The 71,711-nt window shown below is 43.9% G+C and overlaps 4 protein-coding genes across 5 annotated transcripts in view; all 4 read left to right on the top strand.

Annotated features, from left to right (window-relative positions):
• The window catches only part of hibadha (3-hydroxyisobutyrate dehydrogenase a), a 27,672-nt gene extending 27,429 nt beyond the window's left edge, over positions 1-243 (top strand). Inside the window, exon 7 of the mRNA XM_056297982.1 lies at positions 83-243. Coding sequence (XP_056153957.1) covers positions 83-243 — 161 coding nt within the window. The remainder of the gene's footprint in view (positions 1-82) is intronic.
• Positions 244-8,915: 8,672 nt separating this feature from the next.
• Positions 8,916-16,291, top strand: nfe2l3 (nfe2 like bZIP transcription factor 3). Its single transcript, XM_056298427.1, has 5 exons — positions 8,916-9,774; positions 11,717-11,794; positions 13,050-13,163; positions 14,410-14,887; positions 15,018-16,291. Exons 1-5 carry the CDS (start codon positions 9,262-9,264, stop codon positions 15,788-15,790), a joined length of 1,956 nt encoding a protein of 651 aa, XP_056154402.1. The 5' UTR covers positions 8,916-9,261; the 3' UTR covers positions 15,791-16,291.
• Positions 16,292-18,234: 1,943 nt separating this feature from the next.
• Positions 18,235-23,069, top strand: cbx3a (chromobox homolog 3a (HP1 gamma homolog, Drosophila)). 2 transcript variants are annotated; one of them, XM_056298460.1, is made up of 6 exons: positions 18,235-18,371; positions 19,105-19,167; positions 20,127-20,270; positions 20,486-20,642; positions 21,936-22,030; positions 22,413-23,069. In XM_056298460.1, the coding sequence occupies exons 3-6, from the start codon at positions 20,134-20,136 to the stop codon at positions 22,537-22,539; spliced, it is 516 nt and encodes a 171-aa protein (XP_056154435.1). In that variant the 5' UTR covers positions 18,235-18,371; positions 19,105-19,167; positions 20,127-20,133; the 3' UTR covers positions 22,540-23,069. The 2 variants fall into 2 exon arrangements, with proteins under 2 accessions (XP_056154435.1, XP_056154436.1); XM_056298461.1 differs by lacking the exon at positions 19,105-19,167 and having other exon boundaries at positions 18,258-18,371.
• A 9,856-nt stretch (positions 23,070-32,925) lies between these two features.
• On the top strand, positions 32,926-35,051 carry snx10a (sorting nexin 10a). Its single transcript, XM_056297983.1, has 6 exons — positions 32,926-32,958; positions 33,180-33,266; positions 33,470-33,570; positions 33,776-33,874; positions 34,087-34,293; positions 34,423-35,051. Exons 1-6 carry the CDS (start codon positions 32,926-32,928, stop codon positions 34,565-34,567), a joined length of 672 nt encoding a protein of 223 aa, XP_056153958.1. The 3' UTR covers positions 34,568-35,051.
• Positions 35,052-71,711: the final 36,660 nt, after the last annotated feature.

Below are 71,711 nucleotides of genomic sequence, written 5' to 3' on the forward strand. Positions count from 1 at the left end.
TCACATCATCCTGGGCTGTTATTCTGTTCGGACGGGACCATTTTCTTCTGTTTACATAAGGACTTTCTGTTTTCTTTTCCAGGGAGAAGGCTGCCAATCTCTGCGGGCCAGACCAACTTTATCAAGGCGGGCATCTCAGCCTCTGACATCAAGTACACAACTGCTGCTCGCACTGAGAAATGTCCTGTCAACACCTCGCCCCACTGCTGGCCCCCTCAGCCTCTGGACTCAGGAGCGGCATAAAAAAAAAAAACTTAAGACGGAGGGAGAAAAAGAAGGAGAGCAGTATTTTGGGAGGCTGAATAATTTATGATTCTTTTAATAAAAAAGGGAGGTATTGTAAGTAACGATAATTATTCTATTTGGTACAGAAGTGTTGGCCTATATGGGACAGTTATCGTTTCAAATGGACGAATCCCATGTAGGTCAGAACTGAACATGGTCCTTCTACTCGTATGTGCATGCGCGCGGTGAGTAGCGCCCCCGTGCGGTGAAAACTGCACTAACAATTATTGAGCAAAATAGTAGCGTCACAAATTATGCGAAGGATCATTAAATTGAGGCCATACAGTATGTTCGTTGCATAGCCATGTCCTGGCCTGGTGTGGTAATGAAAACAATAACTCTTGTGTTTGCGTGGATAACAGAATTGCTCTGGAACGGCGCCTTGCTGATAGCGGAGGCAGCACCGACTGAAACAAAAAATGGGTCAGAACCTGCCCAATAAATTTCAGACAGTCAAGCGGGACACATAATTTTTGAAATATGTTTAGTCCATCACCATAAAACAAAGACCTATATTGAAAAGGAAAGGAATAAAAAGGCACGAAGTGCAAGGCATTTTTCATCGTTACAGCTCAATTTGCAGGCCGGAGCTCAATGTGAAATTGGCAAGTCTCCACTGCGGGGCGCCACGGAGGCTGCCAGACACGTTGCCTCAAATTTATGGTAATAACCCCGCCCGTGATTGGCTCCGGCCGTGTCACATATACGTGCTGCCTGGACGAATAGAAGGGCGGTATTTTCTCCTGGTGATCTCATTGGTCAGACGCGACTGTCAATCAAAGCGCAAGCGGGGTTCTTGCCGAAGAAGGCGGTCAGTCGGTTGTTTTGCGCTCTGAACGGAGGACCTCCGCAGGGAGAGTCGGCTCATGGAATGGAGGTGGATGAATGATGAATTTCCAAAAGCCCGTCTCTTAAAATTCATTCTAGATCTAGGTTAAAGGGGCTGGAATGAAAAATAAAAATAATACAATATGGATTTTATCATTACAAATTTGTCTGTGTTCAAAACTGCATTTATGAATTAATTTACGTGGATAACAATTAATTAGGCAGTCTGAACATTTCGGCGTACCACCTCATTATAGTACGCCTGCTACTTGTAATATTGGCGGGAATATCGAGGTCTGATAAAATTATTCAAGATATTCTACATGGGATAGGAAACATGGATATATTTTTATTGATTCTTGTCAGCGTGAGCAGAATGTTATTTTTATTTAACACATCTTAAATTAAGGGGGAGATAAACTGGATCTAAGTTATGAAATATTGTCTGTTAAAACTATATTCAAATCAGTCCGCCGGAAAAAAAATCTTTCTCCATCGATACAAAACTGATTGGATGTATTTACATTTACCAAGCATGCCTATTGTGGTGCGAGCCTATTACATTGCAATGTGTGTGTGTGTGTGTGTGTGTGTGTGTGTGTGTGTGTGTGTGTGTGTGTGTGTGTGTGTGTGTGTGTGTGTGTGTGTGTTTATCAATCTGCTTATTAGCGGTTGTAAATGTTTAGTGCATTTAAATACACTAATTGATAAAAAATAGGCTAACTCTGTTGTTTATTGCCCAAACATGCCCGCTATATCTACTTAATGCGGTGCTTGCCAAAAAATTAAAAATTAAAATAAAAAAAATCCATGGTCAAATTCAGTGTTTTCTTATTTTTCTGTGAAATGTGATCCATAAATTCTCTCGAACTAAGCAAAGATTCATGACAAAAGAGGCTGTTTTGGTAGGCTTATTGAATGAGACAAAAGAAACGGAACGAGACAAAGGAAACGGACTCTGGATAGTCCCCTTCCACTCGAAATTTTAAATCGGTGTAAAATAACAACTGTAAATTGTAAGAATAACTTTCCAACTCGACAGTACAAGCAATTATAATATCAGGACATGTCCACAAACATCTGTACTTCACTTTCACCTTACGAGAACCTAATCCTTGGTTTGGCTTGCCCATGATTCCTTGCGTTTACCGAACCACCGCGCATGCGCTCCGGGCCCTCATACGTCACTAACTTCCCACCAATCCGCTCTACTCTGAGAGAAGCTGTGTATTGATTTAAGAGCCCTCCTCCAATAAATCTGTCAGAACTTCACAAAGTTGATTTAAATGTGTTTCACATCGTTATGAAAATACTGGTGGATTAATCAAGTGACTGTATGTTGGCATCCCATCAATCGGAGGAGATCAGTCTTCACAGAATTTCAAAGCGACACAGTTTGGAGCCTAACTTGTTGGTACCATTTTGCTCTTTGGACTTTTCGGGTCACCAAGTCGATTTGTATAGCTCGCGTAAGGGCAAAATGACAATGGATTTTTAATAACCTCCTTGCCTGCTTTGCTTTGACAATGGCACGAATTAGCAAAGGAAAACGTTATGACACCGTCATAGCTTATAGAACTACTTTTTTTTGTTGTTGCATAATTCCACTTACCCATCCCTGGAAAATGGGCTATCAATATGTGGATGTAATATTTCTTTTTTTTTTCCAGTTACTGTAACCATACGACTTGTATAACAGTAAAGTTTATTATAGGCAAGTGGCATTTTATTCAGCTAAGTCCGCCAAGCCAATATATAGCCACGTTATACTTTACCCTGCATAAATTAGAGTTAGACATTAGCGCCCATAATTAACAAAATATTTGGAACTTTTAACTAAATTGACATGATTTAGCTCTATCTCCTGGCTTTACGATTCAGCATGACTTTTTCTTGAAATGGCCCATAACGGGTCCTTTGTTCATCTAGCTGCCATAGTTGGCTATTGAATTTCAACAAGCTAGAAATTATACAGTAGGTACTGTGCGCTGCTGGTTGAATAGGTCATTGAAATTACGCTACAGTCTGTTTCATCAATGGGTGGCGTAGTGGGCGTGGTTTTCTGCTTTTGACTAACCAAGTTGTCAATAATGAGTCAGAGGGGAGTCATCACATATTTGGAGATAGATTTATCCGACTTACTTTGAGTTAGAAAACTACAGGAGTCAGCGTTTGTGTGATGGCTCGATGACGTCAGACAAGATACTCTATTCCTAACCGCTGCGAAACATACTAAACAAATACTAAGCGATATTTTGTTTCAAACGACAATTTTAAAAAAAGTGATAAATCAAAGTAAAATTAGCCAATCGCACGAGAAATAGATCTGTCTTGAAATTGGGCCTAAACGTTTGAGTCTGTTAAACAAGAACAGTCGTTAACGCCACGTTTAAATGCTTGTATTGGCCTATATATCACTGCTGGGCAGACAGTTGAGAGTCATGTGTTCAATTCCATGTTTGTCATGGCTATTAGACAAAATACGATTCATCGCTTCACCTTGTTTTATTTACAGTCAATATACTGTGCCATGAGGGAGAAGAAGACGCACAAGACGTATCTTCACAATAAGACATCTTTTGACAATAATAAACTGCATATGACATGAAGAGCCGTATCAGTTGTAGAGGTCAGTGACCATTGGACCATGTTACTACTACTGACCAGCAGGGGGCGCGTGTAAGGCGTTCAAGAAGGCTGGAAGTAGGTTTCCTGCAATGTCAGTTCAAATCAGGCTTTTTCTTAAATATCTACAGTCAAATTGTTTGTATACTTGTTAGTTTACTATGCACACATGCCTCTTTCTCTCACTGTCTGGAAGCAAGATGTTTTACTATTAAAACATTTATATTAAACTATGAAGGGTGTCCTTTTTGGCAAACAAAGATAAAATTAGTCCTGCATACATTTTACTTTTCTTATTTTACATAATTTACTGGGCTTTTATTGTTTCATGCTCCTCAAGTGCTGAGTAAACTTTAAAACACATAACGTATTGTGTGGTGACCATTATTTCCAATGGACGGTCAGAAATGTGAGTAAACTGTATTTTCCATTTGAAAGGCCATGTACATGTAACTTTACAGAAGAGGCTTTCAGGAGGTTTCTTCCCATGTGAGGCTTGACCCTTATGGCCTGGTGCGCCTAGAAAAGTGTCTGTTGCCACTACCCTTGTCTCAATCCATGCATGTTAATGTGAACATGGATTAAGGCCCTATCATTTTAAAATTACTAAATATAGGCAATCAAGGAACAAAGAAAGAAACATTAGCTCTCTCGCGCATGCTCTCTCTCTCTCTCTCTCTCTCTCTCTCTCTCTCTCTCTCTCTCTCTCTCTCTCTCTCTCTCTCTCTCTCTCTCTCCCTCTCTCATTCAAACACACAACAACAAGCCCAATAAGCGCTTTTGTGGGTCTTAGATCAAAACAACACCTGTCTTTTGGTCCTGAAACAGACCGGCTGTCCAGCTGCATAGCTTTTTTAAAATGTATTTATATTTTGATCTGGACTCAAACAATGGCTGTGTCATTAACCCGGTACCTACCCATTACCATTCTGAGATCCTACTCTGCTCAACTGGGGTCAACCAGAGAGAGAGAGAGAGGGCTGTCTCACTTCTTCTGAGACCCCCGTCCCCAAGGCACCTCAAAGCAGCTAATTGTAACACCAAGTCAAGTAAAACCAAAAAAAAGGAAAAGACAAGAAAAGGAAAGTAAGAGAAAATCACCTCGAAGCTGATGACAACGCTTATTATATGCTGAGCAAGCAAGGTGGAGGAAAATTATTGGTTCCAGCATTTCACTTAAAAGGCTTCCATAATATCAATGAAAAATCCTTTAAAATGCCTTTGTACTTTTACTTTACTTTTTTTGCTTTATTTTTTTATCTGTTTTGTGTGTGTGTGTGTGTATATATATATATATATATATAGATAGATAGATATAGATATATCACATACCTATTTTATTTAAGACAGTATTTTTCTCTTTGCACTGTTTTATCCTTATCCTCTTTTATATCCATCTCTCACTAAGATGTGTGACTAATTTTATTTTATTTTATTTTTAACATGGTGATGCTGGTCACGTGGCTCGGGTCCTGGCTGTTCCAGTAACGTTTGGACACTGCTTGGCATCCTCCTCATCATATTCTTCATATATTTTATAATTCCATTATAACTCTGTCATCCTCTTTCAATGTTGTGTTGTGTACATTGTGTAAACACAACATCCATTGCACGTTGTCCGTCTTGGGAGAGAGATCCCTCCTCTGTTGAAGAGTTTTCGATTTTTTTAGGGAGTTGTTCCTTATCCAGTGCGAGGGTCTAAGGACAGGATGTCGTGTCGCTGTAAAGCTCCTTGAGGCAAATTGTAATTTGTGATATTGGGCTATACGAATAAAATTGACTTGACTTAACTTGACTCTTGATTGTACCAACATTGCCAAGCTTAATTCCTACTGCATGCAATGCACATGGCAATAAAAAGAACGTCTGATTCTGATTATTTATCATCGCAATAAAACAATGTGAGGTCAGTATCCATCATAAATAACTTTCTATGTGCAGCCTACTTTTTAAGCACTAATATTTGTGCCAATGGCTTTCACATTTCTATGTTGTGGTGAAGTTGAACCATTATATATATTCCATGCCACCCCTTGGCACCGTGGCCTTCATTTGAGGTAGTGCAAGCACAATTTCATTTTCTGATATATTCACATTATTTTTACTTAATTGCCAGGTCATTATTATTTGAATAAATGTTACCAAAAGCTCATTTTATTTTATTAATTTATTTCTGATTTTTCCCTTTTTTCTCCCAATTTAGTGGCCAATTGATCCCTATTTTAATTCAAACACCCACCCTCGTATTGCATGCGTTCGCCAACTGCATCTCTCCGGCCGGCAGTCTCGAAGGAGACGCCTCCCCACTTTCGTGACAAGGCGACTCCAAGCCGAACCACTGTTTTTCCGACACACACAGAGACGCATTCACATGACGAACACAAGCCGACTCCGCCCCCCTCCCGAAGACAGCGTTGCCAATGATTGCTGCTTCCTCGAGTCCGGCCATAGTCGGATCTGACGAGACCGGGGCGCGAACCCCAGTCCCCAGTGGGCAACTGCATCGACACCAAGCCGATGCTTAGACCGCTACGCCACCGCGGACGACCCAAAAGCTCATTTCAAACATTTTTGTGATAATATAAATAATGTTAAGTAAGGAGTAATAATAATAATAATCATTATTGTTATTAATAATAATACTACCCCGGAGGAGACCCCAGGGTAGACCCAGAACTCGTTGGAGGGACTACATGTCTAATCTGGCCTGGGAACGCCTTGGGATCCCCCAGAAGGAGCTGGAGGGCGTTGCTGGGCAGAGGGACACCTGGAGTGCCCTACTTAGCATGCTGCCACTGCCACCCGACCCCGGAAAAGTGGCTGAAGATGAGATGAGATGAGATGAGATGAGATGAGATGAGATGAGATGAGATGAGATGATAATAATCCTTACATCTATACAGCACTTTTCTAGATACCCAAAGTGCTTCACATTGAAGGGGGTAACTCACCTCAGCCACCACCAATGTGTAACACCCACCTGGGGTGATGCCCGTTGGTCGATCTATTTCGTTTTTGGTCATTTTATATGTTGAATGTAACAGAATACAATCATCTTTATTGGGCCACGTATTTGGCTCTGGTTTAGTGGCTCTCAGTGTACTTACATAGATTAACAGCAAAACAACATGGGTGGGTTACCGAATGGGGCTATAGGGCCCAGGGGCTCAGGAGGCCCCTAAGCCAGAACCTCTGTGTGAAGTTAGTTATTAACTTTTGCATTTCTTGTCGCATAATCAAAGAACTTAGTCATTCGTGTCAGTAACAGAGCCCCAAAAGTCCTACTGAAAAACTGAAGGAAACTGCAGGGGAATGTATGTTTTAGTTCATATGACGTTGGCATTAATTGTGTGTATGTGTGCTGTAATTCCTGTTGAGGTACAGGGGAATTAAGTTATTGGGGTTGTTGGCTACAAGTTAGTGTACCTTCCCCGTCGGGGGGGGGGGGGGCGCTTATGCATTCGTGCCCAGGGGTACATTGTCTCATAATCCACCTATGCAAAACAATCTTCAGGAATATATACCAGGAATGACTTTATACTGGTGAAACAGGAAGGCAGCAGTGCAATGGTGCAGAGGGCAAAGGTGCTGGAATAAATATGCTAGCAGGTTACTTATATACGTACATGAGGTAGCTAGACATGGTTATAGATCACAATAGGACCAAAGCTGCTGTATACTAGCTACTTTGGAAAATTCTGATATTCCAGTTTTGTTGTTAATGGTTTGGAGTAATGCTAACCTGCAAACTCTTGCGCTTTTGTTTTGCTTTTTTTCAGATAAAGATTATGCACAGAATACAATACAAACACTAGGAACACATAAACTAAGTAATTCACCTAACACATTTTAACTAGAAGATGCTACAAAAAAATTTACGTTACAAAAATAAAAATTAAATACAAAGTTCTTTCATTACTGACTTGGTTTTGACACTTTTAAGATTCTTACTGTTTTTGACATTGTACATGTACGCTTCCAGGGAAGACGGTCTAAAGTCGGTGTCTTTGCGCATACTTAATAGAAGAGCAAAGAAAGTTGAACTATGCAACTGTATTGTTCATAAGGCTGGAGATACCTGGTCACTTAGATGAGTGATTAAACGTTTCTCTCAGATAAACGTTGTGTCGAGATGAACCGATTCAACGTTCTTTGGTCTAAAGTTGTGTTTTCGCTTCGCAAATTTCATGGCATAAATGTGGAATTCCATTAGAGTTACAATATGCAATGTTACGTGTATTTTCTCTGGGCCTAATTGGTTGTTTAGCACTACTGCTCACTCTCTCGATTCCGCCCCGCTGACCCTGACGTCACTTGCGGACTTTACAGGGGGTTCGCACCATTACTTCGCCGGCGTACGCCTGTGGTGCGCCGAGCAGGCGGAGTTTGCGCACCATTTAAAATGCTTCTCAGTCGACACATACGCCGGATATCCGCCAGTAAACCGAGTGAAGAACATACGCCGGATGCCCCGCTCAATTCAAGCAAGCGTCTACGGCTACGCTTACAGGAGTATAAAACTTCCAGACGTTTTCTCGTCACGATTTCGCGCCAGCTCAAGTCCATCCGGAGAGCATAAATGGGCTTTACCTCGACCACATGGCTGACACAACAACAGGTACAGTAAAGCTTTGATCGCTCTGACACATCCATGCTTTTGACACCTCCCGCTGGCAAATGTTTTCCCTTCCATGTGCTCCTCCCTCGCCGCTCGTCGTCACTTTTTGCCGGATTGTGCAATAGGAAAGGATTGCGCAATAGGCTCTAGGAAAATGAGCGCACCCACTAATTCAGTTAGCTGCAGTTCATTCCTCTACCAGTAGTCCAAGTGCTGGACAAATGCAGGTCAGTGGGACAAACGTTTGGGGTCCACTGTGGCAAACGTCTATGCAAAATCGGTGAAAACAGCCTTGAAAAGGCTCATTGTATTTGATATGAAATATGGTACGAGTTGAGTTTCGCACATCGTAATCCTCAATCATTTCTGACGTTTTGGTGAGGGCGGGGGAGCTGGCGTGTGTCAACTGTGGTATTCTGTCATTGGCCAAAATATTTACAGGCTGTGCTCTCGGCCAATCAAACTCTTGTGCGGCGGAAGCTTTTGCCGTCCGGCGTGTATGAAATATGCAAATTATGGAACACAAGTCCCCTCCTCAATCGCTGTACACCACGGTGAGAACATTTAGCTCGAATGACATTTCAGCTTTTGATACACGTCAAACTGGTCGCGTTTGGAGCGGTTTTCATTTCAAAAAAGTATGTCTGAAGTGATTAATCCGCTGTAAGCGATCGCAGAAGAACCGTTTACGCGATGTTTCTACCAGGAAGTTGACGTTAACTGCTCCCTCAAACTGATAGCTACCGGCTAGCTGCTAATTCGCCGGCACGGGCGGACCTCTTTGTCTGACAGGGGAGCGCGTGCTCTTTTGTAGGCTTCCGTCTTTGTTTTGTCTGCAGGGGAGCGGACGGGGGTCACGGCTTCACAATTCTCCACTGTTCGCAAAGAATTGGAAGGGGAAAAAAATGCAAATCGCGAAAAAGTATCTCACAGAAGGCCTGATCCAGTTTACCATCTTACTCAGTTTGATTGGAGTTCGCGTGGATGTCGACAGCTACTTGAACGGCTATTACACGCCTCTCTTTGAAATTAGTTTGGGACCCAGCTCAGCCTACACCCAGACACCCTTTCACAGTTTGAGGGACACCCTAGATGGGTACAGCGTGCACCCCAAATGTCCCGAGTTGGACTATTTTTTCGCCAGTCGCCGGCTGCTGGACGAAGTGAGGGCTCTGGGCTCCCCGCGGTTCCCCACGCAACTGAACGCATGGCTGTTGCACCAAGTTCCCGACAGTGACAAGCCCGACTCTATAGAGCCATCAGACGGCGACGACGCTGACACTAGCTTGGGGTCGGAGAGCACCGGGGGTGATGCCGGTGATGACTGTGAACATCCGCCCGACAATGGCCATCAAACAGCCCAGCATCTCTTCGGACAGGGGCCTTGTAGCTCCGGAACCGGCGAGGTTCTCGGAGAGGTGTGTGTGTGTGTGTGTGTATGTGTGTGTGTGTGTGTGTGTACTGCGTAATCTGAGTCAACGTGAAAGTTGGGCTGAGTTGACCCTAAGGTCTGTATTGGAGTGTAAGGCAGTGTGTTACTGTTACAGCAGCGAGTAACTGGGAATGTGGACGATAAAAGTTATTAAAGAAACCCTGACGCCTTAGCCTCTGTAGCTGTTAGCGAGCTGACGTCAATCGATATAGTTATGTAATGAAGGGTTCCACCGATCTATTACTGGACACACAGGGAAGCTGAACTACATGTAAAAGAAAAAGCTTATTGTTCAGTAATTTTCTCTTTGCAAGAACTCAGTGATCAATCAGTGGTGTCAGTCACAAAGTCACTCAGATTTGGGGGTTAAATTTTTGGACTAATATTGATTTGGGGTAATATGGCCTGTCATTGTTGGGTGTTGACACATTGTTATCTAAGAAACTAGCAGGGTGATGTTTACCAACTTGACTCCAAGACAAAGTGTGCTCACTGTTGAATGTGTCTGTCCCCGACTTTGCGAAACACGATATGGGAAACTCTTGTCAGAGAAAAACATCATTACACATGTTTTCTTGTGTTATGTGTAAATTCACATAGTGCTGAATCTGAGTTAGATGTATTGAAAGAACATTTGATAGCTGTTCGACCACCATCAGACAGGGATTTGGGGTTTAGTCCCTTAATAACTGTAAAGTACTAAAATGTATTGTAGGATATACAATAACTTGAAATGTATTGAGCATTTTTGCTAAATCTGTGGCGGTGAATGTCACATCATCTCTCCACAGACTGCAAGATGAGGCCTCCGTTTGATCCCTTTAGTCATCCAGCATTTTTTGTTTTTGTTTCAGGGGACAAACAGCTGCTAGGTGGCTGTAATCCCTTTAGGCCAGTTGATGTAGGTGAATCTGTAATCGTATCCCCTGTCTTCAGCCTCAGCCACCAGCTGTGGGGCTCAGACCAACACCATTTCCTTACTCAAAAATGGTCTGTACTGGGATATAAAAGCCTACCCTCCAGTCACAAGGACAATGTTGACACATCTTTGGTTCTTTACCTTATGTTCAAGTGAAACAATTAAAGTTTTGCCACTCATTGAACAATAATTTTAGGTTTATTTAATCAATTTTCACAGGAACTCAAATGTCTCATTATACATGAGTACTTGTGATGCTCCGAGTCATTTCAGCTTGAAAAGCCTCTTCAGCAACAGTCTACAAGCCCAAACAAAGCCTTCACAGAAGTTGATTAGGTCAGGGTGCAACGTTTTATTTTTGCCTCTAGCGTTCCTCTTTCTGGGTGTAAGGAATTGCCAAGTGAAACTCCTTTTCTGTGCCTTTGTTATTGTGCAATAGAGATTAAGTTTCTCACTCATTTGTTCTGTCTCCATGGCTGACAGTTGGTACCTTCTTGTGTTGCTGTATTCACTGTATCTGCCGGGTGTTACAGCAACTAGCAGGATTAGCTCATTACTTGTGATTAGCCCAACTTTTATGATATAAAGAAGCCTTGCACACCCACATCTGCTTACACTTTCCTAATACAAAGTTCTCTTGTTAGTTAACATACGCACACTTACAAACATTTACACACACAAAGTCATTGAATTTGTATATCAGTCATAAATGACCGTGGCCACAATTGACAGGAGAATTATAAAAGTTGTGGTCGACTGGGAGCAGTTTAACCTGGTTACAGTGCATCAGCAATAACAACCACTACTCTTTCCTCTACCAAAACAAAAGAAGAGTGATTATAAAAGATATCCAATTTAAAGTAATTAAAGGACTATGTCCAGTGTAACATTTTGCCTTGACATTTGAATGTCAGTTGTCAAACAGGCTTTGTTCTTTTCAGTCGTGTTTGTCTTTGCCATATTATTCACCAGTTCTTTTCTTCCTCATCTGTATCTTTTGCTCCTTTAGGAAGAAAATGGTCATGTGAAAGAGGAGGAACCTGGTTCACTGAGTCAGTTGGCTCACAGTATTGCACTGGAACAAGAGGTATACAATTCTTGATTGATTGTGGTTTCCTGTAGTATTGTTTTATTTGAGTATATGCTGGCCCACAAGCGGAAAAAGTATCCTTCTGGGGGTCATCAGCAGAAGAAACCCGTCTATTGGTGATATTGGGCAGTGCTTTACGGTATGAAAAATTAGATGTCTAGCCATATTTGATGTTGTTTGTCTCTAATTGCAGTAGTTTCTAGAGTCTAATCTTTCTGACTATTAACTGTAGGAGGGCTAGCCACAGCAGCTGTGCTGCACATTAGCATTGGTACAACTCGTCCTGATGCTAGTGTGCGGCAAAGTTGCTGTGGCTATACAAAGGCGTGCTTTCGTTCATAGAATTCAAAGTAACTACTGAAGTCGGAGAATAATTCAGAAATAGGCGGCAAGTGCTTGCAAAAATTCCACAAAATTTGTGCTTGCGTATCTCTCTCCGTCTGTTTTTTGCAAAACACACAATTGCGCTTTTTGCGGAGTGGCACTATGGCCCAGTGGTTAGCAGCCTCACTGCAAGAGGGTACTGATCGAACCCCAGACTGTCCCAGGTCCTTTCTGTGTGGAGTTAACTTGTTCTCCCCGTGTCTGCGTGGGTTTTCTCCAGCTGCTCCGGTTTCCTCCCACCATCAAAAAGACATGCATGTTAGGGTTAATACTCCTGCCTGTGCCCCTGACCAAGGCAATGGAAAGAAGAGCTGGTGTTGGTCCCAAGGTGCTGCACTGCAATTGCCCACTGCTCCTATACAATAGGATGGGTTGAATATAGACAACAAATTCGTTGTAATCTATAATGACAAAATAAAGTGGCTTTATTTCTAGTCTTAGTAGAACTTTAATTGTCCCCAGAGGAGCAATTGGTTGTGCAGCAGTATGAAGAGTTAATGTGTAAGACAAAAACAAAAAAGGCAATTAAATAGAACTTGTAAACACAGAGTATACAAAAAAGCAAAATATAGTGTAGGTAAGTTAAAATAAATCAAAATAATGTAAAAGAGATAGTGTATATCCCCTTCTCATATGCTCAGAGCATGTGAAAGCAGAGCAGACAGGAACAGGAAGGTAGAGCAAGGGGATATCATCATCTAGTTAATCCATTGCCAATGGTGTAATTTTCTAGGAAAGATACAATAAAGACATAAAATTGTTAAAATTAAACTCCAAATATACGTGAGCCCTGGTAAAGCTTATGTGTGTGTTCTGTCTCATTGCTGTCTTTTATTGAATCCTTTTTTTTCTTTCTTTTTTTTTTAAGAGTTTGCTTGATAGCAATGCTGCAGTGTTCGATCCAGCGCGCAGCCATCCCCCTGCCGTCGACATTGACCAGCAGTGGAGCCATTTCCTCTCTCTTCCTGTCAGTGACCTAGATGTGAGTTATCTCCGTAAGATAAAGTTTGGAGCAGGTGTCCGGGTAGTGTGGCAGTTTATTCTGTTGCCTATCAACACAGGAATCGCTGGTTCGAATCCCCATGTTACCTCCGGCTTGGTCGTGTCTGCGGGTGGGAAGCCGGATGTGGGTATATGTCCTGGTCGCTGCACTAGCGCCTCCTCTGGTCAGTCAGGGCACCTGTTCAGGGGGGAGGGGGAACTGGGGGAAATAGCGTGATCCTCCCACATGCTACATCCCCCTGGTGAATTTCCTACTGTCGGGTAAAAAGAAGCTGCTGGCAACTCCATGTATCGGAGGAGGCATGTGGCTGTGTGCAGCCCTCCCCGGCTCAGCAGAGGGGGTGGAGCAGTGACTGGGACGGCTCAGAAGAGTGGGGTAATTGACCTTTCACAAAGTACCGCCCCAGAACGGTGCTTGTCCAATCCTACCTTAGCAACGGTCCGTCAAGCTTTCAAACACACAACAAAATGCTGAAATGGTGTGCCTATGGGATCTGCAAATCGGATACAAGATATCTGAAAAGTTTGGAGGGGGTGTAATTTTCTTTCCCTTCCCAAAACCCAGAACGCAAGAAGCGCAATGTCGGCAATAGATTTCACAGTATAGCGGATCCCATGACCAGCTTAATCCATCCAAAATCAACAAAAATACCTGTCCAAGCTAAGCTTGCTACTAGCTATTATTGATAGCTAATACAGCTAACGTATTATTACTGTTACTTTTACCCACACAATGCGCTGATTTCTTCCTTCATGTTTTGGTGTTTTCCGGCTACTTCCTGGATAGTTCTGAAATGCTTGACGGGCATAGCAATAGTAACTAAGGGGGGCGGGACTTTGCGAAAGGTCAATTGGCTAAGTACAGTTGGGAGAAAAGGGGGGGAATCAACAAAAAAAAGAAGATAAAGTTTGGTGTCTGGAACTCCTCTTTACTCTGGGCTAGTTGCTTTTGGTTTAAGAATTCCGGTAAATCAGGGGCTGGATTCTCCTCCAGAAAGGACTAGTGTGGGTGGAAGGCTTCTGTTCAGTGCCAATCATGGTTCAGTGCCAATCAGCTAAATCCTGAGTCCACCAATCAAGCTCCTTACAAAGACCCCACTCATTGATTAGTAAAATCAGGTTTGTCACTGCTGGGTTGGCACAAAAGCCTATACCATTTCTGGATGAGATTGCTCACCCCAGCAGATATGCCTGAATGCAATTGTACAATTATATCTTCTGTGTAGGACTTGGACCCGTTGGATACTGAGTGTTTCACTGACCTTGATGCAGACATCACTAGCACCATCAGCCAGGATGTCAGTCTTCATGACGCCATGGTATCCAGGGCTGCAGCTTATGATATGGTGTCAGAGAGGACTGCGGCCATGCCAGTCGCCCAGCAACAAGCACCCTTCTTCTGCCTGGAGTCCACAAACTCCTCTCATTCAGACTCATCAATGGGGATGACAATGGATTTGGCTGCACTCCCATTTGTTTCAGTATGTAATGTTACAAGGAATTTGTCATCCCATGTACCACTGGATGGTTGTCTGGATGAAGCAGTGTTTGACCAGATTAACCTGCTGCATTTGGATGACCTGGGCACCATTGATTCCCAGATGTTGGATAATTTGGGGGCCATAGACCCACAATTGCTGGAAGATCTGGACTCAGACTCTGGCCTCTCCTTGGAGAACAGTTCTCGAGGTCCTGCCTCCCCAGGTTGGTTAAAATCTCTACAGTTACCCCTAGATGTAGAAATCTGTGCATCACAGTACTGTTTTGAGATATGAGATGGGAGGCATTTATATTTGTAATGAGATGTGTTCTTGTTATTCCCTCACTGGTTAAGGTACATCCGAGGTCTCATCGTCATCCAGTTCTTACTGTGAGGATGGGTGTGGAGCCACAGGCTATACCAGCGAGGTTGACTCCATCCCCTCCAAAGGTATCTTTGACCACACCACATCATGGTCCCCTGTGGATCTGAGTGAAAGTGTGTGGCATGACCACAGCTACTCCTCTCCTGCCTTCTTCCATCAGCCCTCAGTAGCTTCATTCCCCCACAAAGGCATCAAAGAAGAACCTCTCAGTGAGGAAGAGGACCAGAGGGTGGTAGAGAGGGAGCTGAGTCGAGATGAGATGCGCGCTCGTGCCATGTGCATCCCCTTCTCAGCTATGCAGATAGTCAATATGCCTGTGGAAGAGTTCCTGGATGTCCTTGAGGGCCATGGCTTTTCACCAGAACAGGTAACCCTCCTGAGAGACATTCGAAGGCGGGGAAAGAATAAGCTGGCAGCGCAAAACTGCCGCAAGCGCAAGCTGGATGCCATCACAGGGCTCCAGGGGGAGGTGGAGAAGCTGCAGGCTCAGAGAGACAGGCTTTTCAGGGAGAAACAGCTTACAGCTAAGACACTGGGCGCTGTAAGCCAACAAATAGATCAACTCACCAGGGACATCCTTTCTAGGATGAGGAATGATTTGGGGGAACCCCTTAGCCCCCAAAGATACACCCTGCAGTGTGGTGCCAACGGAAGGGTTGTGGTTCATCTTGTAAGGAAGCCAATTACCTCTACAACAACTGAAAATAAAAATGACAAGAGAAAGAAGGACAAAAAGCTGTGATGCAACATTGTCAGCTGGGATGTGCAGTTTTTAGGTCTTTCTATTTCTGAACTCACTTGCCTAACTTGGTTTTGGGAACTCCTTCTTCCTGAGTGTTTTGGTTGACCTTGGATGAAAGCCTAAAAAAGCAAAACCTGGAAGAGTGAAAAAGCATCTGTAAATAATAATGTCCTATTGGGGGAAATGTAGCTTACACACTGGACAAAAAGGTCTTATTATGCATTGAAACAGGTTCAGGTACTTGTGACATACAGATGATGCTAACAAATTCTAGTGATGCTAAGTGCTTCTGTCTATGCTTGTTATTACCATAAAGTTATCCATACTTACATTTTGTTGGCTCTGTAAATGCCCAGATGGTAGTATGTGAAAGTAAACATAGCTATTATTTGACAAGCAAACAGTAATGAGGATTGAATGGGACCATGTAAGGGGGGACACCATGGTGTATTTCTTGCTGAGCCCTGATTCTATGTGCAAGTAGACAATTTGAAGAAATCATCCTGAATTTTTAAACCTGTTCTTATTGATACTCACATTACTGTAGTGCATTCGTAGGTTTCATTTTCAGTCATTTGTCTGTTTATTCTTACTGGACATGCAGCTCCATCTTGTCATCTCGCGTTCAGTGCAATTTATCCATTTATTCATACTGGTCATGCAGCTCCATCTTGTCATCTCGTGTTCAATGCAGTTTAATAGAGGACAAATTCACAATCCTCATTCAGTGCATAAAAAAACATGACACAGTTCAGCCAAAGCTAACATGATGCCACAGCAGTCTATCATAGCCAATTCTGGTGGTCATTCAGAAAATTTACTGTCATTTTTATCACTAATTTTACTCAGCATGCTTTGCTGTGCCGCAACGGAGTGAATCCTACTGGTAATCATTTATAGGCTGTGTTGCAGGAAGGAACAGTAGGAAACAACCATGCCCGACTGTAAAATCAACACAATTTCTAAAATGACCTCTCGATTTCCCTGTGATGGACTGCTGTAGCATCATGTTAGCTTTGGCTTAAATGTGGTATGCTATTTTTTTGTCCCTCATTGATTGCATTGAACTCTATTCATCACAGGTCAGAGCTCTTTGTCCAATATGAAGAAATGGATGGATTACTGTTAAAATGAAACGTATGTACTACGTGAGCGATGAGTATGAAATCAACACAGACTTCCAAATGGTTCTTTTTAAGCAAGAGGAATCGTAACCATAAGTTTGGCTATACCTTTCTCTCATCATGAGACTCATGGGCAGTATCTTTTTTTTTGGGGGGTTCATAATGACAACATAAGGTGGTTAAAGATTCGAAACAGTATTCAACATTTATAAGCTCTAGATTTGAATTAGGTTATAAGCGCATGTACATTTATTTGATATTTAAACTTGAAGCTACAAATATAGAAAATGTTCATCCACCTTCTATGGTGACACTCCATTGAGTAAACAGAAAAGGCCTTAATTTAAATTTTGATTATTGTGTATCTGTAATGCACAGATGTAAAGTCATAAGTTTTTAAAGACTTGATTTAAAATCAGAAAATATTTAATTTCATGATCAATTTTTTTTAATTAACCACTTTAGTTACTCCATATTTTTGGATTAGATGATATTTTGCCACACTGGTGGTTTATTTGATGATATAATATTGGACAAATAGGAACACTTAAGTGACTTGACTAAAAAATGAAGTACTTAAGTGCATTAATCAACCTTTATTGTTGAAATGTCAATTTAGATGGACCTAAACCACAAAGAAAATACAATTGCCGACCATATTGCTAAAGGACAGAATGTTGGTTTTACATTTAATTATATTTCACATTATCTGCCAGCAACCCCGCGAGCCTGAGAGCAGGATAAGCGGTTAAGATAATGGATGGATGGATGACATGCTAATTAATCATAGGTACACCTATATGCAGTTAACACTGTGTGAATGTTTTTGTGTGTCTGTGTTTCAAAGATTTGAAGAAAGTGCACTATATCCTTAACAATTTTAGTGTGGCTTTTGAGGTAATGTCTTGTGTGTTCTTCACTAATTCTTTTTTATTTTTAGTTTGAGCCCCCCCCCCCCAAAAATAAAATGATTTTGTGTGTATTTTTTTTATTTTTGAGCGAAATGTTTTTGTTTTTTTATGATAGCATGCGTGGTGATTACTGAATGTAGCGATGAAGTCATTTAAGGAGCTGGAATGGAATACTGCGTTCATTATAAAAAAAATAAATAAACTGACTTCCGGTAGTATTTTTGAATAAAAAAATTTGAAAAAAACACCGTAACTATTTGAATATAAAACAGAGGACTGAAAATGTGTTTTTTTTTTTTGGTTTTTTTTTTTTTTACTATAACATTGTATTTATAAAAGAAAAGGTGCTATTGCCGAGCAGGAACCCTTGATTTGTTTTCGGACTGTAAACTGCAGGGCGCCTGTACGGGTGCTCTTCGCGGCACCCGTACCAAACACCGAACCCTTTTGGCGCGCCAGTGCTAGACGAGTGTTGCATAGAAGTGGCAGACCTCGTGTCCATAGAGCACTGTATCGGTTCAAGTGTTTTCTCAATAAATAGATACGGTAAGTTATTCATATTTTAATGGTAGATGTGTATCGCTGCGTCGACGGAACCAAATAACACGAAAGCCCGGGCACGGGAAAGCTGGTAGAAAAACAGTCGAATGATGAATTTTCTGTGCAGATGTCCGGGTGCCGTTCTAGTTTTATTTTTTAGATCTTTTCTGAATTCGAAGTGAATTACGATGCAAAAATATCCAGGATAATATATACTCTTGTCCCGTTTAAGTAGTTGCAGCTGGTAAAAGTTTTTAAACGAATAAGTAAGATTACTTACGTTGTAGCGTGACCTAGCTTTGTTTCGGGGAGCTGCCGCTATCTTTGCTAACGTAGCTAACGCTAACGTTTAGGGTGGATGTGTGTTGGTCACGTTTTACTTAAAACGATAATGCTAGTCGATTTATCGTTGGAATTCAAACAGCTCAAAAGGGCTATACCAGCTAAGCTAGTCAAATAAAGTACAAACTGCCCAAATGACGTTACACTCGGCTAGCCAAAGCAGTTACCGTCACTCTAGCTTCAGTTCATGTCAAGTTGGCTTTATTTTGTCGATGTTCCTCAAATTTTGCACATCATATAGGAGATTTGTCTTAACGTGTAGCTGTTGGCTACACGAGCAATTCACGTTGACCGACTAATGTCAGTTCATTGTTTGTCAACTCAAGCTAGCTTGTAGCCAGCATGAGTATTGTTCTTGCCACATCTCAAAACGGCCATAATATGCCTTTGCAACCAGGTCATCCCAAAGAGGCCGTAAACTTTTGAAAATTGGGAAGGTGGCACCCTCGGATTCAAAAAGGTAACACGCGTCCTGGCTAGCAATGTGTCGACAACGTACTTGATTTAACATTCATTCACTACTATGTTTTGTGCAGATTTCATATCCATCTGGACAACACCACTGGATTAGCTTTCCAGATGGTCTACCAGGGATGGGCAACATGATCCAGAAAGGACCGGTGTGGGTGCAGGTCATTGTTCCAACCAAGCAGTTACACACCTGATTCTACGAATTAGGAACTTTTTGTCATTTCAGTACATGAAATTAAACGAAATTTCCCACAGCAGTGTAACAGAAAGACAAAGACATATATACAAGAACATATATCTAAACTTAACACATATAGCTCCGGGCAAGGCCGTCATTCTTGGGCCCACCTTTGCAACAGACAAGGCACCCTCAGCCTATCCAATGCCACTAAAAACACAAGGTCCTTAGCAAAAACTATTGGTTGATTAATAGAATTAGGGTATGTAACTGCTTGTTGAAACAAAACTATTGATTGACTAATAGAATCAGGTGTGTTAACTGCTTGGTTGGAACAAAGACCTGCACCCACACCTGCCCTTTCTAGATCACATTGCCTGTCTCTGGACAATTGAATCCATTAACGCAGGGGTGGGCAATCTTATCCAGAAAAGGCTGGTGTGGGTGCAGGTCTTTGTTCCAACCAAGCAGTTACACGCGTGTCTCTTAATCAAGTTCCTCGGCAAAGACAACTGGTTGATTTGTGGAATCAGGTGTGTAACTGGAAGAACAACCTGCACCCACACCGGCTCTTTCTGGATAAGATTGCTCAGGCCTGCATTAAAAGGCCAAAATGTAAACTGATTTGTTAACTATTCTCCATTGTCAGTCAATTCAATTTTGTTTGTATAGCCCAATATCGCAAATTACAAATTTGCCTCAAGGGGCTTGAATTGTTAATGCATTCCTAAAGTGGAATTTATCAGACCCATTCATTTCTTGCTTTACAGGACAATAATGGGCAAGAAGCAGAATACCAAGGGAAAGAAGGAGGTACAAGATGAGCCTGAAGAATTTGTTGTGGAGAAGGTGCTTGACCAACGTATTGTCAATGGCAAAGTAGAGTTCTTTCTGAAGTGGAAAGGATTTACAGAGTGAGTTCACTGTGGATGGGATACCTGAGCCCCCTGGCTGAGTGGGAAGTGCCTCCCTGGTATGGGGGTAGTGCAATGCTTTTGTTCATTCATGCACACTATGATTGCATGAAAAACCTGCATTTCTGCAAAAAGCTGTTCTGTATGGTTTGCTATGTTGTTGACCATGGAGATCACTGCAAAGATGTAAATAATTGGTCTTTTTTTCCATTCAGAGCAGACAATACCTGGGAACCAGAGGAGAATCTAGATTGCCCAGAACTGATATCAGCTTTTTTAGAGTCTCAGAAAAATGTGACGGAGAAGCCTTCTCCTGTCAAACGGAAGGCCTCAACTGATGAGCCAGAAACGGATGCCAAAAAGAAGAATGTGGTGAGTTGACTCTTTCGGTAATTTTATCTTATCACTGTACAGGACTGTGATAAGTTTTCATGATGTATTTATGCATTCAAGAAAGTTGAATTGATTCATCTGGACACAAAGTTTTTGAGAGAAAAGTTTATCACTCATACCTTAACACTAGAACGACCAAGGCTGTCATTTTGAGGGTTTTGGATTTTCAAAGTTTAATAACTTTGTGGGGAAAAAAGATACAGACCTGTCGTTCCCTAGATGCTCCTAAAATTGCACATATTTGCATTAAAATGAGTTTTAGACCAATTGCACTAAAAAGTTGTAAGATCTACCTAAAATGACCATGAGCCGTCAAAAAGACGGCTTGTAATTTGCGCGTCATGTCACTATTTATGACGCGCATTTTCTTCGCAAAGTTCATTGCTCTGTGCAGGAAACACACTAGCATTCTCCAGTGCAGAGTAATAGTCTAAACTTGACTTTTGATTATTGCCAACATGTCTGGTTACAGACGCACCATGACTACCACCGAGGCGTTGCAGTATTTACAGGCATTGGACAGAGGCGTCTTTAAGTTGTTTGAAAAATAGAATTAAACTTGCTAAAATGTTAATTTTGGTGTCAGTGGTTTATTCACAGACATACTAACATATGAAATGCATTAATATCTCAATTGGGTATTTATCTTGACAGAATATAGAGTTTAAAAATGTGGGCGGTCATTTTGACGACCCATGGTCATTCTAGTAGTTTTTAAGTTCCGGTTGTTGTTTGGGGCTGTTTCAATGGTTATTTTCTGTTCTCTTTTTTTTCTTGCATTTCACGTTTTATAGACCTTGTTACGTTTGTTAGATTAGCAATCTGTGTTTTCCGTTTCGTTTTTGAGGTAGAATATATAGTTTAAAAACTGGCGGTCATTTTTGACCGCCCATGGTCGTTTTAGGTAGGAGTGAAATCCGGGTCGTTCTAGTGTTAAAGAGGGGATGACCATCCCTGAAGGGGGGAGGAGAGAACAGCAGTTGCCATTTTACAATGCTGTGATTGCAGCTATTCCCCAATCCTCTGCATAGTACACATGGCCATTGTAACTCTAGTTTATGGTCACGGTAATTTGCATATGAAACGGATCGTTTGTGGTCATTATGCAGCTGTATTGTTGATAAGGGTGGGGATACCTGCAGTCAGTTGAGACTGAAGAGGTCTCTTAGATGAGGGAAATGTTTCTCACGTGTTTTGTCCAGATGAACTGATTTGATTTTATGTAAATTCACGATGTATACATTTTATTGAATGTCTTTCATTTTCTTCAAGGCTGAGAAGCCCAGAGGTTTCGATAGGAATCTGGAACCAGAGAGGATCATCGGCGCAACAGACAGCAGTGGCGAGTTGATGTTTCTGATGAAGTGGTAAGTCGGATACTTGATGGTTTGGGGGGGGGGGGTACAACTTTTCTGCACCCAGCTCAAACATTTTCTTTTGGAATAATTTAGTCTGGTTTTGCCATTTGTTTTTATTTTTTACTTTTGTTAACACTTTGCTTGTATAGCACTTAAAAAAACAGTTTATCTGTGTCAGGAAACTATAGCTGTATTCCTCTGAGAACGTTCATATTCGCATCTCGAGTTTGTGTTTTTGCCATATGAACCGAGTTTGCATCTCTGGATGAACAAAAGTCTCCATCCACCTCACATGAAGCCAAACATAGACTGAGTTTTAATAGAAATGAGTCCTCAACAGATGGCTGCAAAACCATTTACTTTTCCCTTCCCTTCTTCCACTGTGCTACAGGAAAGATTCAGACGAAGCTGATTTAGTCCCAGCTCGTGAGGCCAACACTCGCTGCCCCCAGGTGGTTATTTCCTTCTATGAGGAGCGATTGACATGGCATTCTTGTCCAGAGGAGGAAGCTCAGTAGTGCTGCTTTCTGTCCTCGCTGTCCCTGCCAATATCCACTTACACCCTTGTTTTTACTTTTAGAACGGACGTATTAAAACTTCTGGCCCGCCTGTTTAGTTTATCTTAGTATTTTTGTCATTATTTGCGTATTTTTTTCAACTGCATTGTCAAGGGGGCACCTACGCTGATGTATATAATTTTGAAGGACAGTTGGTGTGTGTGCGCACGTGTTTTTGTGTTGGGCTGGGGAGGGGGTTTATGTCAGCATGGGGCTATATTTCTGTTCATATGGTGGTCAATTCTTTTGATGGCATTTTAACAGTTTGGAAAATATTCCATAGGTTGACATAAATTTCAGTTTTTTTTTTTTTGTTTTCACCCATTATGGTTTCTGTTAGTTATAAATTGCTGTGCTTGTTGACTGTTTTAACCCTGAAGCAACTGTTATTGGCCAGAAGTGTTTTTCATAAAAAATTTCTTATTCTGATTGTTGGATATTTCAGTTTTTCTATCCCTTTGCATATAGTTGTTCAATAAAGGATTTATGTTACCCAATTTCATTGCTTGGTGTTTGTTGCTGCAAAGAAATGACTTGTTGAATTGACAGAGTAAGATATGAATCATTTATTTGTAATTGGGGTTGTTGTCGCTTTGTCTTTATCTGACTTTAAATTGTCAGATATTGCAACTTTAGATAGTGCATAACATCCATTTCTATTCTAAAGATCTTTTTGCTTACTGAAAACACGCCAATCAGTCTTGTTCCTTTTGCACTATTGTATGTATATATATATATATATATATATATATATATATATACTAGACCCCATTTGACACTGCTCGCTTGCTTAGTCTCAGTGCACAGTAGAACTTCTGATGTTTACATAAGTGTATAGGCATTAAGAGGGATCCTTAAATGGTTTCCTTGTTAAAAAGTTACATGGAATTTTTTTTTACATTTTATCTCTGATTACATTTGGTCAATACTAAAGACAGCATGAAGGAAGCGATGGTATTTTTATTATTATTATTTCATCAGATAATCTAAGAAAGCAGACGGGATGATGGTAAAAATGTGTGGATACCCCGTCTCCCAAAATGTTCTCCATGTGAGAGAAACCTTGATCATAATTTAAAGTACACTTGAGTTGCGCTAATTTGAATACACCCTACATTCATATTAATCTAACCCATAAAATACATGCGCTAGAAACACCAGAACCCGGGGACTTATTTTTTGTACCAAAGATGTTGTCAGGCAAACAGGTTTTTAGACAGACATGAGCGAGACTTGATGTCACCGTGCAGATGAGATGAAAATATTTTAGTAACACTATGAGGCTACTGGAAGATGTACGAATATTACTGAGAACCCACGTTTTCAATTAGGGTTGATTTATTTTATTTTTTTATTTAAACAGGTGGTCTCGTTGAGATCGGGATCTCTTAAGAGAGATCTGTGCACACAAAAAAATAAGCTTAGACAGACGCACAGGTAATTCACAGACAGATTATACACTTACAAGCGTGATTGCAAATACATTACTACAACCTGGTGAAAATTTCAAATGAAACGAGAGAACGTAGCTTCATATTTTTTGGAGCTTCACTCTTGACTGTATTGTAGCGAATTCGGGAGACAGTCCGGGACGCCGCAGCCGGCACGCGAACCCGACTCTCCCACACCACGGGCGACAACGTTAACCAGTCGACCAAAGTGTCCGGCTCCGTTAGCCAAGGGCTAACGTGTCTACTTATTCGTGTACGCTACAGTATGCAGCAAAGTATTTGAACCCACTTTTTCCATGTTCAGTGTGAACAAGCGGTACAGGACATTATCTTTAATTCAAACAGGTAGTCTCGTTGAGATCGGGATCCCTTAAGAGAGAGACCTGTTCACAAAAAAATAGGCATAGACAGAGGCACAGGTAATTCACAGACATTTTAACATGTTAAAATGTCCCGTGACCTGACATTGTCAGTACTATCGAAGGAGGTTGAGCCAGTTCACCTGGATACAACGTTTATTGGCAGACACGTTTCATCACTCAGCTAAGTGATCTCTTCAGTCTGAACTGACTGCAGGTATCCCCACCCTTATTAACAATACAGCACATAACGACCGAAACCAACAGCCAGTTTCATATGCAAATACGGGTGTGACCTTTGACTAGAGTTTCAAAGGCCATGTGTGCTGTTCACAGAGGATCAGGCATTGTTGCAATCACGGCCTTGTAAAATGGCGACAGATGCATTAGACTGAAGATGTCAGTTGGATGAGTGATGAAACGTATCTTGTCAATAAACGTTATATCCTGATGAACCGATTCAACCTCCTTTGATTTGCTTAGCTGGATTACTGAGCATGCATCAAGACATTGTCAGTACTGTGTTTAAATGGGGCCAGACAGCAGAGGTAACTGGGCTGTTTTTTCAAGATTCCTTATTTGTTACGTCTCATTATAAAAGTATAAGAGAGTAAAATTCTTGAGTTTCGGTTCCTCAACACCGCAGCAACAATAGTAACTGAACAACCACAAAACAGAACAAAGAAAACAGCAACAATAATAGTGTGTGATGTATGTAAGGTGCGGTGTGTGTGTGTGTGTGTGTGTGTGTGTGTGTGTGTGTGTGTGTGTGTGCCATGTATGTAAGGTGCAGTGTGTGTGCGTGTGTGTGTGTGTGTGTGTGTGTGTGTTTGTGTAAACCAATGATCCGCTGAAGACCACAGGTCAGTACCATCAGTCCGACACCAGGCTTAGTGTCTTTTAATGTTCTTTGTTCAAAAGCCCGGTTGCTTGGTGGAAAAAGCTGTTTCGGAGCCTACTGATCCAGGCTTTGAGGCTGTGGTACCGCTTGCCTGACGGTAGCAACTGGAACAGTCTGTCGAGACTTATAAATAACAAAGAATGTTGCTCCCTTCTATTTGTTAAGGAGGACCAGCCCACCTTTCCATACACAATGTAAATGGTGATGCGGTGCAGCAAACTGTGGTACACGCAATCAAGAGGCTTTAAGGTAGAGGGAAAGCATGCTTTATGCTTTATACATATATATACACACACACACACATATATATATATATATATATATATATAATTTATTTATTTATCAATCCCCATGGGGAAATTCCTCTCTGCCTTTAACCCATCCTAGTTGTGTGGCTACGAGTAGTGGGCAGCCGCCGTGCAGCGCCTGGGGACCAACTCCACTTCGTCTTGCCACGCCTCGGTCAGGGGCACAGACAGGAGTATTAACCCTAACATGCATGTCTTTCTGATGGTGGGAGGAAACTGGAGCACCCGGAGAAAACCCACCGCAGACACGGAGAGAACATGCAAACTCAACACAGAGAGAATGACCTGGGATGACCCCCAATGTTGGACAACCCTGGGGTCGAACCCAGGACATTCCTGCTGTGAGGCAACAGCAGTAACCACGGCCACCGCGCCGCCCTATACACACATATATATTAAGATAGATGTAGGAAAAAACTTGAATACATAGCAGTACAAGCTTGTTTCATGCATCGCGTACTCATCAACTGCCGATGTGATTCAACCTAATCAAAGGTGTTTTTCCAACATCTATCTTAATATTCCGCTGCTCATTTGTTGAGCACTTTTATCAACACCATTGACCGTTTCCGGGGAAAAAAACGCCAAATATATATATATATATATATATATATATATATATATATATATATATATATATATATATATATATATATATATATATATATAAATATATACACACACACACACACACACACACACACACACACACCACCACCACCACCATAATCAAGCGCAGACTGGATTGTAGATTGTACAATGGTCTTTCACCTAGCAAAAGAAAAACATCATTTGTTTCTACACAAAAATCCAGTTTTGACCTTTAGTTTGCATGATAGGTGTTCCACACAGGCGAGTCGGACATGATTGGCACTGAACCAGAGCCTCATGTTTTCTTCCACTACCCATATGTGTGTTTTAGTGATATCTCTGATAAACCAAAGCTCACAAAAGGCGCATTATCCTGTTCAACCTCAGATTTCCAACAAACAAAAAAAAAGAAGGACTCAGTCCTCTGGGTCCATGTCCTTCTTACCCTCACATGCACAGAAAGGATGGCTGATGAAACAGCACGAGATCCCAGCAGAATCAGCTTTTGGTCTGTGGTGCTTAGTCGGGTTTTCTTCCTGATTCGACTGTGGAGGGGGAGGAAAACTCAGCTGATTAACTGCTTCTGGAGAGAAGTGACACATGGAAGGGAAAGGAGGCCAGACCTGATCTTGTTTACCAACACAGCCACTACTTAAAGGCAACACATGTCCTTCTGGTTCAGTGCCAATCATGATGTCAAGAGCATATTTAAGAGGAAAGAAACAGAACTGTCCAGTCTCACAAAGTTAGGATTTATCACCATTTTTGGGTGGCTCTCTGGTCCCACCCTGCGTATGTTTCGTCTACACACACAAGGTCACACTGGATGTTGCTTCAGTCTGTGGTCGTTCCAAAGAGTCAATGCAGGGCTGCGCCTTTGCCATCACAGCATGTTTGCCAGTTGGGCCATGAAGCGAGGTCACATCCATTATCAGTGCACAGGGAACGACTTTCTCTGTCGGTCAACTTATCAAGTCAAATCAGTGATGTTACTCATATCTTGAGAATGCTCAGAACTTGATAATCAAACAGAGATAAGCAGAAAAGTTGCTTCTGCAAGATCGATGGTTATGACTTGGTGAAAAGCATTCAAAGTCTCTCTAATGGGGAAAAACCTTTAAAAAAACAGATGTATCTGAACATCTTTTTTTTAAACTACTTTATTAATCCCCGTGGGGAAATTCTTTCTCTGCATTTAACCCATCCTAGCTGTGTAGCTAGGAGCAGTAGGCAGCCACCGTGCACCATCCAGGGACCAACTCCAGTTCATCTTGCCATTGCCTTGGTCAGGGGCACAGACAGGAGTATTAACCTTAACATCCATGTCTTTTTGGGAGTGGGAGGAAACCGAAGCACCCAGAGAAAACCCACTGCAGACATAGGGAGAACATGCAAACTCCACACAGATAATGACCTGGGATGGCCCCCAAGGTTGGACAACCCCGGGGTTCAAACCCAGGACCTTCTTGCTGTGAGGCGACAGTGCTAACCACTTGGCCACCATGCCGCCTTTATCTTGGTGGAACAATGAGTGCCACATTGCCAGCATTCATGCTAACCTCAGCAGCAATGAGGTGAATGGTCTTGTGACTGGCATTAGGGCATGAGAGATGGACTTTGCTCCTTTGCACACAATACTGTTGGGGACATTTCAATTGCAATGCCAGAGTTAGCTGGATCCATGGTTGAAAATCCCTTATGAAATGCCCCAGAGCTTAGGACTTCTTCCAAACTGACAGAATGCTATCAAAGTGTTCAGAAACAGTAAAAAGGGTGAATAAGGCCTGAACGGTCAGTCCTGTGAAGGGCTCTGTGTAAAAGTCAAGGACATCTAAATATAATCATTTGTCTTTATACTTTGCATAGCAAAACAGTTGAATGTGATGAGCCTTAGTTGGAATTTTAAATATGATATTTTGATATTTTTGTCCATGTAAATAGATGTCATGATGTTTATTGATCTTGTGTAAAATTCCCTGACTGTCCCAATAATGATTTGTACATCCTGAATATGGCCACTTCCCATTAGCATGTGGGCACATGACTTGAGCCAAGCACAGCGAGTTAGTGAGATCTGGCCCTCGGGTGTTTGGAGGTAATCTTGCCTTTTTGCTGGGCTAACACTGATATGGCAATGGGGAGTGATTTAAAGAACAGGAAGAACATGCCATTTCTTTTTTTTTTTTTTTACTGATGCAACAAAGGCAGCCACTCATCTCCAGTTTACCCAATGGCTAGCTAATTAGCTGAGACATTGTCAGTATGTTCTGGAAAACATCCAGACGCAATGAACAGATATGGAAATGCCGGGGGAGAAAGAGTAGCACATAGCTATCTTTTATAGTAGTTAAAACACATCATGAAGAAGAACATAGTTAAAAAGAGCAACGTTCCGTGGAGCCTATCACATCATGGTGGTTAGCACATTTCATAGAGGGATTCCTTGCAGACCCAGCATATCTTGATTGAATCAGGCATCACAACAATGCAGCACAGACATCAATTTTATGCTAATTTTGTGGCGACTGTAAGTCCATTACAGTTTAGGGTTCAGAAAGATATGATACCTTCACGTCAGAGAGAGGGCCAACAAAGTCAAACAAGCATCTGTCAAATGGTGCGAGACCTGCTGGTGGGGTTGAAGGGTGGCAACCTTGTGCACAACATTTTGAATAATCTGCTAACAGATGCTCAGTTTTGATTATATTCGAGATAATAGATGTGGAAAAAAACTGATCACGAGAACAAATGTTGTGTGCTAGTGTGTGTGTGTGCTGTGTGCCTTTGCTTGTGTGTTCCTGTCTGTGTATGCATCTCGTGGCATGAGTGGATGACACATGATGGCTGTCTATAATCTAGATCAGCGACCGCAGGTGACGAGAAAAACACAACAAAAACAAAAGTGAAAAAGAAAGAGCGAAAAAACAAGTGAAAGAGAGAAAGCCTATCAGGTTAAGATGAGATAAGATGATGTAAGCTAACGCTTTATCGTCCGTTCATGTGAAAGTTTATCTTGTATCAATGCTCCAACAATCATCAGAATAACTTAATACAACACAAAAGAACATCTACGACATGATGGAACATCTGCAAAAAGAGTGCAAGGACCATGTACATAGTAGTCACATGCACCATTCATGTGTATATGTGTGTGTGGGGGGGGGGGTATGATCACACAGTCCCTGTGTGGGTGGCTGCATTGTCCATGTGTGAGTGTATGAGTGTGTTTTGGGGATTGTATGGTCACAGTCCATGTGTTGGGGGGGGGCAGTCCAAATGTGGAGGTGTAGGTGCAGGTTGAACTGTATTAAAGTGAATATGAACTGTTGGGGAAACTTTCCCTGTCCTGATGTTACCTGTGACAAAAGTCCTTTGTATGCAAATAAGCAGACATTGTCCTTCTCCTTAGATTTGGACTGGAGGACAGCGCTTGGACTGCAGCAAGGTATTTAAGACAACCAACATGGTCAGACTTCACTCATTTCTAGGGACCGAACTCCTGGACCACCCAGGATTTTGGAATTCCTCTTTTAGGATCTCCAAGAAAATTGGTAAGACCCACTTAATTTGATTTGTAATCACTTTGACAAATCTAATCTTTTTGCACTCTAAATCGTTATCATAGAAATGAGTGGTACAGATAAAGTGTGCGTATATGCCCACATGTGTTTAGTCCACTATGGTGACTTCTCCGTATGGCCCATGTCTTTTCAGGGCTAACACTAAATCAAGATAGTGACATCCAAGGATGTTTGCTGGAAGATATAATAGGGAGCTATGCTGGCAGATCATAATCTGTTTTACACATTCACCCTGATATTTTGACAAAGTGAGAGAACACCAAAGTAAAACTGAAAAAAAGGAGGTCACAGGGCTAGTTTTCATGCACCATGAAGCAACCGAGGCTCCGCAATCAATGGATTTCTGTAGACAAGAGATGATCCTGTTTTCACTCGCGCTGAGACCTTTTGTGGTTATCTGCTTTTTCACAATGGCGAGGGGGAGACGGTTATTTTGTTTGTTTTGTGTAAGCAAACTGCCTCAACAACATATCCTGTAAATGAGACCCTCGGCTCGGCTGAGATTAGAGTAGGTTTTTGCATTATGGTTTGTATGACTACAGTGCTGGCACTTATCTAGAAGAATCGGAGCAAACATATCGAGCTTCCAGGAAGAACCCTTAAGTTAGACCTAGTTGAATGTTTAGGCTCAGTTTGGGGAAAAAAAACTTCAAATACTCTGAGACTCTAAATTCCCTTACAGTGTGTAACGGAGTGTTAATGTGTGTCCTGTGATGGATCGACGCCATGTTCAGGATATCTTCCCACCTTGCAACCAGTGTCTGTTGGGATAGCGCCCAGCCCAGTGGGAGCCATAATTTGATGAAGTGGGTAGAGAGAACAAATGATTGAATGAATGCATGAATTAATTATTCATTATATTACATAATAATTATAATTACATTATGTAATTGCCTTATCCAGTGGTAGGTTATGTGATATGAGTAAACTTCTATAACATACACAACATGACGGTCCTCTAGGCCTAACGTGAATGTTTTGTCCAGAATCATTTGAATTGATGTTAATCAAAATCATGTGACCTACCAAGTGGGGAACACTAATGAACAGGCCTACAGTGAGGGCAATGGTATCTTTCATGGTATGCAGATCTCTCATAATCAGCACTTCTTTTTCTTATAAAATGACAAAAATAAATAAATAAATAAATAAATTAAAATAACATGTTATAACCTCGACTTCAGGCTAGAGGGAATCGATTTATTTTGGGAAAACACGGTTTTAGTGTGCACAAAAACTTCCAAGAGCGTGTTGGAAAGCTAATTAGCAGGCATAATGAAGCAGCCTTATCCCACTGTTAAGACCTAAGACCTGTAAGAAATTAAAGTGCATGGACAAGCCCTTCAAGAGTTACTTCGTTTTGAGTGAAATTTCATCGACGTAAAATCACTTCTATCCATAAGAAGGTCCCCTGTACCCCCCCCCCCCATGCACGCATATGATTTGGGATTTGTGATGCCTTTCTGCTGGCGCCGTCAACGGACCATTTTCACCCTTTAATTAACAAAGGATTAATTGTGCATGCTTCATGTATAAAGACCGTGGCATCACGAGATGTTTGGAGGGGCTGAGTGGAGCTGGCAGGTGCGTCTGTCTGTCCCATTTCAACCGACCTTCCTGACCAGGTGATGCGACTTAGTCTTAATGCCCCCCACCCCTTCCAATTACGCGCACGCGTTCACAAAAGAGTCAGGAAGGCGCACCCCTCGCTTGCTGGAACAGTGTTAGTTAGCTTGCATAGCAGTGAGATAGGGACATGTTTCTTTGGCTAGCTCCGTCAACGACTCCTATTTTTTAGACTATTTATTGTGCGGTTTTGCAGTGCCTGCAGTTTGTTATTTTGTTGTTTTTTTTTTTTTACAAGACTAGAAGTCTCCGATATTGGTGCGTGAACGCGCGTCGTTAACATCGGTTCAGAAGTTGCTCGGTCCTACACGCGCTTTAAAGCCCCGCAGTCTCGCCCCACCACGACTCACTCGCCTCCAAACAGCCAGTTTCTCCACAGCGGAGGTAAAGGTGGGCTCCTGGTGATCTTTCAAGACCCGGATCCTTTGCTGCTCCGTTCGCAACGCGGGGCGATAAAGCACCGTCTGACTTGCCGTCAAGAGAAGGGAAGACGCCTTTGCGGAATGGGTAAATCTTTGTATAGGGCCAATACTTAACTGGGTAGCTTTAGACTGAGTGCATTTCCAGGTTCCGCTCTCCTCCAAATGTTCTAGTAGGTGCACAACTTTTGAAAGATTTAAGAGGGTCTCAACGAGAACCAGCTGTAGACTGCTGGGAATTAAGGATATTGAATTGTTTAAATGTACATGTCAACTGCTGTGGTTTTCTGGCCTGTGCCTAAGGCCCATGCACTATCTGTATGTAAAATTCTGTCGTTGTAGGAATTCAAAGTATTGGTTGCACGCTGCTTGGATTTCAGCTCATGTAGTTGCCGGTGTTCAATGCGAGGGGCCGCAACTCTGCGCAATGGTAGAACATGGCTAAATTGGCAGTGCAGCGTATTTGTTTGGGGGGATGTACCGGAGTAAGGGAACTTTTTTTTTTTTTAAACAAAGTTGGAACTACTTGGTGTTCAGTTAATGGCAGTTTAATAAAATATACCCTCGAGTGTTAAACACCTCTGGCTTTTGCATGAAATTAACTCTAATTGGTTAAAACCAATGGAAGCCATTGACTGAAATAACAGGCTTCGATCCCTGTACCACGAGGCTTTCCTAAACCAGACTTGGTGTGGTATGAGGTGAGAGTATTTGAGCTGATTTTTTTTTTTCCCTCACTTGCAAATCCACGTCTTTTGGCCTTGGTTACCTTCACTCTTTAGCATCAGCCTCAACTTTCAGTGATCTTGAGTCTCTGAAAGCACTGAAGGATGTAACTAGCTGATTTAGAAATATCCCAGTTTGGACATGGACTTTGGCTGTTTTTCTGCTGAATGTTGTGGCAGTGTGGTCTGATAAACCCACATGACCGGTTGCAGTTTGAAACGCTTGACATGCAGCCATTGCCTTGAATACACACGCTAGCAGTTTGTTCCTTACGGTCGACTCAAGAGCGTCGTTCTTGACAAACTTAAGATCTTTGTCCCAGAAAGTGGTCGTGCATGTTGGAATTTGAACACTAGTTTATGCGTTTTCAGGTTTTTCATCAACTATGGACCATGCGTTGGACAGCCTCATGAAAACGGTGAGTGGCATTTCTCGTCTCTGAGCATACGCAGACCATAGCACCTCCTATTTATGCAGTTGCAGTTTAGCGTCTATTTTTCTTTCCCTGTGGCTCTGGTGGAAAACTGTTGTGCTGAGACATATCCTGTCAGGCATGTACTCCATTGTTCGCAGTAGAATTTACTTGTATGCCCTTGACCTCTCTGAAAGTCTTTCCTGAATCTGTTTTGACATCTGCAGGAGTTTATCAGTGTCTGTGTTCGGAATCCAAGACTCCATAAAGATGATTTCTGGCACACGCACATCGACTACGAGATCGCCTTGCATGTGAGTGGCACATTGTCCTCAGAACCTCCTGGTTGGGTATATATTAATATGGTGGGGTTTTTTCCCCCTCGGTAGACAAGAATGAGGATGCGGTTGTGAAACTGAACTGGGTTTATGTGGCTCTCTTGTTGGAATTGGAGGCTTGTTTGAATTGGATGCTGTTTGTAAAGGTGCATTGCTGATGGGTGTTCTGTTTTGTGTAGACGAATAGCCTGTGTTTTAGGAGGAAAACATCCTGTGTGAGGAGGAGATACAATGAGTTTGTTTGGCTGCGTCAGTGTCTGGAACAGAATGCTCTGATCATGTAAGTCATTAAAGGGTTTTTTTTTTTACTTGGTCATTAGTCTGCCATTGCTTTCTTTTCTAGTGAGTTGAGAGTTATCACTGTTTTGTAATGTTATCATGGCCATTTTCAGCAGGAATGGAACGTTTTTGTCTTAAATGAAGAAATGGCTTTTAGTTAGAAAATGCACTCATCTTCTATTTAAACAATTTTATCCCTAATCCAGAGAACTGCCCAAACTGCCCCCGAGGAACCTATTCTTCAGTCTGAACAACACAGAAAAAGTTGACCAGAGGATGAAGGGCCTGCAGGAGTTTCTAGACATGTGAGTTTTCTGCAGCAACCAAAGTGCTCCAAAACGGCTACTGTTGACATTATAGCAATGCCATCTAGTGGTACCTCCGGAGCCTGTAGCTTGTATTCGCTGTAGTCTCTAGATTAAATGGTGACATACTTGAAATTCGTCCTATCCTACCAACTATGTTTATCTAACAAGATTTTTTTTTTTTTGCTGTTAATGACTGTCTCCTCTTGTAGTGTTCTCCAGACGCCCTTGTTGCTATCAGACAGTCGGCTCCATCTGTTCCTCCAGTCGCATCTCAGCATAAGCAGAATAGAGAGGTGTGCCATAGGCCGGACCAGGTACACCGTGGCCCAGGCCATCCACCATGGTGGTAGCAGCTACATCCACCGCGACTCCCTCGAGGACACGGACAAGGCCTCCTGCGACTCGGACTGCGAGAGGTAGTTTCTAGGATGGACCAAATTGTGTCTTAAAGACGCTTGTCCTGTGACTGCACACGTGATGGGACATGAATGCATGCATTTTTGAATACCTACTAATCTCACCCCCCCCCCATCTCCTTCGCATAGCAACAGCTCATCTTCTGGCTTGGGGCTAAGCGTGGACTCGACTGTGAGGGACAGCCCTCTCTCCTTTTACGAGTCCTCCAACGGAGAAGTGGAGCTGTTCAGCAGTCTTTCAGAATCCCCCTCTGACCCGCATATTGAACCCTGATGGGTGGCCCACAACAGTTTTACTTGGATCATCTCCCATGCCGAGGCAAGATCTGTGATGACCCTGGTACTTCACATTGACGTCCAGCGGAGCTCTTTCTGCTTTTCCTAGCTAAATGTTCTGCCAAAAGGCTCTTTTTATGTCTTGTGCTGTAGCTTTTTAAGCTGATGTATTTGTATATTAAAAATATTAGTGAATTTGTTTTGCAGAGGAATGGTATCTATTTTCTTCCAGCTTAAGTTTAATTTTGTCTTAAAGCCATGAGTCCTTTATTTAACTTAGGGAATTTAAAAATGTTTCCCCCTTTTTAGTTCATTGGTAAACGAGTAGTACTGGGGGGGGAAAAAAAATCTTAATGTTTTGTATATTTTTATCTGCACTGTAAAACTGCACTCAAGCTAGCAAGGGATATGCAATTGAATGTTGAAGATTGGCTTTTTAGAATATATTTGGAAAATACTTTTATTGTATGGCAAGTAATGAATAAATGTACTTTTGAAAACACTTTGTCAATGTGTGTGGTTAACTTTTTTTTTTTTTTTTTTGAAAATGACTAACAAGGTTGACTTTAGTTTGAACGGAGTTCAATGTCATGTACTGTTCGAGCCCAGTAGAGGGAGTGTGGACATCATGGGTATCTGAGAAACACACTTCAAATGGTGCTTGTTGACTGACTGCAAGAACATCAATGTGTCAATACCATGAATGATTTACTAGACGGTCTGTCTTGGTAAGCATTGTTGGGGTTTGCAGGGTTGAGTAATTTTGTCATGCCTGGGGTGGAAGTCCAGCAGATTGTACAGTCCCGTGCAACAACTGGTCTGGAAAACATTTTGTAAGCAAAGCTGTAAACGTCACTTTAGCCAAACTGGTTATATAGGGAATATTTGGAGCGATACCCCCCCCCACGCGCACACCCAAAACGAGTCAACCCCAGGGCCTAGACTGTATAAGCAGGTTTACCCTGAAATATTTGGAGAGCCGTTTGTACTATCAAGAGGCTAGCTTAAAATGTACACCTTACCTTGTTTATCCTCCCAGGCCAGAGCCTTGTTACACATCGCCCCACTTGTACCCCCCCCCTTGTTTAGTGCTCCTGTGACTACAGTACATCAAACTTTGAGTGATGTGACTAAGTCAAATGTCATGCAGTCAGGAAATGCCTGAGATGGGTTTTATGTTGGTGTGCAAAGGTTTTCTGTGGTTGACAAGAGACCTGGTCTTGGTCAGGCTCAGCCCTGTGTTAATATGCTCCCTGGTGAGGTGGCCTTATTGAAGGGAGACGGTGTATTAATCTAATTATTATGAAATGCTCAAGAGAAGCACCATCTAGAAATGGGACAGCCCTTTACCCTCTGTGTGTGTGTGTGTGAGAATACACACTTTTGAGTAGTTTTTTTTTTTTTTTTTTGGGAGGGGGCAGATGGATGTGTGGTAGTGCTGGGCAGTTGGACAGCCCTGCAAATTGAAAGCCAAGGAGTGAAGACTCATTAAAGGAGACAGCGGCTGCCCCCCCCCCCCCGCGTGCGTGCTCGACATGGGCCGGTCTAACAGAAGACAACCTGGCCCCGTCCGGTGTTTCTGTCCTCGTATCTCCCTCCCCCGCCTCTCCCCCCTTCTCCTCCCAGTGCTGTCTCCCTGTACTCCCAGGCCATAATGAAGCTGTCACCACCTTCACACACTGGCCACTGAGCTGTATTCATATGGCCAGCAGAGGCACAGATACACACCAACACATACACACATGGACGTACGTGCACATGCTGGCAAGGCTGAAAACATGCTGACAGGCATGAATAAACACACACACACACTCACACACACACATTATGGGAGGAGGGCTGTGGAGGAAACAAACATTCTTTCATCATCTCCTGTCATTCTTCAACTCCCTCTGTTTTGTGGTTGGAGCTCGCCATCTCTGTTTGCTGTTGAGGCTGACCTTATCAAAGTACCCATGACAGCATAGAGCGCGAGAGGCCTATACGGGCGTGCACACACTCACCCACCCACAAACACACACACACAGTCAAAAGAATTAGATCACACACCATCTGCACTGTTCCATTAAGTCCGTAATAGACACAACAGCAACATAGGTAAATACATAAACACACACACGTGTGTACACACACACACACACACACTAGTCCTCCAGGGTAAGTCAATTTTCTGACAAAATGAAATGCAATGAAGGGGCGCAATCTTGTGTGTGTGTGTGTTTGTGTGTGTTTGTGCATATATACACTCGAGCATCTGCTTTTTTTTAGGCGAGGGTATCTTTCATTTGGATATTGAGTATTCATGGTACACGTCTATTTCGGCTCGGTAATTTATAACTCAATTTTGAGTGTGCATTGATGCGCTCCATACCTCCAAAACACCAAAGAAAGCCCAAACCCAATTGTATTTCAAAGCAATTAGGATGTCCACTGAGTTGTGAAGAAACTGTGTTGCGCCCGCTGTGGGCTCATGTGATATTTTTAATTGTTAATTTTCTGTCACATTAGGCATCATCGGTGCCTCTGGACAGGTGACCAAGCCGCTGCAAGCAACAGATAAAATGATGGAGTTTATATTCTCAAATACTAAAGCAAGGTAATGGATAGTATTTTACTTTTAGGGGGCTAAATGATGAGAATATATATCATATTTACAACATTTTCACAGTAGTATCTCCCTGCCTTTCAAAGTGTAAAGTATCTTATATAGCGGCTGTCAATATTAGTTTTATGAGTCTAAATTATTGGCTCATCTAGACCCTCATCTGAAGCTATCGAAGGGGATGGCTTCACCTCTCTGACCCTACAGAAGTCAACAATGGCAAAATCCATAGCAGCAATTAGCCTGTATAACCTGTGCTTCCTTAGCCTCCTCGGTGTCTTTCTATCACTCCTCCGCTCACTCTTCCCATCCCTCTGCTATTCTTCCTCTCGCGACCCCTCGGCACGTCTCAGAGGGGTGCTAAGTTAATTGGCTGTTTTTACATTAAAGCCCGGTTCGGGCATTTTTTTCCGCTGATGGTGCAGGTTGGGCTCTGCACCATGCCGCCGTCGAGCAGCGGAGGACAGAGGCCTGCCCGCCCTTCCTTTCCCTGTCTCACTCCCTCTCTCTCTCTCTCTCTCTCTCTCTCTCTCTCTCTCTCTCTCTCTCTCTCTCTCTCTCTCTCTCTCTCGCTCCGTGCGGGTCAGAGGTGAGGACTTGCATTGTATTTGTGATTATTGCCTTTAAAGGGCTGGTGCATAGAAGATCATTAAAAGTCAATGTGTCTCCCTCGCCTCTCTCTCTCCGTAAAACACACACATGCTCGCACGCACTTTGCACATCGCTACAACTCTTGCCCGCCGTTTAACATTAAAATACGACCTGTGCGCAGATAAATGTCAGAGGCCCATCTATCTGCTAGTGTTTAAGTCAGCTAATGGAGATGACATATTAGAGGCCCAAATGACTGCCATAAAAACTCCCACCATGCCTTGCAGTGTTGCCTGGCCGCTGTGACTGCAAAGGCTTTAGCGTTGGCAAAGCGGCTAACTATCCAGAGGGAGGTGGGGAGGAACGAAGAGTGATGTCATATTTGTGGACATGTTTCTTTTAAACAAGTGGATTTAGTTTTCTCTAGCAGTGATGGAGTAAAGGATGAGGATGAAGCGAACTGTGGCTCTCCGTTTGCTGTGGATCTGACAAGATGAACACAAGAATACACCGAACGCCGAACAAAAACCTCTCTCACCGCCTTTTGTCTCAATCAGCTACAAAAAGAAAGTGGTGTAATAGTGATGACCTCTCACCTTTGACCTTTGGTAGAGTGGTTGGTTCAGAGATTATGAGATGAGAGAGTGTGTGTGTGTTTGTGCGTGTATGTGTGCAGGCACAATGTGCATAGCTTATGTTACAATCAATACTCTGCTCCATCGCTACTTGAAGATCTTATCTTCTACAGGTAAATTTTCACCTCCACTCCCTTCCTTCATCCCCTCTGCTTTCCATCTCTGTATTAATTACCCTTCTCTACCCATGCGTGTCTCTCTCTCTCTGAGCGAATGGAGCTGTTGTAATTGCTTCTCGCTGAAGCAGTTACAAGCAGCACAAAGGAACCGTATAGAAACCGCATTTGCATTCACGATGAGCTGAGATGAAGAGAGGGAGGGAAAGAGCACAAAAGAGAGAGCATGGCCCCCCTGCCCTGCACCGAGCAGCTCCACTAGTGCTCTCTCTCTCTCTAACTCTCTCTCTCCCTCCATCTCCTCCTCTGCTAACTCCTTTCCTCATCTATTGTCTTCCTCTCTCCATCCCTCCCTCTACCTTATCTATTTCCACCACCCCCCACCACCCCATACCTTTCGCAGCACGGCTCCCCTTGCATTGTCTTTCCAGAGAGTTCCAAGGTCGACGGGAGCTTGCTCATCAGAGCAGGGCATAGTACACTTAGCTCTGGCATGGAGGAGCTAATTTGAATAGGCATGCAAGTGTTTGTGAGTGCGTGCACGTCCCAGCATATATGTGCACGCCTGCTTCTGTATGTCTGGTTGTGTGTGGGTGTGCATGTTTCTGCAAGTGTCTGTGTGGTCGCAGGTAGCTTAATGTGTGTGCACGCGTGTGTGTGTGTGTGTGTGTGTGTGTGTGTGTGTGTATAGATATAAAACGGTTTATTTAATGGCTAGTATTAAGGGTAGAAGGAGGGGTGATGGCAATTAATAACTCAAAAGCTCAGAATTGCATTTTTAATCCACCAATATCCCACCACCTCCCATACTTGTGTCATCACTCCCATTCACCCCTGTAGGATGTGCACACTTACACGTGCGTGCACGCATGGAACTGCGCACACACACACACACACACACACACACACACACACACACACACACACACACACACACACACACACACACAGATACACTCCTGAGGATTCTGCTTTTCTAGCTTGATAAGCATTTCTCGTTTGTCTCAGGGTTTTGATCAATACAGTTAAAACGCCAAATGAAGCATAATTAGGTCTAAGCTGGCCCCCACTGTGACTGAATAGGCTTCACACGGGGAGGCACTCGCCATTATCATCATCGTTGTGTGTATGTGTGTGCGTGTGTGTGTGTGCGTGTGTGCGTGTGTGCATGTGAGTGTGTGTGAGTGCGTGTGTGTCTGTGTATACTGCCCAGTGAGAGCTAATACAATTGACAAAGTGCACATAGGGACACAGATTAAAGCAGAGCTCTGGGAGGGCTGCAGGTTGATTTGAGCAGATGATGGAGTCGCCCATTCGGCGAACCTTCATTCACCTCCATCTTCCTTCCCATAATCATTTAGACAACCTCCGCAATACATCTCTGCTTAATTTTAATACATTATAGTCCACCTCAGTCATCTCCCACTGGTTTATTCACTCAGGACGATACATAGATGGGGGCTACAAAGGCCATAAATTATCCATAATCTAGAGTGAAAACCTATATATAATCCTAGATGCTGTTGGAACGCAAATAAGTGCAGGTATCAGCATTGGCCTTATCCAGTGGGTGTTGCCCTTCAGATCCAGGCTATAATGGATTTGCCCTGTGACACTTTAAAACACTATAAATACTAGAATATGCCAAGGCTCACATCTTGTTGGCTCAACTAGCTAACCACGTGCTGTGTTAGCTCAGGCCTGATTCCAATGTCCAGGGTGCGAATCTGGCATTGGACCTTTGTTGCAGGTCTGTATCTCTCAACTCCCATTTTCTTATCAAATAAAAGCAACCAAAAAAAAAGAAAAAAAAGATCCAAAAGATAATAAAAAGCCAACTAAACAATTTTCCTGAGAGTCCAGAAGCGTGTCCAAGTCATAATGAGTCCATTACGAAAACTATAATCTCAAGTGAGCTGCTATATTTTGAGAGGTGTCACAACGTTTTGTTTTTGTGCTGTCAGCCCTTCTGTAAGAACAGATGCCACTTTTTTTTCATAAATATGACAGATATCGCCTCCATAATGCCTTCAACCATTCAACCATTCATCAGAGGAAACGGGAGGTGCACTTAGTTATGCGCTTTATTCGCCCTAACTCTGGACATCGGAGTCGATTGAAATAATGTGGTACCAGGCACTGAACGGTATTCCCGTTGCCAGTTATGCCCCCATTGTCTAGAGACTGAAGAGAGGTGAATGGGCTACGTGACACAGACAGGGTTACCTCAACACTGATGGTGAGTTTTTAGTGGATTTGTCCCTTTAAAGATAGAGTAGGGAGGTGATGTCTCAATTCTGATCACGGCCTACAAAGAGCTTAATATGATGTGTGGCATTGTGCATGCATGTGTGTGTGTGTGTGTGTGTGTGTCCTTTTTGGTGTGCGTGCGTGTCCTTGTGTGCATGTTTGTGTGTGTGTGAGACAGCGAGAGAGAGAGAGAAAAGGGACCCACAGTGGTACTATTTAGTGATGGGGAGGCCTGGAGAAGATGCGCCATTAGAGCTACAGTGTGGTTTGTGCAAGTTGTGTTTTTGCGTGTACGTCTTAAATGTGTGTATCTGTGTGTGTGTGTGTGTGTGTGTGTGTGTGTGTGTGTCTCGGTGGGGGACACAAGGTGGGAGGAGGATTTAGACTCATCATAAAGGAATTCTCCCCCCCCCCCAGCCCGTAGCTCATCCCGACACTTTTATGCCTTTTTATTTTCAGGCCCATTGCAGCCAAGCCCAGAGATGTGATTTATACTGCCTGGCAGCATGGGCACTGCAGCAAGAAAGACAGATGGAGGCAGGGCTGAGAGAAGGAGAGAGGGAGGGATATGAAGAGATGGGGGAGGAAGGAGAAGAAGGGTTAGTGGGAGTTGCTGAAGGAGAGAGGGGGATGGAAGACTGAGAGAGATAATAAAAAAGGAGAGAGAGAGAGAGAGAGAGAGAGAGAGAGAGAGAGAGAGAGAGAGAGAGAGAGAGAGAGAGAGAGAGAGAGAGAGAGAGAGAGAGAGAGAGAGAGAGAGAGAGAGAGCAAGGTGGGGTCAGAAGAGAGAGAGGGAAGAAGGCAAGGGAGAAATGGAGGAAAGAGAAATTCACCTCTACATCTCTCTCTCTTTTACCACCTCTCTCACTGTTCCTCTGTCTCTCTGTCTGTCTGTCTGTCTCAGTGTCTCTTTCTCTCTCCATCTTTCTCCCCCTCTCTCTAATGAGTTATTGGCCCTGTCTGCCTCAGGAAGAGAAGCCCCATCTCCCCACCACACTGGCGCCCTGACAGCCTAAATCACTAGGACCCCCCCCCACACACTCACACACACATCCCTCCTCCCACCCATGCGTCCAGTACACTCCTTCCTTCCTACATACCCCATCTTCCTCCTCCTGCTTGTCTCATGCCTGCCTGAGGTGTGTGAAATATTCATGGGTCCATTGATTGGGGGCAGGAGGCATTAGGAGGGGCTGGGGGGAAGGGGGGGTTGTAGGGGCTAAGGTCTCAGCTCAACTCTGCAAGAAGACAAGGAGGCCGCCGCTCGGCAAGCACCGACAGCTCACTTACAGCATGGGGGCTGGACAAGGAGTGGGGGCCTGAAAGAAGAAGTAGTAGAGACGGCTGAGGGGTGGGTGGGTGGAGAGACATGAGGGCAGAGGTGCGATGAGGTGATCAGGGTCGTGAAGTGGGAGGTAGTATGGGGTGAGGGGATGGGGGGGCAGCGTTTGTGTGTCTCCATTTTGCACGCGGCAGGTGCAGTGCTTTGTGCATGTGCACTGGTGTGGTCATGGTGTACGAGTTTGCAAGAAACCAATGTTCTCACACATGTTTTGTTGTACATGCGCGTGTGTATCTGAGTGTGTATCCGTGTGTGCGTGTGTGTCTGACACCTGCCTGCCAGTGTGGCGGTTGTGCTGCTGTCTCTGCGCTGTAACATCTCTCTCTGTCACCCAGCCGCCTGAGAGGAGATGAGCTGCCATGCCTACTGTCATTCATCCATCACACAAGACACCACACGCACACGCACACGCACACGCACACACACACAAATACATACAGAGAGAGAAATACTGAAGCATGCATGCACACACACATGTGCACACAAATGCCCATGGACACAGAATCACACAAACGCCTACATAACAAACGTGATTTGTGACATATGAACCACGAATGCTTTTACAGGTTTCATGCTGTGTGAATCAGGTGCACTCTCTCCTTCCCATTTTTGTTTCTTGAGTTTCCTGCCTCTTCCAAAATTACAATTGGAAAAGCTAGAGTTCAACCCGAGGAAAAAAAGACTGCTGGCAAATCTTTGGTTTATTCTTCTACTCATCTTTTGTTCATTTGCCTAGGTCACACAAAAAGCGGCATTGTGGGATAGCCCATCCGACAACTGGGACCTGTTGTCATATTAGCTTGGATCAACTGTAGCAATCATGAAAATCAATATTCGTATTACATTGTCATAATTTTAACAGCATAATCTCCAATGTTTCACTTTGGGATTTTTGTACTCATGTCGTAAGTGTGAGACTATATTGTAGACCTTAGTGCTCAATTCCATTGTTGTTTTTTTTTAATCAGATCTGTTGTTTGTTTGTTTTTTACTTACTGTTCATGTTCAGTTTTGAAAGTGACCCCAAATGACCTGTTGTTGTCTGGCCTGATCAAGCCATTGAATTATCCATAAAGCCCACAAATGCAGTGATGACGGCAGCGCTCTGTGCTGTCCAATATGGGGACAATAAAGTTTCTTTTCTACTCAAGTTAACCTAACATTCAGACTTGGGTGACATGATGGCATTTTTGCATGTTTCTGGTCTGGAACCACATATTGTGGCCTGGCCAAAGCAGCATAAACCGGCAGTGAAAAGTCGTGTTTTTGTTTGACTTTTTTACACTTGTGTGTGTGCGTGCGTGCGTGCGTGCGTGCGTGCGTGCGTGCGTGCTTGCACGGTCACATCTGGTCACATGTCTAAAAAGAGGCGTGAAGTTGCTCTCCCATGACAGAGATCACCTTTACTGGTTCAAGAAAATGGCCCTTGCGCTAATACACAAACAATTGATTCCAAAAAGATATATTAATTTTCTTATAGTCACCTAATTAAGTCAGTAAGCTCAATGCGTTAGAGCGGCTTTACATGCGTTTTAATAGTGGTTAGCTAAATACTCCAAATATTTACTTGTCTTTGCTCATGTTGCATTAATAACACTAGCTTGTGTGTGCTAGCCGACTGATGAGCTTGTGTTTGCTAGCCGACTGACTAGCTTGTGTTTGCTAGCCGTGGCTACTTTAAGGTGAGTTGACTCAAACTGAGTAAAAGTTATCATGGCTCATTATCAGGCGTTTTTAGGACTCACTGACTTTTTTTGTCTAGCTCCAATGTTTCAAAACAGCGTGTGTTCAACAATATCTGCTAAATATGTTAATACAGGATCATCATACATTGGACAATATGACTGTGTCTATCCTAAAGTAAAATTAAACTATTAAATCATTTAATATTTTTTACAGAACGTTAACCCCGCCGTTCAGAAGGGGGGAATGTCAACATAATGGCCAGTTACAATTATTGAGATGATTGAAATGATTTGTTAAGGGAGTATATGCAAATAATCTGTTTTGAAACTACATCTGGGTTTTATAATGCAATGCTATAGGCTAGCTCTCAGCCGAGGCCTCTTAGCGTCACATACATTTTCAGTGTGATCTGTTTAATATAACCATAACTAACCAGTCAACTAAAGGGTCCGACCCGTTAGCCAACGGGCTAGCGAGTCTTGTCGTTCGTGATCGTTACAATATGATAACAATCAACAACAACAACAAAAAGTATGCCAACCCACGACGCTGTCGTACTCCTCCGTAGAGATGCTTGTCTCTGATTTCCCCCGTTCGCTCCAAATCCGCTGTAACAACGAATCCCAGCAGCGAGGGCGTAGAGCCGGTCCATCTCGTGCCTCTCTGCGAGGTGCCTCCTAATCACACTCTAGCTTTCACTCATAAAAGCCATTACACGTTAAAGCACTGGTGATGGTGATGGTGTCGATGAGGAGAAAGAAGGACAACAATCAGGTTGAAGACCCCAGTCAGGTTTATGGTGACGGTAATATCGACGAAAGTGCTTTCCACCGAAAACGACGATAAATGTATGCTCACGTTTTTTTTCTTCCCATGACGTCACCAGCCCACGAGCGTAGTATCTCCAGAATAATGGCTTTTTAACCATTCTAAGATTTCCTCACGGAAAGGGTTGACAACTCTTTTACTGCCTCTCGTCGTGTTTTATTTTTTATTTTATTTTTAATTCACATGAGACCAGGTCGACGCTTGGTTTTTATTTAACCATAGCAGTCGGTGGGTGCTGGTGTGTGTTAGCCGGGCAGACTTTATGACCGCTCTAATTGCTGCCTGCTCCCATCTCGCCGCGCCTGTCTGTGAGCGGAGGAACATGTGCCGTGCTGTTTCTCCTAACCAGTCGTCGTAGGGCCAACAGCTTCGATGGCGCGATGAATTTGATAAATCCCCTTATCGCCCCGGGAGACAATTAAAGCGCATGTGACAGGGGTCCCTATCTCCGCTCTCCTCCTGTAGCGCTTCATTTAGAAGCCATTTGTCTCCGCTATGGATTTCCTATTTTTAATGGCGCTCGTATGCAGGGGTCGGAGCTGTGCTGAATAATAGATGCCTTTCACTCCCTCTTTTTCCTCTTTTTTGTCCCCCTCCCACCCTCATTTCCTCACGGGGGGTGTCGGTGTCACGCGTGAAGCCGAGGTGCAACGCTCCTGGTGCTCTTGAGAGTCTGGCAGGCGGCTATTCACTCCACTGGAGGGGCCCTCGGTGAGAGCCAGAGCAGACAGTTGGCTGATATCAACGGGCCAACGTTAACCCTCAATCCTCCCACCCCACACCACCCTACCCCACCCCACCCACTCTCTCTCTCCCAGCGAAGGACGTTTATCACAGAGAGCGGGGCCGGTGCGGGGCGAGGTGATATATCGCCCCGGCCGAGTGCGAATGAATAGACTAGTAATTATCCTGTTAAAAGGGTGGCCAGACAAAGAGGGAGCCTCGCTATAATTTAAATTGTTTTGTTTCCCCCACAGTCGAAAGCCTGGCCCACTGATTGACACCCCGGAATGGGAAAAGTGAAGCTATTTATAGCCTTGGACGTTTGGCTAATTGCGGAATTTAATAAGGTTTCTAGAAGAGTGGATTCTGTAAATGCAGGAGGCCCGCGCTGCTCCCCCTCCCTCCCCCCTTTCAACTCCCCTCCTATATCTGTTCCTCATCGTTCTTTGCCTTCGCCCGTGTCCGACTTCAATATTTCTCGCTGCTTCTTAGACCATCCTGTCTGCTCCAATCCTCCCCACTCCATGTCCCAGTCTTATCTCTTTGTATATCCTGACCCCACCATCCCCCACCTCGTCACCACCCTGCAACCCTTCACCCCCCCCCCCGCTTATTTTCCTCCACTTATCTTCCATCACATAACATCTATCGTAGACTCGTGCTTATCTTAGCTTGCTCGTGTGAGTCCGAACTCTTCTCTTTTTTTCGAACGCCTGTGTCAGAGCAGCTCGAGCCGTGCATAAACAGCATGTGTGTGTAGGCGAGTACGGGACGACTGCGTGTGTCTAAATTCACATGCATTCATTTGAGTGTATTTGTGTGTGCATGCATGTGTGAGCGTCTTTGTATGTGTGTGTGTATTTGTGTGTGTGTGTGTGTGTGTGTGTGTGTGTGTGTGTGTGTGTGTGTGTGTGTGTGTGTGTGTGTGTGTGTGTGTGTGTGTGTGTGTGTGTCTGTGAGCATGGTCTCGTCCCTTCTTCCTCTGTGTGTGTGACAGGGGTAATTGAGCTCAGAGGGTTTTCTGTCTTTGGTGGCAGAGGGGAAATTGGAATCTTCAGAATCCATTAGACAGACCCTTGTGAGTCGTTCCTTTTGCACGTGTGTGTGTGTGTGTGTGTGTGTATGTGAAGTGTGTGTATTTGAGATGCATATACAGACAGATATATCGACATATACAGACAGATAGAAAGGGAGAACGAGAGAGAGAGAGAGAGAGAGAGAGAGAGAGAGAGAGAGAGAGAGAGAGAGAGAGAGAGAGAGAGAGAGAGAGAGAGAGAGAGAGAGAGAGAGGGGAGACTTGTCTTTTTGTATTCACTTAGGCTGAGACAGAGGAATGGTGAAATCACTTTCTTAATGACATTGAGTGTGAAGTTTTTATTTCATTTAATGACAAGCATTACATGAAATTAAATGATCTGTGGCCAGTAATGAAAGAAAAGTTCAACGCTTCTCTGCCTCTCCCTCTCTCCCTCTTGTCCACCATATCGCTTTTCTCCCTGCATGTTTGCTTGACTGCATGTTGTATGATTTCGTGTACATAGTGTATGCATTTTTTTTTTTTGCGGGTCTGAGCTTGTGTGTGCGTGTGCATGCGTTGCATGTGTGTGTGCACGAGTGTGGGTCCCTACTGTGAAAGTCGACTCTCTGACACTAACTGACTGAGTACCTTCACAGGCTGCAGAGGAAGACAGAGAAAGACGAGAGGAAAAGGTGAGCAGGAAAAGAGGGAGGAACAGCAGGTAGCCAACAGCAGATGGTCTCACACTTCCTCCCCGTGGAGCTCTCGCTCTCCCCCTCCATCGCTCCCTCTCTCCATCCTTTGCGTTTGTTTCTGCCACATGCTCTTTTTCAGCTTCATATGTTAAATTTATCACATAAATTAGCTTCACATAATTGCTCCTCGGTGTCCTTGGTTGTGCGTTTACCTTCTCTTTTTTTTCCTCCCAATCACAGAGGTCACTCACAGTTGAAACGCTGTGCTGTTTTGCAGGTCGGGCTTTGCAGCTTAAACCTGCGGACGTGTTTGGCATTGGGTTTCATCAGTGGAGGCGAAAAGGTATTTCTAAATCCAATCCAGTGAATGCTATCAGTGATGGCTGTCAGCCTATATGAAACCCAGTCCACCCGAATGACGCACAACACTGATAATGGACCGTCTACAAGCCGACCTGATAGGTGATCTTTTGAGACTGTCCAAGATAGTTGGTGCTGATTTGGCAAAAATGACCTTGGCCAAGGCCCGCATCCCCACTTAATGTGTTTTACATCTCATCATCTGAATGGCAAAGCCTCAGCCCTGCACTATATATCTAATCTGCCATGATTCATTTCGCACTTTACTTTTTTTTTTTTTGCTTTTTAAATATGTGAACGTATACGCCCATTTTGAAAGTGATTACATTAAATTTAAGACCTACCTATTTCAAAAAGCCACAAGATGGTGATTTGGGTGAGTCGAAAAACTCACGTTGATGCATTTACCGAGTGTAATTTACTCACTTGTCACGTAAAGTAATGTGAGAAGTGTTTTAGTGAAAGTGTAAAAGTGTGCTGTAGAGGGAAACCAGTTTGGATCGATACGGACATGATCACAAACGATGTTATCACGCTGCTCACAGCTTCTTTAACAGAGGACACGTTTTAGGGGCCTCGTGTGTCTGTGCAGAGGTGAGCCTGCACACCGTACATATGAATGCATGCATGTATATTTGCTTCGCTGAATGTGAATGAACTCCTCGGCCTGTAGGGAACGTATTTTTGTGAGTGTGCGCAGTCACGTGTGTGCATGTGTGTGTGTGTGTGTGTGTAATGATTAGCCTTCTCTTAATGGGAAAATAACGTCAGAGCCACTGGGATGTTTAATCCATCTGAGCTGATTCTGTTTCCATCACAACTATTGATCAAGTCCACTGACAAATCAACGGGGGGGGGGGTACTGTGTGTATGCATGTCTGTGTGTGTATGTGTGTGTTTCTGGACACCTTACACAGCATTTTAGTATGTCACAAACCGAACAACTAACACAACGATAGACCCCGGTAAACGGGTGTTTTTTTTTCCTTCCTCCATCTTTCCATCCTTCCATCCCACCATCTCTCCTTTTGCGCCTGCTCTCCTCCTCTACCTCGACTCTTTGCCTTCTCTAAACCATTGTAAGGTGCCCATTCCCCAGTTCAGGGTCCTCCTCTCTCCCTCTCTCCCTCTCTCTCTCTCGCTCCCTCTCTCTCTCTCTCGCCCTCTCTGCCTCTCTCCCTCTCCAGTCTCTAAGTGGTATTGGCTTTAAAGGGGCAGCAAATCAGTTGCTGATTAATACTGAATTTTTGGGGCCATTTGTCTGCACCGTCGCCCCTGTCTGAGAAACCCTCCCCCCCTCAGCTTCTCCCCTTCTTCCTTTTCTACCACCCCGTCTTCTCCCTCTCTCCCCTCCCCTGGCGGTGATGAATGGCCGGCCCGTTGCAGAGGGATTAGAGTCGTCACGGTTACCTGTGCCTTGACAAAGCGGTTCTGATTGGTGACCAAGGCACTTCAGGGTGGGGTCACATCTCACCATGGGTAAGTGTGTGTGTGTGTGTGTGTGTGTTCATGCGTTGCATGTGTGTCCATGCATATGTGTGTGTGTGTGTGTGTGTGTGTGTGTGTGTGTGTGTGTGTGTGTGTGTGTGTGTGTGTGTGTGTGTGTGTGTGTGTGTGTGTGTGTGTTATCACCCCTGGATGAAGTTTTGTGTGGTGTGTGAGTTCATGTGTGTGTGTGTGTGCAAAGTATATTGTGTTGTTCGTTGTGGGTCAGGGACAGATTCTGTTGCAAATGTGTTTATGAGTGCATTTGTGTGTGTGTGTGTGTGTGTGTGTGTGTGTGTGTGTGTGTGTGTGTGTGTGTGTGTGTGTGTGTGTGTGTGTGTGTGTGTGTGTGTGTGTGCGTGCGTGCGTGCATGCATGCATTTGGAGATATCATGTATGCATGTTTCAGACACTGATTTCATGGGACAGAGATTGGCGAGGTCCCGGCAGTGATGTGACCACACTGACACAAGAGAAACCGGTAAACGGGCGCTGGTGGACACTGATAAATTGACACGGCGGAGGATCGAACGCTGGCCTAATCAGCCAATGGATTCCCCTGCAACAACATTTTTCAGTTTTGTCCTGGCCGATCAGGTCCAGGCCGTCAGCTGTGTCAGGTCCCACTGGTCCAGCCTCTCTGTCACTCTCACACTGCCATGATTAGGTGCATTACCAGATTATCAAACAGAGCCCAGGATTCCTGCAGGTGCTCCGGTTAGAGGAGCTGTTTGTGTGCATGTGTGCATGTTGAAGGCCAGTCATGCAATGGTGTTTCTATCCTGCCACCTGGGTCAAAGCAAATGGCTCTAAATGTTTTTTTTAAATATTAGTTATTATTGTTGAGGGCAAATGTAAAGGGTATGCCATAAAGGTCATGACCTGGATTTCAAGATGAAAAACACTATGAGCGGATACGCATTTTGCCACAGGCAACCACCAGCACATTACAGTGAAAGGAGTATATTACAACAAAATAGTGCTAGGTGATATGGGAAATAATATTATCACCGCAATCATATGGAATTTTACATTGCTATATACACAATATCCGCTTACATGTGCAAAAATACCTTGTTTAAGCAGGCCCGGTTCTAGACTGCTTTGATGGGGTCGGGGGGGGGGGGCAGTAATAGATGTTAGTTGGTCACCAACTACTAGTGTTAATATGAGTGTTCTTTAGGACTGTAAGCTAAAATGTACAGTTTTATTTTCTCCCCAATTGTACGTGGCCAATTATCCCACTCTCCCCCGAGCCGTCCACCCCCTCTGCCGATCCGGGGAGGGCTGCAGACTACCACATGCCTCCTCCGATACATGTGGAGTCGCCAGCCACTTCTTTTCACCTGACAGTGAGGCGTTTCGCCAGGGGGACGTAGCGCGTGGGAGGATCACGCTATTCCCCCCAGTTCCCCCTCCCTCCCAAACAGGTGCCCCGGCTGACCAGAGGAGGTGCTAGTCTAGTGACCAGGACACATACCCACATCTGGCTTCCCACCCGCAGACACATCCAATTGGGCCTGTGGGGACGCCCAACCAAGCCGGAAGTAACACAGGGATTCGAACCGGATATCCCTGTGTTGGTAGGCAAAGGAAAAGACCGCTATGCTACCCGGACACCCCAATGTACACTGTTTTATGTTTTTATCTAAAACTAAAGCCATAGTAATTAATACATAAGCCTATAATTTCTTCAGTTTTAAACTCACCTTCAGCCCCCTTATGAATGGTAAATGAACTTCGTGTATTTCATGCTTTTCTAGCTGCAACAGCCGCTCAAAGTGCTTTACAATCAACGAACGCCTCACATTCACCCACGCACACTCATACACCGATGGTGGTGTCAGCCATGCAAAGTGCCAACCAGCAGTTAGGGGTTAGGTGTCTTGCTCAAGGACACCTTGACATTCTTTGCAAAGATGAGCCAAGGATCGAACTGGCAACCCTCCAGTTACTAGACGACCCGCTGTACCTCCTCAGCCGCTGTCACCCCCAAGGAGGACACATAGGAGGACAACTTTGTCTATGCTCAGTTATAGCTAATTATAATCTATACAAGGACTGGCATATGAAAGATTATCTACCTGCCCTCATCCAGTATAGTTTTCCAGTCTACTGTCAGTGCTATTTTCTGTTTTTATGTGAAGCTATACTGTAACTGGTTTATAATTTTCTTTTAAATTTTAAACCCACCTCTAACCCTCCCATAGGACAACTTTATCAATCCCAAATTATACTTAATTGTTATCTAAACTTACATTGAATCATACATAGTGTTTTGCTCATGTTACGTTTACTTAACTCTATCTACCACTACCATCTAAAAATCAAATCTCCCGAGAGAGAGAGAGAGAGAGAGAGAGAGAGAGAGAGAGAGAGAGAGAGAGAGAGAGAGAGAGAGAGAGAGAGAGAGAGAGAAACACTGGAGAGAGTATAGAAACATGCAACCATCATGCACTGCAGCTAGCTAACACACACACACACACACACACACACACACACACACACACACACACACACACACATACACGTGTGCATGCAGCCAGCTAACCAATGCCAGCAGGCAATTGCAAATGATTCAAATTATAATAATCCTAACGACCACTACGGGATGTAAATTGCAAGCAGTGTAATAAATCGTTCTAATACCAGTATTTAAAAATCAAATCTTCCCGACTGACTGATAGTCCCACCACTCGGCTATCCTCACTAGTTGCCTCACCAGAGGCCCTCAGCAAGCTAGGCTAATAACCATGGCGCTGTTCAGTAGTCAGATGACAGATACTACTGATCAGAGAAGTGACACCACCCTCTCGCTGCAGCTCCATCTGTTATTGGGCCAAACCAACCAATCAGATATTAGTAAAACATATTATTTCAGTGTGGCATTTTTATGATTGGCTGAATTGACGAGGACAAAATAAAATCAGAACCAGAATCATGTTTATTGGGCATGTAGATTTGCACAAACATGGAATTTGACTCCGGTTTTGTGGCTCTGTCAGTGTACTTAACATAGAATAACATCACTACAAAACAACAATCTTCAGATATATACACAAGGATTAACTTTAATATACAGGCGAAATAAGAGGTGATAATATGCAGTTGTGCAGAGAATATATCAGAGATGCTGAGATAGATGTTAGCAGGTTACTTACATAAATGTCTGAGGTAGATGGACATGACAGAGCGTACCAGTATATGTACAATGTACAGTATATACAAAATGGTTGGATTTATTGACAGTGTTAAGTGTTCATTTGAATGACAGCCCGTGGAAAGACACTGTTTTTATTTCTGGTTGTTTTGGGGTACAGTGCTCTGTAGTGCCTACCAGAGGGGAGGAGGTGGAACAGGGTGTGATGGGTCTGCAGTGATGTTGGCTGCTCGTTTCCTGAGTCTGGAGGTGTAGAAGTCCTGAATGGAGGGGATGTTGGCACCAATGATTTTCTCTGCAGACTTAACTGTCCATTGTAGTCTGTCCCTGTCCTGTTTGGTGGCCGAACCAAACCAGACAGTGATGGATGTGCAGAGGACAGACTGGATTATTGCAGTGTAGAACTGAATTGACAGTTCCAAAGGCAGATTGAATTTCCTGAGCTGGCAGAGAAAGTACATCCTCTGCTGGGCTCTTTTGATGCTTGTGTCCATGTTGGATGCCATCTTAGGTCCTGGGAGATTATGGAACCCAGAAATCTGTAGGTTTTCACCATAGACACCATGCTGTTGAGTATGGTGGGGGGGGGCATTGTTGGGGGGGGGGGGGCTCCTCCTGAAGTCCACTGTCATCTCCACTGTTTTGAACATGTTCAGCTCCAGGTTGTAATGGCCGCGCTAGTGGGCCAGCTGATCAACCTCCCATCTATATGAAGACTCGTTGCCATCCTGGATAAGGCCAATGATGGTCATCCACAAACTTCAGGAGTTTAACAGACGGGTCACCTGAGGTGCAATCATTTGTGTAGAGGGAGAAGAGTAGAGGGGAGAGCACACATCCCTGGGGGGCGCCACTGCTGATTGTCCGGTTGCTGGATGTGATTTTCCCCAGCCTCACCAGCTGCCTCCTGTCTGTCAGGAAGTTTTGAATCCACTGGCAGATGGGGGCTGGTACAATGAGCTGGGTAAGTTTGGAGTGGAGGATATCTGGGATGATGGAGTTGAATGCTGAGCTGAAATCCACAAACAGGACCCTTGTGTGTGTTCCTGGGGAGTCGAGGTGTTGGAAGATGTAGCGCAATCCCATGTAGACTGCATCATCCACTGACCTGTTTGCTCAGTAGGCAAACTGCAGGGGGTTGAGCAGGGGGCCTGTGATTTCCTTTAGATGGGCCAACACCAGTCTCTCAAAGGATTCATGACCACAGACGTTAGGGCAATGGGGCCTGTAGTCATTTAATCCTGTGATATGGGGTTTCTTGGGGACTGGGATGATAGTAGAGCTCTTGAAGCAGGATATACTTTCAGAAGCAGAAATACTTTCTATTTTTGCAGCTTGGGATGAAGGGGGGGCACTTGGCATTAGGGGGGCAGGTGGAGCATTTGGTGGAGCCCCCCCCCCCGTGCCCATGCTTAGAACTGGCCCCATGTTTAAGGATCCAAATGAAGTTTATGTCACATTCAAATGTTGGGCAATGTAAAGTACAATATTAAATTAAAACTACTTGATATTACTACCGCAAATATTTCAGACATTTCATGGGAAATTTTTCTCATTAATTTGAACAGTAAAATTGTGCATCACAAAATAACAAGATATGCATTTCGTTCTTATAAAATACCTAAAAAGACAACAAATTGTTTAGGCTGGTGGCACGGTGGCGCAGTGGTTAGTGTGGTCACCTCACAGCAAGAAGGTCCTGGGTTCGAGCCCCAGGGTAGTCCAACCTTGGGGGTCGTCCGCTGTGTGGAGTTCTCCCCATGTCTGCGTGGGTTTCCTCCGGGTGCTCTGGTTTCCTCCCACAGTCCAAAGACATGTAAGTCACGTGAATTGGCCATACCAAATTTTCCTTAGGTGTGTGTGTGTGTGTGTGTATGTGTGTGTGTGTGTGTGTGTGTGTGTGTGTGTGTGTGTGTGTGTGTGTGTGTGTGTGTGTGTGTGTGTGTGTGTGTGTGTGTGTGTGTGTGTGTGTGTGATGGACTGGCGGCCTGTCCAGGGTGTCTCCCTGCCTGCTGCCCAATGACTGCTAGGATAGGTTCCAGCATCCCCGTGACCCTGAGCAGGATAAGTGGTTTATATAATGGATGGATGTTTAAGCCTTCTAGAAAATGAAGCAACTTTTCAAAAGAAGGGAGAATATTGGAGGGGCAGTTAGTTTATACCATGTTATCAATTTGTTCAAAATGCATTTAGATCAATTAGAAGGCAGTACGGCAAGTAGAAGGCAGTAAGCAGTTCAGCTAATGGATGGATGGATGGATAGAAGGCAGTAACAATGAAAAATCAGCTCAAAATAGTATCAGATTGCCACAGTCATTGAATACCATCACGTGCCTCAGTCATTTAATGCTTTGTATCTGCAACAGAGGCCTATTTCTCTTCTGGACAACCAAGGCGTGACTGGAACTCTGTGTCAAAAACACAGATACTGTCTTTGAAAGTAACCAGGTCAAAAACTGAGCATCATTTAAGACTTTCACAAAAAAAAAAAAAAAAAAGAAAATCAAGAGCTGAGCACTGCTAGAAGACAAAAGGACTGGACATTTCTCCTGGGGTCTTCTCAGGGAGGCCAGGAGACCCTAGAGCTCCTTCACCCAAGTGGAGGAGCGGTAGATCCTTCTTGTCCCTCAAGGCTACAAGGAGATGAGGAATGGATAGATGGAGGGGTAGAGGGATGTGTAGTTTGGCTAGAAGATGATTATGTCAAGGCGGCAGAGGCTGAGGAAGAGCCTTGACTAATTATAGTCATCTATTACAGACACAATTAAAAACCTAGCTAATTTACTGCACCTCGATGCTCACACACCCAGCTGATTTATACTGGGCCTCAATGACACCCAGAGGACATACCCAGGCACACACAGGCATGTGCACTTGCGAACACATACACATACACTCACAATTTCAGCGATGCATTATTTATTAGTGATTTAATCATCAGAATGAGAGAAACATTCCTTTTATTGAAGATATGTCTGACTGTTTTAAAGCACATTGAATGAGGCACTTCACTGGACTACTGCTGTGTTGACGTATGTTAATATGAACAAATGTCCCACAGCCATCAGGGTAAAATTGGCTTTGAAATTGTAGTGAATATACACCAATCAACCAAAACATTAAAACTACCTGCCTAATATTTAGGTCGCCGTAAACAGCTCTGACCCGTCGAGGCATGGACTCCACAAAACCTCTGTAGGACGTAAGCATCCGGTTGTACCGGAAGTTCTTATGCAAACATACGCACCCGGAAGTTCCGCCGTGCGACATTAATGCACCGAGCCTGTTGTGTGTGTAGGGACGCCCGACCAAGCCGGAGGTAACATGGGGATTCGAACCACCAATCCCCGTGTTGGTAGGCAACGTAATAGACCGCTACACTACCCGGATGCCCCAGCTTTGGTTAACTTTGACCGGAGAATCCGCAGCCTCAGCTAATAGCAAAGAAGTGGGTGGTTGACTCCACTCGGCTGTGATTGGCTGTAGTTGTCTCAGTGAGCCAGGACGGAGGAGACTGATTGTTGCTTTGTCTAACCAGCTGGTATTGTACGACATTGCCCATGAAAACTACAAACTGCCCTACAAGAGAGATCCTGCCTGGCTGGCAGTGAGTGGGGAGACAGGCATTGAACGTAAATAAATGGAAAATGTATCTATAACATAAATTCATGTTTTTTAGTATTTGTTAACTAGCTTAACTTGGCTAAGCTAGCTAACAAATATAATTTGTACACCAATGCTGTTCCTCCATATTTGTCCATGAAACTATGATAATGTGTACAAGTGAGACAGTTAAGTGAAAACATGTATCTTTCTCTGCATCTATGAACACAGCAGGAGACCTTACATAGTTGTGATCATGGATCAATTATCCTAGGCAATAAGTTTGCCCTTTCAGGCTGAATGAGATTAATTGAAATATTGAAATTTCCATCACCTTGTTGTTTTCCATGCATAATGGCGTACATTGACTGTTTTATGCTGGAAGACAATGATACACTTGCAGATATTTTGTTTTGTGGTTAAAAAGGTTCAGGACAGTAGTCATTAGTTAAACTGTTCATGAAATAGGCCAACATAACATACACAAGTGTTGTGCGTGATTGTGGATAAATCTATGCTTAGTGCACCTTCGCCTAAAGCCCGGAAACTACCACACAATGCCTGCATCTGCACAAAGATGTGGTCTGACCAGGCGGCGATGCGAGCGTAATATTTGGTTTGATTTGACACAGACTAGCACTGCGCCACCTGAATTTGACTGACACACCTTCTACTGTGCCCCAAAGCCAATTTTGGCGCAAACGATGTCATGGCAAGCCTGGAAATTAGCAAATGGCCCAGGTGCTTTTTCTGCGGAGAGTTTTTCTGCAGAGATCCAGCATGGATCTCTGGATCTCTGCAGTAAAACCACCTTGCGCCCAAGAAAATTGTCCCTCCATCTGCGTTAGCACTACCGCTGGCCTTTCCATGGATTGGACTTGTTTTTCCAGCACATCCCACAGATGATCGATAAGATTGAGATCTGGGGATTATGGGGAACAAAGCAACACCTGAACTCTTTTTGTTCCTTAAATCATTCCTGAACAAATTTTTTTGCAGTGTGACAGGGCACATTATCCTGCTGAAAGAGACCACTGCCATCAGGGAATACCGTTGCCATGATGGGCCCTCTGACCAGTCTGCAGCTATGCAGCCCCCATACGCAGCAAGCTGTGATGCACTGTGTGTTCTAACACCTGTCTATCATAGACAGCATTAACTTTTTCAGAGATTTGAGCTGTAGTAGCTCTTCTGTGGGGTCGGACCAGACGGGCTAGCCTTCACTCCCCACGTGCATCAATGAGCATTGTGCGCCCATGACCCTGTTGCCGGTTCACTGGTTGTCCTTCCTTGGACCACTTTTGTTAGGTACTGACCACTGCATACCAGGAACACCCCACAAGACCTGCTGTTTCGGAGCTGCTCTGACCCAGTTGTCTAGCCATCACAATTGGGCCCTTGTCAAATTCACTCCGATCCTTATGCTTACCCATTTTTCCTGTGTCCAACCCATCAACTTCAAGAACTGACTGTTCACTTGCTGCCCAATATATCCCACCCCTTGACAGGTGCCATTGTAAACGAGATAATCAAAGTTATTCACTTACCTGTCAGTGCTTTTAATGTTTTGGCTGATCAGCGTATAATCATACACATGCAGCCACATATACACACACAAGCGCACACACACACACACACACCACGGCAAAGTTTAGCAAGAGACTGTCTCACTGTCTCTTTTCCCTCTTCCCTCTTCTTTTTTATCTCTCTTCTGACTGCCTTTCTCTCAACACGTCCTTATTTCTGCATCCCCTCTCTCCTCCTCATTGTGTCCACCGCTCCATCTTTCTCCTCTCTCTCCTTTTCTCCCTGTGTTTTCCTCCTTCCATAAATGTATAATGCAGTGGGAATGTGTAGGACTCTATCTGTTGACCGCAGCAGTGTGACCCGGGTGTAATCACTCTGTCACTCCATGTCAGGCACACCTCTCCCACACCTGCAGAGGGAGAATAACAGAGCAGAGAGAGAGAGAGAGAGCGAGAGAGAGAGAAAGTGAAAGAGCAATATGTCAGCAATTTTCTCACCCCTCCAATAGGTTTCTAAGGTGCCACGTTTCCACGGCAACCAGGCCCGCCTCCCGCTCTGATAGGCATTGCCCATCTGCATTTGCTCCTCCTTCTAATTTGTCAATCAAAGCAAAATGGAGACAGCAGCACGGCCCAATTTGGATAGCTCTGCCAATAGAAATTGCTCTCTCTCTCTCTCTCTCTCTCTCTCTCTCTCTCTCTCTCTCTCTCTCTCTCTCTCTCTCTCTCTCTCTCTCTCTCTGTCTTTCTCTCTCTCTCTCTCTCTCTCTCTCTCTCTCTCTGTTTGTGTCTCTCTTCCTCTCAGACAGCAGCCCTCAGGTGATGTGGCACTGTGAGGGTTAAGTCGGCAGCATGCTGGATCTCTGCAGAGGTGACAGATGCTTCCCATCCCACCCAGCACCACAGGGGAACCGGAGACATTCAGCATACCAATGAGCTTCCATCTGACACACACACACACACAAACACACACACACACACGCACACATACATGCACGTGGAGGCATAAATATGCCTATGCATGCACACAGACCATAAACATACACTCACACGCACGTAGACGTGTTCAAACACATCCACTATCTACCTGCTGGGGTAAATAAAAGATGTCATGTTTATGATAATCATCTGTATACACAGCATTCTAACATCTCCCAGCTTTGTGCGGCAGGCCAAAATAAATAAATAGACATGAATGGCCTCCTTTACAGCAGGAGTCAGGCAGATGTGATCCCGTGGCTCAACTCATGACCCGCTACAGTGGGCTCTTCCTTCAGTAGTAGGCGTATCTCCCCATGTGATACACACACAGAAGCAACCACCCATTCACATACATTTGCACACACACACACATCCACACACACACACACACATACAGACACACACATACAGACACATACACATGCATGTGGGCATGACATGCACATACTCACAATGGACATGCAGTCAAACCGAATAAACAAATGCATTCACATTTGTGTGTGGGCCCATGAAGAAACACACACACACAGACGCACATGCGCATGCGCATGCACACACACACACATGCACACACATGCACACGCTGTAAAAGTGACAGCTGTCGTTATGATGGAGCACTCAGAGAAGGGGAAATGAAAGCTTAGCCACCGCGCAACATGGTGTCGAGAAGACCTGCTATTCATTTTCAGCTTAATATGTTCCAGCCCATTGGAAAAACATTGCGGCATATAATGTAAGCAATTTCATATGCGCACACCACTCCTCACAGCTTTCTCTCCAAAGCGCCTGGCAAAATGAAGAGACCAGATTTAGCTGATGGTTGACTGACTTCAAAAATAACATACAGCCTGTGAGTGCGAGCGTGTCTGCGTGCGTCTGTGTGTGCGTTCTTGGTTGTGTACACGTATGCGTGTCGGTGTGTGTTGGTTTGTCCGTGCATGCATATGTTAATTAATCTGGGTCCATCAGTGTCTATGCATCTCTGCACATTGCCTCTCCATCACGGCGTCAGTTCATCTTGGTGTTTATTCACCAAAGCAGCAAAAAGGAATCAGTGGAGAGATGCTGGATGAATGTCTGTTCCATCACAAATGCAAATATGTATGCACAACACACACATGTACAACACAAACGTGCAACACACACATGTACAACACACACATGTGCATTGCTATCCAATAGACAAAGTGAAATTTCTTCCTCTTTAAAAAAACAAACAAATTAACACACACACGCACACAGACACACACACCACTGTGTGATGAACACAATACTATCTGTGTTTAACAAATACATTAGGTTACTCATACCCAAACACACTCGTGCACACACTTTCACACAAACACATGAGCAGTGAGCCTCAGCTGGTCCCTTAGCATCTTTATATGGGTAAATAAATGGTGTGCTTGGCAGTGGGTAAATGCATGTGCTCTCAGCCCCGGGGCCCAGATGGCAGCCCAGTCGTTTGCTTTACCTTGTTTTGTTTAATTACTACAATCAACTCTCAATTTCTTCAATTAATCACCACCAACCTGTTCCATTAGGCCTACTTTCTGTTTTGCATCCACTCCCCACCCCCCGCTCCATTTCCCTTTCTGCCTCAACGATGGACACGCACGCACACACACACACACACACACACACACACACACACACACACACATGGTTTAAAGTTGCATCTACACTATAGTTTTTGTGGATGTCAGATTATATGAAAAAAATGCACAAATTCACACCAATAGTGCAGCAAAAAATGCAGCACAACACATTCATGTAAATCCCACAGACTGTCACTGGGACACGTATGCAGCAGCCCCCCCCCCCACACACACACACACACATTGCATTTACAGCTGCGCCCATGTCAATTTATTAGCATTTTAGATCCGCAAACGATTAAACTTCATGTGAACCTTCTGAAAAAAATTACATCAAATTAAAAAACAAGCAACTGGCTACGGCAAACGGTGATGAGGGATGGGGGGTGGGGGGGTATCATGAGGTGGCTGACAGCGACCGGGCGCGCGAGAATAACGGGGCGGAAAGCGCGTCATTACGTCTTCTTATTCCGTTATAATCCCCACGCGACCATCACTCCTCGCCGACACCGGGATTGATGCACCGGAAGTGCGGGGCTCCGCAACACAATAAACAAGACCATTAACCAGCGTGGCTCGCCGTCACCGCTCGGCCCGCTGACGCCGTAAACAATTCATATTAATTATGCCCCTTCCTCCCCGTGCCCGGAGCTCGCCTCCACGTTGCACTTAATCCACCTCACATAATGAGAGCGAGGATTGTCAATTATATTTTTATGTGTAAATGATCACGGATGCAGGTTTAGCAGCTTGTAATAGAATTAGATGAAATCAATTCAAAGCACGCCGTGAGAGAAATTAGTTGATAGATAGGTTCACATAGCGTACACAACATGGACGCCGACGGAACACGTGTTTCCTGTTTTTTATATGGACAAGGGAGAAGCGTTAGTGCGTGATGGGTAAAAAACAACCAGTTAACAAGTAAGTCTTAAAAGTCACATTGGCTAAAAACATGGTTTGTGCTCTCTCTCTCTCTCTCTCTCTCTCTCTCTCTCTCTCTCTCTCTCTCTCTTCTCTCTCTCTCTCTCTCTCTCTCTCTCTCTCTCTCTATGTAGTGAGAGTAGAAATGGGTGTCAATGGCCTACACGCTCATTATAACAACATACTTGTCAACCCTATGGTTTTTTCCGGGATTCTGTCGTATTTTACCCTTCTTTCCCACTGTCTTCCCTTTTAAATATTTTTCGTGTAAATCTCCAGTATTTTAACCTTTCTAAAAAAAAATTTTTTAAAAAAGGTTGGCGGTAACGTTGTCGCTAGCCATAACCACCTGGCCTATTTGACGTGTTTGCTACATTCCCCTCCGATACAGCAGGTGGCAGTATATAGAACATTAGCTGTAACGTCCAGTGACGAGAAGTCGTGCCATACCGCCAGCAAAACAAGGCGAAGAAGAAGAAAAGACGAAGAAGAAGTCAAAGAAGACGAAGAAGTGAAGAAAAAATAGAAGAACAAGAACGGCAGCGCGAAGATTCAAGGACGGATGAACGCGAGAGCATGAGACGTGAGACCCCCACGACGAATTAAACGGTATCCCCATCCGTTCTGTCACTCATCCTGTCTCTCCCATCCGTTCCCGTAATCACCCTCTCCTACCAAATTGTCTCACTTACCAGTAACCTCTCTCAAAATCCCAACTGAAGCGTCATTTCTAAATTATGTGTACAGATATCCTCATTCATGAACTTCTAACTGCTGGGATGTTCCCAGCATTTCACTTTCAACCAGGTATCTGCTTCTGACCACCTAATTGTATCCTTGACATTTTAAAGCAAGTGGTGATTTTAGGATTCACTGTGTACCCTTGTCTAAATGTAATGTAGACAGTGGGGGCGGTGGAAAGGCCCGGGGCGGGGCGACGGAAAATGTCCCTATTTTCAAATCCCAATGTTGACAGGTATTCATCTCTTAAAACATTAGCTGTGTGTCCGTCCAACATATTTACAAACGTGTGCAAGTTCTCTATTATGTAAAGAGGGATGACATAATTCAGTATTTCAAACAGATACAATGAGTTGCATTAAATAGCCTCAATTACAATTATCCTTCCCGTTCAGGTTGCAAACGGGTTGTCCAAGATTCACCTTGAGCTCGACCACAGCATGCCAGCTGGATGACTCCGGGAGCCTGCTCTGGTCTTCTACTGCCATCTACAGGTACTGATATGTTATTGCATCTCTTTGACCACGGCTCTGACACAGCGTGACCGGGAGGTAGATTTAGACTTTCAACAATGATGATATCTTAATGATAGAGCTCTGAGTTCAGCAGCATTACCATCATTCATCCAGGAAAAATGAACGCATCTTAATGGGATAGAATGAATCACGCTGCAGTTATTACGGGGTGAAAGGGGGAGGTTTACTTTGCATACAAACACTTCTCCAGCAGCATCTCATTTCCCACACCATGGCCTCTAAACGGGAAAGCAGCAGTGTTAAGCACTTACGTGTCCAACGCCATGGATTCCATGTGCTACACAGCTGAGATGAGAAAAGAAAAACTTGCATGTTAACAGTCAGCAGATCCTATATCCAAAATAATTAGGAGCCAAATGCCCACTGATAACTAGTTTCTGATAATTAAATGACAAACACAAGTGTCATGTCTGCAGAAACGGAAAAATAAACTTTACAATAAGGCTACCCTTACAAAGGCTTAATGGATGGTAATATGATTCGTTTATTAATTATGTTGTGAACACTTTATAAAACATTGATAAGCTGTTGTAACACATTAGATAAAAAAGGCAAAAGTGACCTGTTGCTTGCCAAATAGTGAGCCCACATTTATCTGTACTGTGAAGCCTTATATCTCATTGGTTACTTAGCTAGCAACTAGCAAGGTCAGCGATTTAACAGAATAGATAGATAAAAAGTGCAGCGGTAACTTGATCTTGCCAAATAGTGAGCTCGCATGGCTGTATGAAACCCGTGTTATAACTTGTTTATAATTGTTCATTAATCATTTGTCTACAGCCTAATTAATAACCAGATTATACACCCTTTATAAATCCTTTATATGGGTAGTCTTATTGTGAAGTGGTGCCATATTTATTTCACAAGTGACACTTCCAATGTAATGAATCCAGCAGGAGATTTTCAACGAATGCAATAACTGCCGCTAATATTTTTTTGGGAGCGGCCCTAAAGAGAACATATCGTATTACCAACCAATGCTTATAGAAGAAAATAAAAGGATTTATATGCATTCCTCCATTATCAGTATAGCTCTAACTGTCCTCAGAGCAGTTAAAAACAGACAGGCCTTGGTTCGTGTTATACAGAAAGTGCAAATTGAATCAATGCATGATGTGTTTCGCACAATCTGGGCAACACATCTGTCCATCATATATTAGCAGGGTGCTGAAATATTTGTGATTTTGGAACCACTGAAACACTCAATCCTAAATATCTTCGAAGGAAGTGATGAGATGGATGATGAGAAGACAGTTCCTATTTCCCCCCAACTCTCTATTTCTTAATATAGCCTACACTATTCCTCTTATTTCCTATTGGATTTTAAGTTGAAAACTGCTTGCAAGGATTTATGTTAGCAAATTATGCTGTAAAAATAACACATGAAAATAAGCGGTCCAAGGTGACCTTTTTTTTTGTTATTGGGATTATATTAAAATGTTGCCACCCAAATTACTTTGTAATTGTTACACGAGAAATTATTGCTCAATTTGCTTGTCTGTAACTTACATGATGCCTTCTTTACATGATTACTGTCTCTGTCTTTGCCTCTATCTGTCTGTCCCGTTCTCATGTTCCAGCACACACACACACACACACACACACACACACACACACACACACACACACACACACACACACACTTTAAACTCCCATTAAACTCAGGATATGAGGTCTGAGTGAGGGCAATAAAAACAGCTCAAATCTCTCTGTCTGTCTCTGTGTCTCTGTCTGTCTCTGTCTGTCTGTCTGTCTGTGTCTCTCTCTGACGCATCTTCTGTATGCATGCATGCATGCATCTCTGTATGTATATATGTATGTATCTATTTGTATTTCTACCTCGCTCTCTCCTGCTCTGTTTTGCATTTGTGTGCAGTATGCAGTCTGTGGAGTTATGTGAAAAGAGAGAGGCTTCGCTCTGTGTGTATGCATGTGTGTGCATGCATATGTGTGTGCATGCATGCGTGTGTGTGAGTATGTTGCAGTGCTTCAGTCAAAAAAAAACCTCTACTCTGACTATGAGGTATATTTTATGATGGTTTTGATTTCACAAGACAGATTGTTATACTGTTGTCTGACTGTTAAATAGTATAATTGAATAGCCACAATAACGTAATGTATGTGTTGTGGGGTAATATAAAAGACTGGACAGCTAATAAAAGTAAAAACGTTTTGCTTGCAGTGTATGTATATACGCTCGCCTTACTTGAATAAAATCGATGGTTTAAAAAAAAAAAAGAAGATGGTTTTAGATGAACGGAGATGCTCATTTTGTGATAGACGTGATAGAGGACACATTAAACACTTTGCTGTTCACGGAGAATAAACAAATAGATAAATAAATCCACGAATGAACAAATAGATCAATCTGTTGTGTCGAAACAAGCTAACCATCCGCTCCCGGATAGCAGGACAACAGATGAAGCTGACTCTCTGCATCAGAGGCTGTCGTTGCGCCGTTCTGCCGCTAGATGGCAGACTTGAATGTGATAAGTCTTGACAGTAGCTGTGGCTGGGGGGGGGGGGGGGCGCCGCCGCCGCCTTCTCGGATGGTTCATTTCCGCGCCTGGTCGCGCCGCAGCGGCCGGATGGAGGGTTCACGGCGCGGGCCTCTCGGCGGATGATACGGGGCCCGTGTGGAACGCTGATGTCGTTTGCGCGGTGAGGGAGAGACGTGTTATATTGCTCGTATCAGTGAGGGGACCCTAAAAGTAGGCATGCCAATAAACAAAAGTAACAGGCAGCTTCCCATTTATAACTGTTAGGGACACTTAAGCTTATGGTCAGGTTATGGGCGTATATAAATCCACTGCCCATTAACTGTAGCGTTTTATTGACAAGCTAGGTATTGTATCGCATGTATATTAGATTTGGAATAAAACCCATATTTTATTTCGGCTATTTGCATCTTCTACTGACGGCCTAATGCTGAAATGAATGGAATACTCCTCGTGCAGGCCCTATTCTGATGAGACATGTGCATACACACGCGCGCACACACACACACACACACACACACACACACACACACAAACCGCACATTTTAATGGACACACACGAGACATAAATGCATACTCATACGTAGATGCAGCCATGCACATGTCTCATGCACAAACAGTAAAATTGATTAAGAATCACGTTTCTCCATTAGCAGATTCCTCTTGTTGATGCATTAGTCAGACTGTCCAGTCCAGATTGTATTTTCTGTTTAGTCATTCTACATCTTTTTTGGTGCACCTGTTCCCCTCTTCTTTCCCACTGTCCACTTCTCTCTCTCGCTCTCTCTCTCTCGCTCTCTCTCTCTCATACACACACAGAGAGTAGAAAAAAAATAAATCCCAACACCATGTCCAATGTGAACACATGGTTCGCTGTGTCCTTCAGTGTCAGTGCAAGATGCACTTTAATGATAATGGCCAGTAGCAAGCACTCTGTGTAATCGTAATGACCTATCTATTTTGAGTTATATTACATTTGAGAGGATTTGTCCATATTAATCATGTTTCTGCATCTCAAGAGACATTTAGAGTGATTGATTATTTGTGTTGCATTAAAGGTATAACGTTGAATATAATGTTACACTGGAAAAGAGGACAAATAGCTTTAGATACGCCGCATAAAGAGGGGTTGAGAGTCGTAGTTACATTTATACGTCACCATGATGCATTTCAAAAAATTACAGAAGTCGTTTTTATCGTCGCCCCTTGAAAGCTCGACCCATTTTGCCTCAGATATATTGCGGTCCACGCGTAAACACCGCGTCTCTTAGTTTTCCGTAACGCACCCAGTTGACAGAAAAAGTTGTGAAGTTGGCGTCCACTGAATCTGACAAACGTTGATTTCTCTCATTCGGCCCGTCTCCTCTTCGCAGCGCTGCTCTCGCAGGACGCACGTCTTCAGCTAACCACGCCTGGCGCTTCGGAGAGGGGAGATGCCAAAGGAAAGAAGGGAGCATGGCAACAAAAATTGTTTCCATATTACAAGTGGTGTCTTAGCGGTTCCACGTTTGTGTTGCAGTTACATATTTTGACCAGTAGTTGTCAGCAGAGGACTGAAGCTGGTCACAGTTTCATTGTAAAAGTCACTCCACTCGCAGTCGCTCCTGCATGATCCTTATGTACTTTTCTTGTAAAGAAAATGAATGGATTACCAAAGTGTGATGCTTGACGTTAATCCTCCATTGGTAATGGTTAAACAATGCAGACAGAAGACAGGAGTTGGAAAAAGTGATCGCTGGAAAATAAGACAGGAAAGGACAATAGTTGATGCTATTGGGACTATTGGGAGTAATCTGTCTGATGGTCTTTTGACTTGGGCCTATGAGCCCGTAACTAAGGTATCCATTTCCTTAAACAGGGAGTCCCATTGACCTGAATATAACCTCTCATTCCTGTCCTTATGTACTGACACAGACCATGTACAAAGGCACACACACACACACACACACACACACACACACACACACACACACACACACACACACACACACACACACACACACACAAACACACACAAGGCTGTGCTGTATGTGTCACCAGTGTGACCCAGACTGCACTTCCTGCTCACCAGACGCCTATAACTAGCCCTGTGTTGATGACGCACCCACCCAAACACACTAACACACATACACACTCACACACACACACAGATGCACACACAGACTGGCAAGAGGGCTGACACCAGATGGAGGTGCTGACATAGACAGAGCTGATAAAGGGGTTACCCTCATCATTCCCACTTACACCCCGATGACCTTGGGCCTCACGCACCAACTGAGACAGGCACACAGACACACACGTATGCATACACACACACACACACACACACACACACACACACACACACACACACACACACACACACACACACACACAAAGTGACGGTCTTATCTGCAGTCATTGGCCCATGCTTGTGTGGCACTTCGGTCCCCTTATCGGCTCTTCTGAGCCCCGAGCTGCAGAACTCTTCTTTCTGAGGGGAAACAAGATGGTGTGAAAGAGAGAGACAGAGAGAGAGAGAGAGAGAGAGAGAGAGAGAGAGAGAGAGAGAGAGAGAGAGAGAGAGAGAGAGAGAGAGAGAGAGAGAGAGAAGGGGAGCGGGGGATTGACAGAGGGATGGAGAGGTACAGAGTCAGGGGGCGATGTGCAGATGCAAGGGAAAACGACATGTGAAGAAGGGACTGTTGGAGGAAGTGTAGAGTCATGGAGAGGGAGCAGAGGGCAGGCGACAGACTACCTGCTGATGGCGAGGAAAGAGGGAGTGAGCAAGAGCGTGAAATAGAGAGAGAGGGGGGGGGACGGGAAAGAGAGAAAACAGAGAGTGAAACTACTGAGGATGTGTGGCATGCTGTGATGACCGAGGTGAAAGTGATGCCTGCCCAATGCACAAGTACCCCTTCCCCCTTTTTTACCCCCCAGATTTGGGTTTATTGTTGGGCTGTCTTTGCAATTGCTGCCTGTTTGATAGACTTGTATGTTTTTTTCTTTTCACAATCTGTACAGATGAAGCCTATTATTACCTAACTTTCCTCACTAGCCTCGTCTAGTTGACTTGGCTCGTCTACCGCATCCCATTGCACTACCTGCTGTGTTCCATGTGGGCTATTCTGCTGCTGATGTGTCTATCACCTGCAGTTTTGCTATCATCCCATCTGTCTGCACTAGTACGTCATATCGTAAACACCTCACTATGCCTGCCCTCTGGTTTAGCGTCGACTCTCCGTCTACAGCAAACCACTTGCTCAGCTCCTATACGCTCCTTTTCTCTCTGCCCCCCCCCCCCCGGTCGGTGTCAGCCAACTTTGCTGGCTGTCCGCTCTCTCATTCCCCGCTGAATAGATATCCAACTCTACAGTGATGCTAGTTTACTCTGGGAATACCCGCAGCTGGAGCGGCTACGTGTTGGCTCCATGTGTATGAGAAAGTGTTTATACGAGCGAAGAGGAAGGGGAATGCCGGGGAGAGTCCAGCTGTGCTGTTTGATTTGGATTTGTTGAATTGCCAATATTTGTTGTCAATTCAAAACTGATAATCAATTCGTCAGACAAGTTGCAGGGAATCTGCACTGTCAACCCCCACCCCCCGTCTCTCTCTCTCTCTCTCTCTCTCTCTCTCTCTCTCTCTCTCTCTCTCTCTCTCTCTCTCTCTCTCTCTATCAAGAGCCACCTTCCTCAATCGTCGGTAGTGTGCTTGGCTCACCCCTCTCTCCCTCCTCTCTCTGACCATTTAGCTCTAACAAGTGCCCTCATAGTTAATGAAATTTCCCTGTCTCTGCTCAAATTTCTACCATTAATCTTACTGTCCCCTCTCCCACTTTTCATCCTCTCACCTCTTAACAGCCGTCCCTCTCCACCTCTCCTCCCAGTGTTCTCCTCGCCCCTCTCTCTTCCCTCTGCCATCTCTTCCCCTACCTCTCTCTCTCTCTCTCTCTCTCTCTCTCTCTCTCTCTCTCTCTCTCTCTCTCTCTCTCTCTCTCTCTCTCTCTCTCTCTCTCTCTCTCTGGGTGTCTCTGTATCTTACACATCCACCTCCTCATTTGCCCATGTGTAATTGTATGCACAGAAAGTAGGAGAGGAGGAGGACGAAGAGGAAAGAGAGAGAGAGCGCGCGAGAGAGAGGAGGAGAGGGAGGAGGGATGAGCCAGGCCAACATTTGTCCAGGGCTTCGCGGCCCCGATCGATGAGTGGTCTTAAGTTTATCTGATTTTTATCAGCAGGGCCGACAGGGGGGCAGGTCGATGGGTTGTGCCCGCGTCAAGTTGACCTTTTCAGGGACGACGGCGAGAGAGCTCCCCCCGGGACCCCCACAGTCCCCTGTCACCATGTGACTGGCACAAGTCTGTTGCACTCAATGACAAAGTCTGCGGAGACGTCTATATCGGCGCACGGCGTGGCTGACAGGGCCTGGCTGTTGTATTTATAAACTGTCCTTTGGCCGTGACACTTTGCCAATGATCGGGCCCTAATTTATGCAGGCAAATCTCCTTGGTGCAAAAATGAAAGCTAATAGAGTCATTAGCCGTTAATTCGAGCCGGGATACCTTGTATAAATTGGCTTACTTTGTAAAGCCCTCCCCCGACAATACCTCCGTCCCTCTCCCTCCTCCTTTCTCCTCTCTCTGTCTCTGTTTGTCTCTGTCTGTCTGTCTGTCCGTCTCTCTGTCTGTCCATCCCTCTCTCCTTCTCTGCATCTCCGTCTCCATCTCCTCAACCTGCCCCCCGTTCGTGCCACCTCATCACCACCACACACACACACACACACACACACACACACACACACACACGGTCATAGTTACAGAACATAGCCCAACATCATACACATCCTGAGCACACATCATATTTAAGTGCCTAAATGGTTGATGGTGTGTATTTGTTTAATGGTGTGTGAGGCAGGATCCCTAATGTGTGTGTGCACGTGTGTTTGTTAATGCGCATGTGTTTGTGTGTGTGCGTGTGTCTGTGTTTATGTGTGAATGAGTGCGTAAGTGTGAATGTGTGCTGTGCTTGCAGGGGGCCGTTAACATTGGCTGTGTATTCATATGTTACATTCATATACATACTCAATGTAGCATAAAAGTTACTCTAAATAAATGTGCCTGTGTTTGTTTACATGCATTTATTTTTATAAATGTGTGTGCGTGCATGCGTGTGTGTGTGTGTGTGTGTGTGTGTGTGTGTGTGTGTGTGTGTGTGTGTGTGTGCACATTGCATGTTTTTGTGCATGTCGCTGTCTGTGTCCAATCCATGATTTCTGATGCCTTATTGTGCCGGCTGATGGCTGATTATGACATTAGACGTTTATGACCATTGATCAGCGGTGGCGCCAAAGTGAGAACCTTTTCATATCCTCCCCAGCCACTGCTTAACAGCATTCTGATGGATGCACCATGATGTTCAATAGATATCATGCAGAGAAGGCTGCAGGCACTGCTTATGAAGACATGCACGCATAAGAATGGGTCTAACTCCATGCAAGTGTGCATGTGCATGCGCACACGTGCACACACAAATATGCATGCATGTGCACTCACACCCCAAATCGTACACTAGAGTTCAATTAGATACTCACTGCCAGCGGTTGTTTTTGATCAGAGTGGATGTTATGAGACATTATGGGAGGATGGTAACCTGCAGGTCAGAGGAGTGAGCTTATGACTAAAAGGCTGCTCACTTGTAGCCCCTGACTGACGGGTACAAATTTGTAAGAGGAAAGAATTGATCACTCTTTCCTCCGTCAATGGCTCTCGTAAGGATGCCCAGCTATCTAAGGGGAGAAAGGCTTGTAAACTGGGAATCAAACCCAGCACCTGAGCAATTAATATTTGGCATCAAGCTGAGCTAAACATCCATTTTATTAGCCAATGCATGAGATGAGTCACAGGAAAGTTTTTTTTTTAGTCTGTCTGTTTGAATCAAAAGATCCAACCCCGCGTATGAAATATGCAGTAACACATGAATGTGAATCATGCCAATTTCTACAGCGAAGATCCAAGAATTCTCACTTGTTTTCCCTGGAAAAGATCTCTATAGCGGGTCCAAGAAAGAAGCAGGGTGTCAGATGGAAAAGAGAAAGTGGAATCCCAATATCTGCCTCCTAACAGGAATAACATATGTTAAAAAGAATCTCTAAAACAGACTCTGCGCTTCTCCAAGACAGTCAGTCTTCTTGATTAGTTGCTTTATAAAATCAGCACAAGTGATACAATTGCACTTGGCCCGAAGTGGAAAACATGAAAGAAAGATTCCCTAGATGTTCATTTATCTGATCAAATAACAAATCACACTGAGGCAATGTTCACCGAAAACATTTTCAGTTTCGCTTGTAAGGGGAAGTCGGAGTTTTGACAATAATAAACTGCCAGATGACATGCTCAAAAGACTATAGGCAAACTAGGAGTGTACTCGAACGAGACTCGAACAAGGGCTATGAATACATTTGATTAATATTCACAGTTTGATCCGTGCATCTCCCACAAACTGCAGAATCAAAGGCAGACCGTGACAGCTCACCTCGTTTCACCCCCGATTTGAATATGCGATCAAACTTTTCTCCGACTTCAAAGATTGAGAAATAAATTATTAAGTCAATCCAATTACTTAATTAATTATTTCATTAATCATGTGCTCACAAATTTCCTTCCCCTCCATTTGTCATGCGGCTCAATGGCTTCATTACAGATCAATGTGGAGCCGTCCCCATCGAGAGTCGCACTGTCATCGTCGAGATTAATCAAGATGTTGCCTGCATGCGGAATGGGCCGCCGAGCCGTCGCCATGGCAACCGGAGTCAAACACTGAGAGCCGCCTGAAAGTCTGGAGGTGAGCTAGAGGCAGGGAGGGAATTCTCTGTTTGCATGAAGTAAATGGTGTTTCAAAATGCACAAACCACGTCTTTCCTCTTCTTTCTTTTTGTCTTTCGTTCTTTCTTTTTTCTTTCTCTATGGAAACGTGCACGTCAGGGCCTTTATAACTTACCAAAGCATTTTCATAAGCTAACTGTAAAGTGTAAAACTGTTATGCTCTGATGGGGCTCACGGACCTTTTCAAGGAAGTGGCCACTGCAGAATAACACCAGTGGAACTTAATGTGTTGTTTGCCGTGACATTTGCGTTTTAATTTAATGCTTTTAAGCTTCGCTCTTATCCAAAGCAATTTACAGCACATTACAGCGGCACCGGCTAAGTTGTTTGCATTAACGTCTCATCCTTACATTCATTTTGGCTGCATAGCATGATGGCTATGGGA

This window comes from Lampris incognitus, chromosome 18, assembly GCF_029633865.1.
Source record: "Lampris incognitus isolate fLamInc1 chromosome 18, fLamInc1.hap2, whole genome shotgun sequence".
In the NCBI taxonomy this organism is placed as follows: Eukaryota; Metazoa; Chordata; class Actinopteri; order Lampriformes; family Lampridae; genus Lampris; species Lampris incognitus.

Excerpts from the sequence above, each read along its gene's own strand:
- nfe2l3 (XM_056298427.1), top strand. The coding sequence starts at position 9,262 with ATGCAAATCGCGAAAAAGTATCTCACAGAAGGCCTGATCCAGTTTACC. Across the intron at positions 11,795-13,049 it reads GTATTGCACTGGAACAAGAG|AGTTTGCTTGATAGCAATGC; the intron begins GTATACAATTCT and ends TTTTTTTTTAAG. Across the intron at positions 13,164-14,409 it reads TTCCTGTCAGTGACCTAGAT|GACTTGGACCCGTTGGATAC; the intron begins GTGAGTTATCTC and ends TCTTCTGTGTAG.
- cbx3a (XM_056298460.1), top strand. The coding sequence starts at position 20,134 with ATGGGCAAGAAGCAGAATACCAAGGGAAAGAAGGAGGTACAAGATGAG. Across the intron at positions 20,271-20,485 it reads AAGTGGAAAGGATTTACAGA|AGCAGACAATACCTGGGAAC; the intron begins GTGAGTTCACTG and ends TTTTCCATTCAG. Across the intron at positions 20,643-21,935 it reads ATGCCAAAAAGAAGAATGTG|GCTGAGAAGCCCAGAGGTTT; the intron begins GTGAGTTGACTC and ends ATTTTCTTCAAG.
- snx10a (XM_056297983.1), top strand. The coding sequence starts at position 32,926 with ATGGACCATGCGTTGGACAGCCTCATGAAAACG. Across the intron at positions 33,571-33,775 it reads GAACAGAATGCTCTGATCAT|AGAACTGCCCAAACTGCCCC; the intron begins GTAAGTCATTAA and ends TCCCTAATCCAG. Across the intron at positions 33,875-34,086 it reads CTGCAGGAGTTTCTAGACAT|TGTTCTCCAGACGCCCTTGT; the intron begins GTGAGTTTTCTG and ends CTCCTCTTGTAG.